The sequence below is a fragment of the Pan paniscus genome, chromosome 11, assembly GCF_029289425.2.
Source record: "Pan paniscus chromosome 11, NHGRI_mPanPan1-v2.0_pri, whole genome shotgun sequence".
Classification (NCBI taxonomy): domain Eukaryota; kingdom Metazoa; phylum Chordata; class Mammalia; order Primates; family Hominidae; genus Pan; species Pan paniscus.
The window spans coordinates 93,265,100-93,337,188 of record NC_073260.2 but is presented as its reverse complement, the minus strand read 5'-3'; positions in this window follow the sequence as shown (position 1 = coordinate 93,337,188).

Here is a 72,089-nt window from a genome sequence, read left to right as displayed (position 1 = left end):
CAGTGTGCTGTATTCAGGAAACCCATCTCACATGCAGAGACACACATAGGCTCAAAATAAAAGGATGAAGGAAGATCTACCAAGCAAACAGAAAACAAAAAAAGGCAGGGGTTGCAATCCTAGTCTCTGATAAAACAGACTTTAAACCAACAAAGATCAAAAGAGACAAAGAAGGCCATTACATAATGGTAAAGGGATCAATTCAACAAGAAGAGCTAACCATCCTAAATATATATGCACCCAATACAGGAGCACCCAGATTCATAAAGCAAGTCCTGAGTCACCTACAAAGAGACTTAGACTCCCACACATTAATAATGGGAGACTTTAACACCCCACTGTCAACATTAGACAGATCAACGAGACAGAAAGTCAACAAGGATACCCAGGAATTGAACTCAGCTCTGCACCAAGCGGACCTAATAGACATCTACAGAACTCTCCACCCCAAATCAACAGAATATACATTTTTTTCACCACCACACCACACCTATTCCAAAATTGACCACATACTTGGAAGTAAAGCTCCCCTCAGCAAATGTAAAAGAACAGAGATTATAACAAACTATCTCTCAGACCACAGTGCAATCAAACTAGAAATCAGGATTAAGAATCTCACTCAAAACTGCTCAACTACATGGAAACTGAACAACCTGCTCCTGAATGACTACTGGGTACATAACGAAATGAAGGGAGAAATAAAAATGTTCTTTGAAACCAACAAGAACAAAGACACAACATACCAGAATCTCTGGGACGCATTCAAAGCAGTGTGTAGAGGGAAATTACAGCACTAAATGCCCACAAGAGAAAGCAGGAAAGATCCAAAATTGACACCCTAACATTACAATTAAAAGAACTAGAAAAGCAAGAGCAAACACATTCAAAAGCTAGCAGAAGGCAAGAAATAACTAAAATCAGAGCAGAACTGAAGGAAATAGAGACACAAAAAACCCTTCAAAAAATTAATGAATCCAGGAGCTGGTTTTTTGAAAGGATCAACAAAATTGATAGACTGCTAGCAAGACTAATAAAGAAAAAAAGAGAGAAGAATCAAATAGACACAATAAAAAATGATAAAGGGGATATCACCACCAATCCCACAGAAATACAAACTACCATCAGAGAATACTACAAACACCTCTACGCAAATAAACTAGAAAATCTAGAAGAAATGGATAAATTCCTCGACACATACACTCTCCCAAGACTAAACCAGGAGGAAGGTGAATCTCTGAATAGACCAATAACAGGAGCTGAAATTGTGGTAATAATCAATAGTTTACCAACCAAAAAGAGTCCAGAACCAGATGGATTCACAGCCGAATTCTACCAGAGGTACAAGGAGGAACTGGTACCATTCCTTCTGAAACTATTCCAATCAATAGAAAAAGAGGGAATCCTCCCTAACTCATTTTATGAGGCCAGCATCATTCTGATACCAAAGCCTGGCAGAGACACAACAAAAAAAGAGAATTTTAGACCAATATCCTTGATGAACATTGATGCAAAAATCCTCAACAAAATACTGGCAAAATGAATCCAGCAGCACATCAAAAAGCTTATCCACCATGATCAAGTGGGCTTCATCCCTGGGATGCAAGGCTGGTTCAATATATGCAAATCAATAAATGTAATCCAGCATATAAACAGAGCCAAAGACAAAAACCACATGGTTATCTCAATAGATGCAGAAAAGGCCTTTGACAAAATTCAACAACCCTTCATGCTAAAAACTCTCAATAAATTAGGTATTGATGGGACATATTTCAAAATAATAAGAGCTATCTATGACAAACCCACAGCCAATATCATACTGAATGGGCAAAAACTGGAAGCATTCCCTTTGAAAACTGGCACAAGACAGGGATGCCCTCTCTCACCACTCCTATTCAACATAGTGTTGGAAGATCTGGCCAGGGCAATTAGGCAGGAGAAGGAAATAAACAGTATTCAATTAGGAAAAGAGGAAGTCAAATTGTCCCTGTTTGCAGATGACATGATTGTAAATCTAGAAAACCCCACTGTCTCGGCCCAAAATCTCCTTAAGCTGATAAGCAACTTCAGCAAAGTCTCAGGATACAAAATCAATGTACAAAAATCAAAGCATTCTTATACACCAACAACAGACAAACAGAGAGCCAAATCATGAGTGAACTCCCATTCACAATTGCTTCAAAGAGAATAAAATACCTAGGAATCCAACTTACAAGGGATGTGAAGGACCTCTTCAAGGAGAACTACAAACCACTGCTCAAGGAAATAAAAGAGGATACAAACAAATGGAAGAACATTCCATGCTCATGGGTACGAAGAATCAATATCGTGAAAATGGCCATACTGCCCAAGGTAATTTACAGATTCAATGCCATCCCCATCAAGCTACCAATGACTTTCTTCACATAATTGGAAACAACTACTTTAAAGTTCATATGTAACCAAAAAAGAGCCTGCATCACCAAGGCAATCCTAAGCCAAAAGAACAAAGCTGGAGGCATCACACTACCTGACTTCAAACTATACTACAAGGCTACAGTAACCAAAACAGCATGGTACTGGTACCAAAACAGAGATATAGATCAATGGAACAGAACAGAGCCCTCAGAAATAACGCCGCATATCTACAACTATCTGATCTTTGACAAACCTGAGAAAAACAAGCAATGGGGAAAGGATTCCCTATTTAATAAATGGTGCTGGGAAAACTGGCTAGCCATATGTAGAAAGCTGAAACTGGATCCCTTCCTTACACCTTATACAAAAATCAATTCAAGATGGATTAAAGACTTAAACGTTAGACCTAAAACCATAAAAACCCTAGAAGAAAACCTAGGCGTTACCATTCAGGACATAGGCATGGGCAAGGACTTCATGTCCAAAACACCAAAAGCAATGGCAACAAAAGACAAAATTGACAAATGGGATCTAATTAAACTAAAGAGCTTCTGCACAGCAAAAGAAACTACCATCAGAGTGAACAGGCAACCTACAAAATGGGAGAAAATTTTCGCAACCTACTCATCTGACAAAGGGCTAATATCCAGAATCTACAATGAACTCAAACAAATTTACAAGAAAAAAACAAACAACCCCATCAAAAAGTGGGCGAAGGACATGAACAGACACTTCTCAAAAGAAGACATTTATGCAGCCAAAAAACACATGAAAAAATCCTCACCATCACTGGCCATCAGAGAAATGCAAATCAAAACCACAATGAGATACCATCTCACACCAGTTAGAATGGCGATCATTAAAAAGTCAGGAAACAACAGGTGCTGGAGAGGATGTGGAGAAATAGGAACACTTTTACACTGTTGGTGGGACTGTAAACTAGTTCAACCATTGTGGAAGTCAGTGTGGTGATTCCTCAGGGATCTAGAACTGGAAATACCATTTGACCCAGCCATCCCATTACTGGGTATATACCCAAAGGACTATAAATCATGCTGCTATAAAGACACATGCACACGTATGTTTATTGCGGCATTATTCACAATAGCAAAGACTTGGAACCAAGCCAAATGTCCAACAATGATAGACTGGATTAAGAAAATGTGGCACATATTCACCATGGAATACTATGCAGCCATAAAAAATGATGAGTTCATGTCCTTTGTAGGGACATGGATGAAATTGGAAATCATCATTCTCAGTAAACTATCGCAAGAACAAAAAACCAAACACCGCATATTCTCACTTATAGGTGGGAATTGAACAATGAGATCACATGGACACAGGAAGGGGAATATCACACTCTGGGGACTGTGGTGGGGTGGGGGGAGGGGGGAGGGATAGCATTGGGAGATATACCTAATGCTAGATGACAAGTTAGTGGGTGCAGCGCACCAGCATGTCACATGTATACATATGTAACTAACCTGCACAATGTGCACATGTACCCTAAAACTTAAAGTATAATTAAAAAAATAAAATAAATAAAATAAAAAAGTAAATAGAGTAGAAAATATTCATTTCAGAAATTAAGTGTAAGTATTGTTTCATAATTTTTAAAATTAGTTATGTACACATATATGAATGTGTGTGCTGGGCCATAATATAAAATGTATGTCTTAATGTAGAATAAAAATGTTTGACAGCTTAAAAAAAAAAAATAAAAGTATGTAAGGTTATTAGAAATATTTTAAACTACCTATAGGTATATATGTATGTAATTGAACTATCAAATGCAAGTAAGATCATTTCCTTAGCGTGTGAAATCCACTCAATTTATTAAAATATTTTCTAATATCTAAAAAAAAAAAAAAAAAAAGTCCTGGACTAGATGGATTCACAGCAGAATTCTACCAGACATACAAGGAAGAACTGGTACTAATTATAGTGACATTTTTCCAAAAAGTAGAGGTAGGGAGGCTACTCTTTAGCAAATTCTATGAGGCCAGCATAAGCCTGATACTACACCTGGTAGAGAAACAACGAGAAAAGAAAACAACAGGGCAATATTGCTTATGAACATCAACTCAAAAATCTTCAGCAAAATACAAGGGAATGGAATCTAGCAAAACCTCAAAAAGTTAATTCACCACAATCGAGTAGAGTTTATTCCTGGGATTTGAGATTGGTTTGATATATGGAAATCAATAAATGTGATTAACCACATAAACAGAATTTAAAACAAAAATCATATGATCATCTCGATAAGCACGAAAAAGCATTTGATAATATCCAACATCCCTTTATGATAAAAAAACCCTCAACAGGCTAGGCATCAGAGGAACATACCTCTAAATAGTAAGATACATCTATGACAATCCCATGGCTAATATCACGTTGAATGTGCAAAAGCTGGAAGCTTTTCAACTGAGAACTAAACAAAACAATGATACCCACTCTTACCACTCCTATTCAACATAGTACTGGAAGTTCTAAGTAGAGCAATGAGGCAATAGAAATAAACAAAAGGCATCCAAATAATAATTTTAAAAATAATTCAAACTATCTCTCTTTTCTGACAATAGAATTCTACACCTAGAAAACCCTAAAGACTCTGTCAAATGGTTCCTAGAACTGATAAATGACTTCTGGAAAGTTTCGGGATACAGAATAAATATGCAAAAATCAGTAGCATTTCTATACATCAATAACATTCTACTTGAGAGCCAAATTGAGAACACAATCCCATTTACAATAGCCACAAAAAAATATGAAATACCTTAGAATATAGCTAACCAAGGAGGTGAAAGATCTCTACAAAGAGAACTACAAAACATGACTTAAAACAATGAGAGAAGACACAAATAAATGGAAAAACATTACATGCTCATGGTTTGGAAGAATCAGTATTTTTAAAATGACCATATTGCCCAAAGCAATCTATAGATTCAACACTATTTCTATAAAATTACCAACATCCTTTTTCAAAAAATTTTTTAAAATGCTAAAATTTATATGGAACCAGAAAAGAGCCTTAATAACCAAAGCAGTTCTAAGCAAAAAGAACAAAACCAGAGGCATTACACTACCTGACTTCAAACTATACTATAAGGCTAGCATAACCAAAACAGCACGGTACTGGAAAAAAAGAAAGAAAGAAAGAAAAAAAAGACACATAGATCAGTAGAACAGGTTAGAGAGCCCAGAAATTAAGCCACACACTTACAGCCATCTGATCTTCAACAAAGCTGACAAAAACAAGCCATAGGGAAAAGACATGTTTAGTCAATAAATGGTGCTTAGATAGCTGGCTAGCCATATGCAGAAGAAAGAAACAGGACCCCTACCTTTCGCTTACAAAAAAATAACTTGAGGTGGATTAAACAATTAAATGTAAGACCTCAAACTATGAAAATATTAGAAGAAAACCTAGGAAATATCCTTCTCAATTTTGACTTAGTAAAGAATTTATGGCAGAGTCCCTAAAAGCAATTCCAGTAAAAACAAAACCTGACAGGTGGGAACTAATTTAAACTAAAGGGCTTCTGCAAAGCAAAATAACAACCAGCAGAGTAAACAGAGAACCTCCAGTATAGGAGGAAATATTCAGAAACTATGCATCCAATGACGGTCTAATATCCAGAAACTATAAGGAACTTAAATCAACAAGAAAAAAAAAACATTAAAAAAAGGGCAAAGGACATGAACAGACACTTTTCAAAAGAAAACATATGAGCATCCAGCAAGCAGATTAAGAAATGGTCAACATCAGTAATCATTAGAGAAATAAAAATTAAAACCACAATGGGTTACCATCTCACACCAGTCAGAATGGCTGTTTTTAAAAAGTTAAAAAATAACAGCACTATTCACAATAGCAAAGACATGGAATCAACTTAGGTTCCCATCAATGGTGGATTAAATAAAGAAAACTTGGTACATATACACCATGGAACACTACAGAGCCATAATAAAGAACAAAAAATGTCCTTGCAGTAACGGGGTTGCAGCTGGAGACCATTATCCTAAGTGAATTATCATGGGGACAGAACACCAAATGCCACATGTTGTCAATTTTAGGTGAGAACTAAACACATGTACATAAAGACAGGAACAATAGAAATCTGGTACTCATAGAAGATGGAGGGAGTCATGGGCTGAAAAACTCTCTACCTGGTACTATGCTCACTAGCTGGATGACAGAATCACGAAATAAATCATATTCCAAACCTCAGCATCTTGAAACATATCCATGTAAAAAATCTTCAATTGTATGCCCTGAATTTAAAATAAAATAATAATTTTTTAAAACTTATGATCTTAACCATTTTAAAGATGCATAATATTATTAACTATATGCACATTTTGTGCAACGGATCTCTAGAACTTTTTTATTTTGCAGAACTAAAACTCTGTGCCCACTTTTTTTTTTTTTTTTTTGGCCTTCTCCTTGTCCATGGTAATAACCATTCTACTTTCAATTTCTCAGAATTCGACTACTTTAGATACTTCGAGAAGGGGAATCCTGTAGTTGTGTTTTTGTGACTAGTTTATTCCTCCTAGCATATTCTACAACACAAAGTTCATGCTGGCTGTAGGACATGATAAGATTTTCTTCATTTTAACCCTGAATAATCATCTATTCTATGTATATACATTTCCTTTTTCCATCCATCTGCCGATGGACATTAAGGTTTCCTTTACATCTTGACTATTGTGAATCATATTATAATAAACATGAGTGAGTAAATATCTCTTCAATATCCTGTTTTCAACACTTTTGAATATATATCCAGAATTGGGATTACTGGATATGGTAACTCTATTTTTTGAGGCATCCCCAAAGTGTTGTTTATAAGTGGCTCCACCAATTTGTATTACCACCCAAAATATACAAGTGTTCCAGTTACTTCACATCCTCTCAACACTTGCTATTTTCTGTTTACCTGATTGTGGCCACTCTAACAGATGTGAGGTGATACTTGTGGTATTGATTTGCATTTTCCTGATGATTAGTGATGTTGAGCATATTTCCATATTCTTGTTTGTGTGTGATTTCTCTGATTTCTTGACTTTCTAATGCATTTATATATTTACACATCCATAAAACGACCTGATATTTGTCCAAATTATTAGCTGCCTCTTCAATTGTGTGTGTGTGTGTGTGTGTGTGTGTGTGTGTGTGTGCGCGCGCGCGCGCGCGCGACTAGACTTTTTTAGATGCTGAATCTTTCTCTTTGGTGCCCTCTGGTGAATTTTTTTTTTTAAGTTAATCTTTAGTTGCCACCACCAAGGCACATGTAGTAACAAATCTACAGAACTAATTGCTTTATTTTCTTAGGCATAACCAAGTATGTAAATTTTTTAGCACTGTCTATGAATCATTTATCTCTCATGTTCAGCTCTGCCATGAGGTGTGAAATTATGTCTATTTCCACTTCTGTAAGGCAATAGATCATGATGGTTCCTGTTTATCAGCTTCCCTGGATTCCTGTGAAAGAGTTATCACAATGATATATTTTTTTTAAAGTTTTGTGTAAACCCTATAGTAATTTACCCATCAAGTAACAGTCTAAGGCAGTAAGTCTTTGCTTCTTTCAAAAACCAGTAATCTCTTGTTGGTCTTTTGAAGACAACTTCACCAGAACAATTTGTTCTAGTAATAACACAATAATTTTCAAATCTGTTTGCCATGTAGTGGCAGTATTAATATACCACACATGTCTTTTTGTGGCCAGGGTTTCTAATTTCTTTCCATTACCTAAAGTTATTTTTTCCCTTTTATTTCCTATTACTTTTTAAAAGTTGTACAGAATAGTTATTAAGACAACTTCTCTTAATTTTCATGGATTATAACCTTGTAACTGCAGTTATCTCAAAGCACTGTGCTTTGAAACGAAAGTGCACATGATATTTACTTGGGACTAAGCTCGTCTTGAAGCTATAGTCTATGTGACTTAATGGGAAAAGAATCTGCAAAATATGAGGCAACCTTGGAATTACACCCAGAAACTGCCATGTGTTAACTGTGTGACTCAGAGAAAATTAATTTCCTCATTTATAAGATGAGGATATTCCTGTCTTAGCAGTTTACTGTAATTGACTAAGATAACACATCAAATTCTGGATATGTACAGTACTTGACAGTAACAATTATTAGGCTGACTCAGGCTGTCTTTCTAGTTCTGTCTCTTATTACTGTATCCTCAGATCCAAGTCAATCTCTGTGAGGCTGTTTCTTAAGTACAGAAAATAAGGGACACTTGGCCATTCAATCCCACTCAGTTGATACATAAATCAAATTACATAAAAATACATGAAATTAGTTTATAAACTTAGATGATCATGATGATAATGATAAAGAAATAATATTTCCAGAATAATTGCCGGTAGGCAATTCTCTGCTGTGTTTATTTGAATGAAGCTGTTATATAGTTATATTATAATTAGCATTAGCAGAATGATTTCAAGTGCAAATTACCACGATTAATATTTATTTTTATATTATTGATAAAGGCCAATATAATAGTAGCTAAGAGTTTATTTAATCAGACAAAGAGAAAAATACTCTGAAGCAAATGTCTCTTTAATCAATTGGTAATTTCGAAGTTAAATTACAGCATAATTAAGAAGCTATATAATGAAAGTGTATAATAAAATTATTGTTAGTAAAGATTAAGTACAAAGTAGATGGAATTTGTAAAATCTCACATTTTTTAGAATAATCTGAATAATGTCATGTACGTAAATGTCTCACTTCACCCTGATAGATCCAGAATAAAATTTATTAATATGACTTTCTCACATGCCTCAAGTTAAATGTTTATAAGAACGTGCTTTAAAATATGTGGAAACATAAAATTATAAGTCCCTTGTTTCATACTTATTTGTTATACATTATAATTAAATAGAGGTACAACTGCCAGTAGTTATCAGTTATAAAACTGAAAAAGAATAGCAAATAAATGATCTAATTTCTTTAGGAGACATATCTTGAGTACAATTTACATCCTCTTAGGCAAAGAACACAAGAAAAACATACATACACATTAGCCAGGATTTATATGCTATTTCTTTATGTCAAAAACTTTAAATTTATTTTTATCTAAAGTATTTTTCTGAGGATTAAGAGGTTTCTTTTAATATTGAAAATTTTGTGTTAGGTTAAAACTTGAGAATACAGTAAATTTATTAGGGGGATGCACATTGCTTAAAATATTAGAAAACTAATTGTCTGATGGTACATGTTAAAATAAGTATTGCCTGAAACTTTTGGCCTGGTAATGCAATCTACACTGTTGATAAATTAGACTAACAGTATGTAACTATATTAGTAAGTTTAAGGGTATTTACCAAAGCCATGTTTTTAACAGTAAACATAAAACAAAAAGAACACTATTTGTATATTGACTGTAGGAAAATTATTCATTAACAGAATAAAACACATTTAGATGATGGCACATATTTAAAGTACAGAAAAAGCAAATATATGCACATGATATAATACAGATGTGGATAGATATACACACATAGTATATAAATATTACATATATACATTTTTGTTTAAAATGTTATGAAAAGGTACACAATAAATCTTTACTAGTCATTATTTTAAGGAAATGATACTGTAGGGACTAAAGAAAATTATTGCTTTTTCTTTAGAAACTCTTAATTAGGCTGTAATAGAAATTTGGAAATCGTGTTTACTTATAAAATTAACCATATCAAATACAATTAAATACCAATAACAACTTGCTAGCACCTATTACATAGAAAGTATTATTCTAATTTCTATATGAGTTAGAGATTTAAAACAAAATGATATAAACCCACACACTTCTATTAAGATTCTGTAAAAAAAAAAAAGACAACATTATTTTTAAAACTTGCACAAATTTTTGAAAAGCCCAGGACATCTCTACATGCTAACAATGAAGACTGAGATTCATTTGAAGTGGTAAGAAATTCAGTGCTACATCTACCATGAAGGATTCCCAAATACAAAGAATTGAATGTCTTCTCATGGATGATCCTAAGGTGTGTGTTGCCTCAGAGGGTATTTTCTATGGTGTGCCTTTGGAATGAGTAATTTGATTAAAGTATATTACAAAATTTAGGTGCTCACGTGAGGCACAGCATTATATCAATGAAGATTTAGAAGAGGGGGTAGAAAGAGATAATTATGAATTTGTTTTATTTTTCGGGCAGTGCATGTGAAGGTTCTTAGTCCTATGTCCACCTAACATTCACATGAATGAAAGTCACCCAAAATTAGCATGACACACCAGTCTAGAGGTCCAGCATAACACAATATTTCACAATCTTACACTAGAAATACAATGCTAGCCAACAGATGCTATCTATTCATTATGCTGCACTCCTGGATCTGGGGCCTGGGCATGGAAATATAAAGAGAGAAGATATATATATATATATGTATATATAAAATCGAGGATTTAAGACACATGGAAAATAAACCATGAAGCGGTACTACACCTGTATTTGGCTTTCTGGATAAAGAAAATAGAGAGGAGAGAGAGGATATTAAAAAGAACATGTCTCCAAATATTATGGAATTGATTGAAAACATGAAACCTCAGATTTTTTTTAAAAACCACAAGTAAAATAAATTAGGGGAAAAAAAACTATCTACAGAGATAGATCACACTGAAATTATGGAAGAACATAAAGAGGGTCTTACATGCAGCCACATAGAAAATAAAGAAAAATAAACCTATTAAAGAAGAAAGTGGAAAACTGGTGATGTAAACTGATGGTTTTAATCTAAAGCAGCAATGATAATAAGTAATTTGGGTGGTAAATATAGAAGGAGAATACTGGGAAAATATAGGATGATGAAAATGCCGACTCAATTTCAAATATTCTAAGTTCTAATATCTTTTATAAGAAATTAGAAATAAGCATACATTTTAATATTTTTAAAACTTGTTAACAATTATGAGAAACTACTAAAAGATTTGAAATAGACTAAGAACCTGTCAAATACCACAGAGGAAGAAAGCAATATAATTTTTTTAAATTCCAAAGAATTGGAAGAGAAAGAGAGAAAAAAAAACCTTTCTAATAGAAATTATGTATTTAAAATGTTTTAAAGTGTTTCTTGTGTATGAAAACTCCTATCATAAGACATTTAACTACTGAAGATGTGGCATCCCTTCTTATGACATCACTGTTTTCTTAATGTTAACAGATCTTAGTAACAGATTGTAAAACAGGCTGCTGTTTGACTCCCTAATATCTCACTGTCTTTACTTACAAACAATGCTAAAAGCCTAAATTTTTCTAGAAATTGATAGAAATGGGTGGCTGAGGAGGTATCAGTAAAAGCCACTGAGTGACGACTCTTCCAGGAAAGCTTTACAAAGCAGGCTTACTGTGTAAGTCTACGCATACATCTGGGCCTTTGGAGGGACTATCTTTCCTTCTTTGGAACCTACAGACTATAGCAGAGCTCCAGCAGCAATGCTATGAAAACAAGTCCATCTTCTGAATGGAATCCATAGGATTAGGATGATAGAACTGACCGCCAGAAGGAATCAGACCAACCAGCCTTGGATTGCTTCCCCCAGATTTTATATTTTGTGAAAAACAAACAAATAAAACTCTACCTTGTTTAAGTCACCTTCATTTTGTGTCCCTGTTAATATTGGTAAATGCAATCTTAATGCATACATATATGTACTAGTTGAGCTTTTTGTGTTTTATCGGTGATTTTTATACTACATTGAATGCTCATATTTATATCTTTAACAATAAGTTTAAAACTTTATACACTTTTCTATTTAAACTTTTATTATTTTAAGTGACATAGTCCTTAATGTACCAGATGAATTTTAACAGTATGCTCCCTAATTATCCAAGCACATTTCAATGTCAACTTTTATTACATCAACCAAATATCAAGTTGATATCAACCAAAATAGGCTAAGTGTTTTTCTGCAAAGAATTTTAACAGCACAAATGTGGACTTATTTCTGATATATAATCTTTCTATGATAATAATATTTAGTAAAACCCATGATCACTGATGTAATGTTTTTTCCTGATTATGCATTTATTTACATTTCACCAGGTGCTATATCTTTCATTTCCCAGAGAAGTTAATATTTGCTTTATTCTTGTGATAAGAGTAATGATTATTATGATCTTAATTAGCGCTATAAACTGATAGCTAACTAACTTGCTCATTTATATATAAATTAACTATCACAAATCTTAGCTATATCAATCATAATTTGAAGTATTTTTTGCTGTTTGCCTGCCTTCCTTCTTTCCTTCTCTTTTAATTATGTAAAATATAATAAATATATTGATATGCATAAGGGATTTCTTATAGTGGCTATTTCTTGTACTGAACCAATAAAACTATTCATATAAATGACTCATTTTATACTAGCATTATGTATAATGTAGCCTTTTGGTGTGTTACAAACAAAAGTTTTTTTAGTGATACACTGAGGCAGAATTCTTTGAAACTTTTAAAATGACACACATTAAAACTAGTATAACAAGCTTAAAAAAAGTCTACCTCCAGCTTCAACTGAGAAAGAGTATCAACCACTCACGAACATTTGACACATCCCAAAAGCGTCCTAAAATAAGTTTCATTAATGGATGGATTAATGAGAAAAAATAATTAACCTATATATGCTGATATGCATAAAACAGCCCAACATTATGAAAAAATAATATCCTCCTGGACTGTGCACATCACCTGAATATGAAACGTGGAAACTGGATAGTCTCTGTAACAAGAATGCCGAGTATTTAAACGTTGCAGTGTATTGTTTGCCTATTATTATTTCTTTTATTATTTGACTAATAGGCATTTTCTAAAAAACAAGAAAGGCCATAGTAGAGCAAAGAAAGGTAGTATCCCTAGAACTAGTAGTGTTCTGTATGTATTTGTGAGAAAGCCTTTAATATTAAGTGAAAAAAAAAAAAAACCTAACATAAGATAGGCTTGTCAAGTATCATTTGTTGGGAGCTATTGCCAAGAGCTAAACCCTACTAGATAAATGTAGTTGAAAAATAGAACTGCAAGGCAGACACTATTCATTCAGGTCCCAAAGACTCTTGAAAGCAGGAATCAAGCCATCAGGAACAACTTTCTCTAACTCTCCCCATTGTTTGTTTAATTTTTATTTATTTTTATTTTTTTAAGACAGTCTCACTCCATTGCCCAGGTTGGAGTGCGGTGGCATGATCTGAGCTCACTGCAGCCTCGACCTCCTGGGCTCAAGCGATCCTCCCACTTCAGCCCTTCAAGATGCTGAGACTACAGGTGCATGCCACCATGCCTGGCTAATTTTTGTATTTTTTGTAGAGATGGGGATCTCACTATGTTGCCCAGGCTGGTCTCGAACTCCTGAGCTCAAGTGATTTCCCCACCTCAGCATCCCAAAGTGTTACAAGCGTGAGCCACCATGCCTGGCCCATCTCCACACTGTCTAACCTAGAATGTGAATATATTTTCTCTCACTGCAGAACAATTTCTATCTTGTAGCTGAAAACATTCCCATCTCAATGAATATTATTTGTGGGCTTACTTTGGACACTGCCATGTTCTGGGCTTTTGAAACTCAATAAATCAACAAAACAGAAAAGTTTAAAGCTCTGATAGTTAACAGAGGAAGACAGAAAATGAACTGATAATATATTATTTAGTATGTCTGGTAATGATAAGGGTTTCTGAGAAAAAGAAAGTAAGGAAAAGGTAATAAGAAAGTGAGACTGGGGGCTGCTATTTCATAAAAGGCAGTATAGAAAAGATTTCTGAAGTGAGATAATACTTAAGCAGATATCTAACGGAATGAAAACAACCCATGTGGATTTTGTGGGAGGAGCCTCTCCCAGGCACAGAGAATGACAAGTGCAAGGACTCTACTGTAAAAGAGGTTTTGGGCAACTGAGTAAGAACTAGAAGTCAGTGTGACCATCCAGAGAGTGAAGGTAAAATTGAATCAGCTGAGGTCAGATATCTAGCGTTAAGTAGAAGACCTTGTAGACCATTTAAGGACCTTGGATTCTATACCAAATCAGATGGACATCCTTTAGATGATGCTAAACATGACCCAACTTTATTTAAACAGGATCATTGTGATTTCCTTACTGGGGAGACTCTGCAGGAGAACAAGACCAGTTTAGAAGTGGTTGCTGCAAAAGCAAATGGCAGCTTGGATCATGGAAATAGCAGTAGATATACAAAAAAAAGTGGACAGATTCTAGATCTACACGTTCTTCTCTCATAATAGTTATTATGCGCTGAAGTTTTTTGCTATAAGGGCTTTCAAATTATATCACTCTTTAGACAACTCTTTGTTTTTCTGGTATAATGGCTTTCTAGCTCACTAGTATATACTACATAAGTACGCCATAAAAAGTGGTATTTCAGCATTATGGCACCAGGCAAAGATGCACTTACTAATTTACATGACACAATATTTCTAATCCAAAAATATATTATGAAGCAAATTAGATTAACCTGAAAATGTTTTGCTTTACATTCATGTGCCTAAAAGAAAAATGTATGAGTAGAATCTTCCACAAGTCTTTAGCCCATCATGTTGAAGGGCTTTTTCTCAAGTGTTTTGTATTGCACTCATATTAGCTTATATTTGGCTCTAAAAGTGTTTCATTTTTGTTTTGTTTTCTGTGTTATAACTTTTTATTTATTTATTTTTTATTTGAGGAGTTTCGCTCTTGCTGCCCAGGCTGCAGTGCAATGGTGCAATCTCGGCTCACTGCAACCTCTGCCTCCCAGGTTCAAGAGATTCTTCTACCTCGGCCTCCCAAGTAGCTGGGATTACAGTGCACACCACCACAGCCAGCTAATTTTGTATTTTTAGTAGAGACGGGGTTTCTCCATGTTGGTCAGTCTGGTCTCAAACTCCTGATCTGAGGTGATCCACCCACCCCCTGCCCACCGGGCCTCCCAAAGTGTTGGGATTACAGACGTGAGCCACTGCACCTGGTCCAACTTTTTATTTATTTTAAATTTATATTTAAATACTGTTCGAGGGAAAGCTGAGCATTACCCCTAAAATATTACCCCCACATCCATTTAAAGAGGTTTCTTCACATCCTACCTACACTACCAACTGTCCGCTATAAACTGGTCACTACTTTTTTGGAAAAAGCAATCAACCATATATAATGCACTTGATTGTATTCAAACACATTGATCTTCAGTCACTGGGATCCGACCTATTGCCTTGACTGAACTTTGTCTCTGTAGCTTTTATTTCTTCCACCTAGACCTAACTCTTTATTATTTATTTTCCTTCATCATTGTGAGGAAAAAATGGTATCTCCTTAAGACTTTTCTTAGCATATTACCTACCAATGGTCATTCTCAGGTCAGGGAATATGCTGTAAATTCATAAACAAAAGTACGCAAAGTTTATTTGGAAATTTAATGAATGTGCACTCAAAAAAAGCTTATAATGTGTTTCCTAGGTGTTCAGTGGTTGAATAGATACAAAATTGGTAGCTAACACAAAATTAAACTAATTTTTTTCATTTTTACAATATGAATAAAATTATTTGAAATGTAAGAAGTGCTTTCTGTCTCACTGTGAGAACACACCATTAGCTCTTCCAAAAACCTGGCAGCGAGAGCCTTCCTAATTCTTGTACCCTAGGTGCCTAGTTTGCCTTACTCTAGCTCAGTCCGGCCTTTTCCATTAATCCTCATCCATTATTATTTATTATGTTTCTTATTGTCTTTGTGTGGACTAAAAATAAAAACTTCTTTAGCTTTTTTTTTTAATCTCATCTACCTAATATAGAAGCATAGATTAGGATTAACATGACTGAATTTGAGAGCCCTGTTATCTGGCTTCAGTATTGACTCCACTACTTACCCAAAGTATTAGGTTGGCCCAAAAGTAATTGTGGTTTTTCCCATTACTTTTAATTGGTTTTTCCAATTACTTTTGTGGAAAAGCTTCAAAAGTAATTACTTTTAATGGAAAAAATGCAATTACTTTTGCACCAACCTAATACTAACATGGACAAACTGTTTAACATAATTAGGCCTTGTTCTACTCATCTGTAAAGTGAGAATAATAATGTTCTTTAATCATAGGTGTGTAGCAAATGTTAAAAGTGTTCATACATATTTTAAAAAGTGGTATGAACCATTGTAAGTGCTCTTCAAAAGTTAACTATTATAAAACTATGATTTTATTTAAAGGACTTTTCTATTGCTCAACACTTCAGTTTCACTAATTATCAAATCTTCACTTAATGACTATGCTTCCGATAACTACCTCGGAGGTGTGGATTTATTTTTTTTTCTTCAACCTGTTTTTAGCTCACATGATTTAATGTATACGAATTCATGGGAAAAAATAAAATTCCCTTTTGGATACAGACAAGTTAAGTATAAATATAAATAAAATAAATGGAGAGAACTTCTGCTTTTATAAAAGTTGACCCCTTCTGTGATTGATGTCTGCATTTTTCCAATTACTATGAAGTACCATTAAACATTTTCCTCGACCCAATCTCAAGGAGTAGGTATATATGTTTTCCTTGAAGTTTAAATATATTTTGAAAAATAAAAATTTTTTGGTTGGTTTCTTTAGCAATCATTCAAACTATAATCTGATGAATGCTTCAATCTGGTACAACTGTTTAATGGAAAAAATAGTGGTGTATTATGTTTTTCCATATAACATATCATTTATGAGAAAATAAAAATAGCTAAATGTTCAATATTATTTTATAATATCTTTGATAAACCTTTGACAAATGAACATAAAATACAATTTTTAGGATAATTTAACCAAGATAGTCATATTCTAGTATTTAAAAAATATTTTATGAATCAGTAATGAAAATTATGAATTCTACATCAAACTCTTCAGGATTTGTTTGTCATGACTAGTCTCGACAAAACAAAATTTACTCTTGTGGAGATGATAATTCCTGTCTATAGTTCTGAAATATTATGATCCAAAGTAGAAATTTGGGGTATAGATGAAAGTTCAGGGAGCCTGTTAGGCTCAGTGTATGTAGTCCAAAATCCATTCTGTATTTCTGCATACATTGTCTCTCTACAATTTCACAATATAAATTTGAAGTTTCTCCATTACAAAGAAGAATTTGTGCATGCAATTGAACCATGCTATAATTTAAAATTATGTAATCTATTATCGAGGCTTATGCAAAGCTGATGTTAAATATTTATTAAATGAAATAAGTAAATAATATGGACAGAATGCCAGTCTGACCAGTAAACATTAGAATCATGGTATCTTCACAAATTCAAGGCTTTTTCAGTTTTACTTAATGTTTATCAATTAAACACAAGATAAACAAACCCACACTTAGTAGCTGTCCAAAAGGTGATACTATAATTCCTAGTAATAATTGAAATGAGAAAAGTTTCAATTTAATGCATCGACTAATCTCAAATAAATTCTTTATTGTATTTTATTGTTTGAAAACAATTTATCTTCTGAAGAAGTTTTAAATACTCTCTTTACAATCCTATTTGCATTATTAATTTCCTTAACTAAATCTATGTAAACATCAGTTTGTCTGTATTCCAATAAAGGGAAGTTTAATTTGCTTTTACTGTTTTCTGTTGTTTTCCTTTTGTCATACTGGGAACATGAGAATATGACTTTGTCACTCATAAAGGGAGCAGGCAATGGTTGTTTTGTGGGTAGTCCATGTGAATGTATTTATTGCTTGAGAAACTACTTATCAAGTACTTGTCTATGTGCTGAAGGCTGCTAACAACAAATCTCTCTTTTCTTTTCACTTTGTTATGTCCTTGGCTCTGTTTTCGTAATGTAAGTTGTAAGAAAGGTTGAGAAAGAATTCTTCCTGATTTGCCATGAGAGTAAAAATTTGTAATATAAATCTCTCTAGCTTTAAGATATTGTGACCTCAACTGAAGAGGCACCGTGGGGAAAAGGCGTTAATGGGCTGAAAAGAAAAATGGAGAGAGATTAACAACATACTCCAGAAACACTCAAAAGACTATAAAGTCAAGACCTCAATCACTATGTTTCTAAAGCAGGAAGCATTTTTTAATAGTACAGGAATAGCAACTTCAAGGCACTCAAACCATTTTCCCCATTAATATAAGTAGGGCAGTCAAGATGATTCATTTACAAATCTAAAGGAAGAACTCATATATTATGTGAAAATGTGGTAGCCAATCCCAGACTCTTAAATGAGAGATGAGGAAAGGTCATACTGGCTGATTAAAACACTGTTCCTGTCAAATCATGTTTCAACATTATTTAAAATGCACCGAAATAAAGAAATAAACTCTCAAATCTAAATTTAAGATTTACATACAGTCAACTAGGCTCTGTGCTTCCTGACTTCCTGCATGTGCTTTCTTTGATCTTTCCACAAACTATACCAAAAGTTAATGGAGCAGTCTGCAAAGTTCTGAGGAAAATAAAATATGACTCAAAAAGAAAATATGCAATTGCATGGTTAAACAATAAAGGCAATATAGACAGATACTCTTAACAGAACTTAAAACCTCTCAGTCCTTCATCGTAAATGAACAAGAAAAAGGAGAACTAAAACCCTTCATATCAAAACCGAATCCAGTGATAAATCTAAATAAATTAGGAAAAGAAGCTATGACAAAGTGATATGGTAAGTCCATACCTGGGATTAATACTAAACACCTCAGAGGAAAAAGGCTTACTTTCTATAACATGGAAAACATAAACCATATTAACGTAAAAGTGTTAGCAACACTCAGGCATGAGGAGAAGAAAAATGAGAGGCAATGTAAAAAGCCTAATTTATCTTTCAGAGCAGTGGATGAAACAGTACTTTCCAAATTTGAAACATGGTGTTTTAAAAATGAGTACCATATCTAAATGTAATCTTTTAAATTTACCCTGGAGTAATATTCAAGTAAGTACAACCCACTAAATATTTATTTGAAATTCAACAGTTAATTTGGTTTGTGTTTTTTTTTCTTATAAAGTACAGCAAAATCAAATTTGATTTTTTGTATAAAAAGACAGTTCTTATAGTAAAAACGGTAAAATATAATTTTCATTTTGGTGTCTGCCTATTAATTTAGCTCTTACTCTATGTTTCCATTTGTATTTATGCAAAGAAATGTCTGAAAGTATATTCAAATGAGTTGTGATGGTTATTTCTCATTGGAGGAATTTCAGGCTTAGTTTTCCTTTGTATTTTGTGCATGGTTTGAATTACTTAACGTAATATTTGCAGAATCATGGATTCATTATTTTTTAGAAACAAAATGTACATTCTAACAGATGGTCTACTTAAGATACAAGAGCCAGGTTCTGTGGCTCACACCTGTAATCTCAGCACTTTGGGAGGCTGAGGCAGGAAGATGGCTTGAGCCAAGAGTTCATAACCAGCCTGGACAACATAGTGAGACCTCATCTCTACAAAACATCAAAATGTGAGGTGAAAGGATCGCTTGAACCAAGGAGGTTAAAGTTGTAATGAACAGTGATTATTACACCACTGCCTTCCCACCACCTTGGTGGCAGAGTGAGAACCTCCGTCAAAATAAAAGATACAAGAAATGTCTGAACATTTTTTGCCGTATCTTTGAAATTATATCTTAGTCTAAATATTTCACTTCTCTGATTTTTTAAATTTGTTCTTGGACAATTTTTTTCAGACCTTCACAAACATGAGCTCTTTCTGTCAGCATGAAATAAATAGCCTATACTCAAAGTTGAATAAATTTGCATAAATTGCTTATCGTCTTTGAGACTGTTTTATTCTCTACACAAAATGGGAATGAAAACACTTTACAGGGTCATTTAAAAAAGTAAATTATTATAATATTTTCCTAGAGTCTGCATTTGAATTTTTTGATACCAGTTTATATGGGATTGCATATGCGTTCTGTTATAAATGCCTTTCTGAAGGAAGAACTGCCCTGAAACAATACTTTTTCTTCAGGATTAAGGAAGAAAAACAAAATCAGAAATGGGTTGGGGGTGCAATTCGGCGTAGCAACTTCATGTATTTGCTGTCTATTTCACTTCAAACATCAACCATAACAAAACAAACTAATGGTAAACATGCAGTGAACAAAGTTAAACTCTGATGGAAATGCTACCCATTTACTCTGAGTGTATGTAATAAATTTATCTTGTTCATAAGGCACAATATGAACTTACATTTTACATGACAGTAAATATAATCTCATTTTTCATTTGTCACCTCATCTCTAAAATAAACATTTGTACATTGTACCGCTCTTTCTTTTTTTCTTTTTCCCAGAAAAAGAGAAAATAATTTAGAAAAGTAAGGGAGGAAAAGAGGGAGGGATGGTAAAAGTAAAGAAAAGAAAAGGAAGGAAAAAACGAAGGAAGGAAGGAAGGAACCATCTATTAGTACTAAAACCAACATGACAGTAATTTTAAGTAGTGAGTACTTCATTTTTTTATATCTCATTTTATATTTTACAAAAGATTTTCCTTTGTCTAAGCCTTTATGCTTTCTTCACACATGCACTGAATCTAGTAAATTAATTCATGTTAAAAATCTTAATTTGATATAACTATTCTATGTAATTTATTATATTTAACTGAAACAGAATTATATGCAATAAATTAAAATAATGTAATACTCCTATATTAACTTTTCATACTTCTAAGGAATTATTGAACACACTTTATCAGGTATGATCCAAGCACATTCTAAAATTTTGTTTCCTTAATTATTGAATTTTTTTGCCATCTTCTATTTTTGAAATAATATTTTACAAATAATCAAGTGAAAATCATCTAAGAAATACAAAAACATTTTATGAGCAGTTATCTTTTCTATATTTCATAGACTCCATTTTTCATATTATAATCTCTGAAATTGAAATGCAATTTATCATCAACGGTTTCATACCATTTTGCCATATGTAGTAAGACTGGCATTTTATTTTCTTTGGTATTCACAACATAGCAGTACATCTCAAAAATAACGTGTCTTTGTTTTGATGAAATATAATATTTGATAGCTCAAAAACACATTACATATTGATTGGCAATTGTTGGTTATTACTGAGGAGGGGTAAGTTTGTAAAATATATTTTGACCTTAGAATTAGTTTTTTTGCTCATTTTCTAAAAATTGGAGTTACCATTTTGTTATTAATTCAGAATATTTGTATAATAAAGATAAAGTCCATTATGTTGCAAGTTTTCTGTTATTTTTTCATGATTTTTGAATGTTTTTTCATATTTTGACAAACAATATGTGTTGTTCAATCATTCTGCCATGCTCCAAATGTGTATTACTGAATGTATGTTTTGTTTGATGTCTTTTTTCTCATATTTCTGTCTCTTTTAAATTTATGTATTTTTATCTTGGTCTGTTTGTTAGTTAAAGCTCAGGTATAGTGTATACTTTTCCCTTGACCCATTGTGGAGGAGGGAGGCATGCTGCTGGTCTCAATCTGAGGTACTAGAGAAATCATTCCTATTCCTTAATGTCTTCAGAGCCTTGGAACCTCAGTGGCAAAATGTTTTAATTTCTTAAATGAATCATTCAGCCATTTCGTTGCTTCTCTAAAAATGAAAGAGCTATTGAGCTGACGTTGACCATCCTTCTTAGAGGTCACAGAGATCTAGGGTCAGGCTTTTCCCTAAACCCAACACTTAATCTTAATTCTAGACATATCAGGGTTGCTCTCTTGATGGCCAGTCCAGATCACAAGGGAAAAATGTCTGTTTCCTTCTGTAGCTTAAGTAGCAAATACAATTTCACTTGCAACCTACTCTTTGCAACTCAGCATCTATTTTACCCTGGAGAAAGATAATCTAGAGTTAGTGGTGCAGGAAATGAGTTGATTTTATGTCCTATTTTTTTCTCCCATAATTCTCTGCATCGGGTGTATTTGCATTTTTTATGATTCATTCTCATGTATACAAACAGAGCCTACTAAACTCAGGGATATAATAAATACTAACCACATATACCCTTATATTTCTAATATTTAAATATTTTCATTTTGTTCATTTGTCTTTCCAGTCCATTGGCTAATTTTTAAAGTGTTGGGTGTAGAAATAACTTTTTCATGTAGGTTTGTTGTTGTTGTTGTTGTTATTGAGTTTTCCCCAAACATAACCATAACCATAAAACCATATTTTAAATGTACTTATAATCCCCATTTATATTTTAAAACCATATTTTAAATGTACTTATAATCCCCATACATTTATATTTCTTTAATGTGCAGAATGATTTGAAGTTTTATATATCTATAATTAATCTACTTTCTTATTTGATTTTTAGTATATGCTTGATTGTCTTTGTTACATTATTTTTGTGATTATATGTGAAATTATTTTAAATCAAAAAAATTCCCCAAATTAACATATGATAGTAATCACATGAGTTATAAATTAATTTGGTAGAAATTTTTGAAATCTTTTCAGTCTAGTGACTGATACTTAGATTATGTTTATATTTAACAAATTTTTATATTTCTCTTTATTAAGCTACTGTTAGGTTAGTTTTTTTTTCATTGTTGAGTTTTTAAGAACTAAGTTGTGAAAATTTACCTATATATTTTCTATGGATAGTATATATATATATATATATATATATATATATATATATACACATACACATAACACTTGGCTTAACTTGGCCAAAAGAATGCCCCCCAACCCACTCCCCCTAAAATTTGTCTTATATATTTAATAAAGGGAATATACTTAAAAACTAATGATAAAATAATTTTAATGTTTAAAATTAGCCAAAATACAGAATAATTTGTTTACTAATTCATCTCATTTATGCATGATTTTCTTGTCTCTCTTAGGTTGAAATTTATTCTTATTGCAAATGAAGTTAGCTTGATTCATCCTTTCTTAAAGTCATATATATTTTTTATAGCTTTATTGCAGTTCAGAAAAATGAAGGCAATGAAGAAAAAGTTAATTCATGGGAGGTGTGATTATTTGTGAATTTTACATATTTAATGTAAATTATATGGTATTCTTAATATGCATATATAGCTTATATTAATAGGTAATCATACATCAAGGGAGAATCATAATATAAGTATTGCATAAGGAAGTAAATATAGCTCTCTAATATTATTTTAATGGTTATGCATTATATAAATACACATTTTCTATAATCAAATTAAGATTAATAAGTTCTAATATACAATCTTATTTTTTCATCTTTGCAACCAGTTCTGGATTTTGCATTCTTGGTCATGTATCTACACAAAATTGTATACTTGCTCATTAGAATACATTTCTAGAATTGTGATGTATGGATCAAATGGTAGATGGATTTTAAATTACTTAAAAGTATATTCTTAGCATATTCTTAGGATTTGGCCACTGCAAACAGCCAGGGATGCCAGCTGTGGAGGTGCAGTCAGCTCCAGGTGCCGGCATGGTTGCCAGCTCCCTGTGAGGCTTTGGCTGGACCGGGCATACCATAAGCAGCTTCCACAGCTTAGTTTTTATCAAGAAAGGTAACAGCAATGAAACTATTTAAGTGATTAATAGCATTAACTAGACAAAGAATTCAAAAGTAGGATAAATTGTATAGGAAGTGAATAAATTGTTAAATGTATCTAGTAGATGCCTGTTGCGTGAAGTTAGTGAAACCACGGAAACATGGATAGGTCACTAAGACTTTTCAAGGAATAAATAAATTACTCTGGAGAAAATTATAGCCTGATTACATTCCATACCCTGTGAAAATTATATAAGTTCTTATGGTCAAGGGATTTTGGGGGCGATGTTTTATCGGCTGGAAACCTCTGTGGCCAGTGGCACCTATGCCTGAGTTATGCTTGGGCCCGCTGGGCTTGTTCCACCCACTTGGCCTGGCAGGCTACGTTTGGCTCACGCTACTGGACTGGATCCCACGCCTGCCAGGCATGGAACGGCCACGGGTGTGTGTGGGAGCATAGGATCTGGCCACTGCGCACAGCCAGGGATGCTAGCTGTGGAAGGGGGGGCAGTTCCAGGTGCCGGCATGGGTGCCAGCTCCCTGCAAGGCTGTGGCCGGACCAGGCATACCATAAGCAGCTTCCATGGCTGGTACCTGGGAATGCAGTGGTGTTTGGAAGCCTGGAGACACCAGGAACTGCAGAGCCCCAAAGAGGGTGTGACAGCCCTGGCTCAGAGAGCTCCCAGGTCTGGGATCCTCAAAGGGCCGCAGCTGCTTCTCTCCTTCTTGTTGCCTGCAATGTGGCGAGCAAGGGGCAGTTTCAGCTTTATTTGTGTTACAGCTCTTTCAGCCCTGCCGTTCGGTGGGTTCCAAGTTCTTGTCCTGCCATTCAGGAAGAATGAGGTACGCGGACAAGTGGTGAGTGAGGAAGGTGAAGAAGAGCTCTGTTGAGGGACAGAACAGCTCAGAGGAGACCCACACTGGGTAGTTTCTCTCCACAGGCGGGGTGTCCTGACAAATGTTTAGCTTTCAGAAGAGAGGAGACCCTAAAATGGGTAGCTCCTCTCTACAACTGGTCATCCTGTAGTCTCAAGTCTGACTGATTCCAGGGCTTTTATGGGCCTTGGAGGGGAAGAAGTGCATGTCGATTGGTTCATGGGTGGCCATGGTGGGCCTGGAAAAAGCATGCCCAAGTTTCAACTCGGGTCTGCAGGACCAGCAGCCCAGCCCCCAGGCTTTAGGCTCTCCCAGGCTTGAAGGTGGGGCTTCAACAGGGACCCACCTCCTTCCGCCCAGAAGCCTGTCTGCCTCCTGCCGCCTGTTTGTGACAAGAGTGTCTGCAAGTCAGCTCCCAGCTGTCCTCAGCCCCCTCTCAGCCTCACTCCCATGCTCATCGGTGCCCAAAGTCCAGAAGAGGCCAAGATGGCAGAAGGCTGGCATGCCAGCACTGCTCTGAGTGTGTGAACACCCGCCCAGGCTGCAACAGCATCCAGGTTTGGCCCCAACCTCACACCAAGAGTGGAGCAGGAGCTGAGAGTGGGGAGAGGCCAGGAAGCAGGAGCAGACACCTCTGAGCCTGTGGGAATGGGGGCGCCTTCTCAGGACTCTGAGAATGCCAAGTTGCTCAGGTCTGCAGTCACAGTTTGGGCAGTTGCAGTTGTGCCTGGGAGGGCAGGGCTCCCACCTGCTCCCAGCCTCCAAGAGCACAGGGAGGCCCAGGTCTGCAGCTGTACCTGGGTGGTTGCAGCTGTGCCTGGGAGGGCAGGGCTCCTGCCTGTTCCCGGCTCCCACTGGCTCCACTGAGCAGGCAGCCCAGCCATGCCTCCCCTGCTGCAGCCACCCTCTTGGCAGTGGCTGCTCCAGATGGGCTGCTGCTGCCATCATTATAGTTGAAATTTGACCAAACAGATATATGGCCCATCTGAAACCAAACCACTTAAGTAGCACAAATCAGGTTATGGGATACCTTCCCTGCGTTAATCAGAGTATAGCAAAAATAAATGTATATATCAAAAGGAAATGTGAGAAAATAGTTAGAGAAATGTGGTTTTATTGGCTAAAATATAGAAGGAATCCTGGCGAAGTTTGAGTGAACACAGTGCAATAGGGAAAGAATGGTGTCATGAAGGAAGGACTGGCAGTCATGCAGAGCAGAATTTCTTTGATCCTCCTGTAAACAACAAAGCTTCTCAGCATTTGCCATTTCTCCCAATGAATTAGGTGAAAGTCCACTTATAATCATGAATCAGAAAGTCTCTCGCCTGCATTGTCCCAGCCACTCTATTTTATAAAATTGTTGCCTGGAAGAAACTCTGGATGGAGAACGAGTGAAATTGATTCCCTCTGGTGTTTCACAGGATAGTTTGGAATTAGTAATATTTTATCAGTTTGAGCACTAGGTTGTTCTCATGACTCATTTCGTGTTACCCAGTAGTGTCAGGTTCCACGAAAGAAGGTAATGGGAGTAAAAGAGTTTGTAACACTTACAGTGTTCTGTGAGAAGTCATCCATAGCTGCGACACAGTGTTGTTGCCATTGGTTTTATCGTTGCCATTGCAAGAACTTAATGTCATTATTAATATTATTTGCTAATTTTTTTAGAGCACGGGCATTCCTTCACTTTCCTCTGCACAATATTCACTGCATCTGTAACTGGCTGATTTCCAGGACATATTTCATCTCTGAAGTCACATACAAAACTTGCATTGCCCAAGTCCCCTGTCTCATTGTCTCACTGTAGTCCTTCTCATCTCTACTCAGTTTCTCACCTTTGGATGATTTGCAATATTCTGCCTCAGATCTTGCCCCATCACTCACATGCTTTTGTCATGTGGAGTGATAACATGTCCTTGATCAAATCTTCCCTCTATCTGATTTCCTCTGCCTTATTAATAGAAATTTTCAAGTTTCAGAACTGTACAAGTCACCCTTCCCAGTTGTCTAAAGATGATAAGTATGTCTATATTTCTTTAGTCATTTTAGAAGAAAGTGAAGAGAAGCACTTGCCTGAAATTATTACCTGGAACTAGAATCTTTGCTACAGTATTTTTGCCCTTCTGCAAGAAAGAAAAATGTTATTTGAGTGAAACAAATTCTTCTATTATGGTATAATTAAAATTGTGTAAATTCTACACAGTGCCTGTAATGAAAAGTATACCAATCTTAATAATATGTGGATAATCACTTCAACTGGACAGAGGAAATTGGCTGGAGGTCATGTAGTGCTGTCTGTCTTCTCTCCCACTTGTCAGACTCTTCTTTTAAACCCAAATTGCTCTTATTTTGCTGTGTGGCATTTTGGGTTATTTTTTGCAGACAAATTTACTTTTTTAAACTGGAAGGGATATGAGTTGCATCTAGGTGTTCATTTATGTGTTTGGAGCATTTATAGAAGAATAAAATTATATGTACAATAAAAGTTACAGAAGAATATGAAGAATCTCTGAAATATTTACCGAAAGAGCAGAGCATCTCTTTCTCGAGCAACTGCTATCATTTCCCTGCCATCTAGAGTGAATCTTTTATTCTCAGATTATTATTCCTCTCCTTACTCTTCCAACTTCCCTTATTATCTATATATCCCTTAAATAACACATTTTAAACTAAATGACAGCAGCTTTTATGTCACTATCACTTCTGCATATTTAGCCTTTTAAGGAGGAATACTTAACTGCTCCGTCTGCTGCGAAGGCAACCATACAAGTTTTATCCTAATCACAAAGGTGTAAAGCCCTTAGGAAACCACAATCTCCTGAAGACACCAGTACAGGAAGTGCTAGAGATCTCTTAGGCCTGTTTAGACTCAGGATTCTTTAACACTTCCTACCCTGTGTTCCTATATTTGTCCACAGCACTTCAAAGGAAAGCCCTAGTACTACTCACCTGGAGGGTTTTTAATTTTTTTTTCACATGTAACAGGGCTTTTATGTTATCTTGATTTGTGCAGGTGTGGCATCTTACTGGTTCTCTGTTTTTCTTCCCCATTGCACTGATCTCTCTTTCCACTGTCTTTTACATACTTATTTTTTCATAACCACACTTTTATTTTGCTGAGAGTGTCACTTTATCTAGAAGAAAGGTTCCTTCTGTCAGTACAGAGGCTCCACTGCAGGGCTTACAGCACTTGGTGTAGCAGAATGGTGAGGAGCTCACAGGGCAGGGAGCTACCTCCTGGGGAGGAAATGAAATCCCAACCTGTTTTGAATGCTGTTGTACAGTCACGTATTGCATAAGAACTTTTCGTTCAACAATGGATCACATATAATACAGTGGTCCCATAATATTATCATTGAGCTGAAAATTCCTATCAGTTAATAACATTGTGGGTTTCTAAATGTCATAATACTTATTTATATAAAGAGTGAAACCTCAAGAAGAGCCTCAGGTAGTCCTTTAGGAGTTACTGCTGGAGAAGGCATTGTTATCACAGGAGATGACAGCTCCATGAATGTTGTTGCCACTGAAGACCTTCCAGTGGGACAAAGTGTAGAGATAGAAGACAGTGATATTGATCCTGACCCTGTGTAGGCCTATGCTAATATGTGTGTTTGAGTCTTAGTTTTTAATGAAATTTTTAAAAAACTAATTAATTAATAACAATTTTTAAGTAGAAAAAATCATAGAATAAAGATATAAAGAAAATATTTTTGTGCAACTGTACAATGTATTGATGTTTTAAAATGAGTGCTACTATAAAAGACTCATAAACTTCTTTAAAAATTAAAAGTTTATAAAGTAGAAATGTTTTAGTAAGCTAAAGTCAATTCATTATTGAAGAAAAAGTATTTACTATAAATTTGGATAGCCTCAGTGTACAGTATTGTAAAGCCTCCAGAACTGTAGACTAATGTTTTAGACCCTCACATTCACTCACCACTCACTAACTGACTCACCCAGAATAACTTTTAGTCCTGCAAGCTTTCTCCATGGTAAGTGTCCTGTACAAATGTACAATTTTAAAATATTTAGTACAATATATTTTACTGTATCTTTATAAACATATCTATATTTAGATATGTTTAGATACACAAATACCATTGTGTTACAACTGCTTACAGTATTTAGTACAGTAACATGCTATACATGTTTGTAGTCTAGGACAGCAGTCCCCAACCTTTTTGGCACCAGGGACAGGTTTTGTGGAAGATAATTTTTCCATGCATGGGGTGTTGTGGAATGGGTTGGGGAATGGTTTTGAAATGAAACTGTTCCACTTCAGATCATCAGGTATTAGTTAGATCCCCATAAGGAGCATGAAACCTAGCTCCCTTGCTTGTGAACTTTGCAATAGGATTCACGCTCCTAGGAGAATCTAATGCCACTGCTGATCGAGCAGGAGGTAGAGCTCAGGCAGTAATGCTTTCTCACCGGCCACTCACCTCCTGCTGTGTGGCCTGGTTCCTAACAGGCCACAAATCTGCACTGGTCCATGGCCCGGGGGTTGGGGACCCCTGGCCTAGGAGCAATAGGGTGTATCATATAGCCTCGGTTTGCAGTAGGCTATATCATCTAGGTACGTGTAAGTACATGTGAAGATGTTCACACAATGACAAAATTGCCTAATAACACATTTCTCAGAGCATACCCCAGTTAAATTCTTACAGGATCTTTGGGATGTCACTTTTCTGGCCTGAAACCTACTGCTAGTGGTGCATTTTCCTGAGTTTTGCTTGGATCCACTGGGATCATTCTGCCCACTCAGCCTGGCAGGCTGCACTTGGCTTATGCTACTGGCCTGAATCCCATGCCTACCAAGGGAGACTGCATGGAGCAGCGAGAAGTGTGTGAGTGAGTGTGGGATCTGGCCACTGCACAGTCAGAGACAGTGGCTGCTGCAGTAGGGTGGGCAGCTCCAGGTGCTAGCATGGGCACTGGCTCTCTGCCAGGCTATGGCTGGACCAAGCACACTGCAAGAAGCTTCCATGGCTGGCACCAGGGGACACGGTAGCACCCAGAAGCTTGGAGGCAGGAGGAAACCTAGGGCCCCAAAGAGGGAGTCACAGTTCTTTGGCTTGGGGACCTCCTAGGTCTGGGCTCCCCAGAGAATCACAGCTCTTCTTTTTTTAATCTTTGCCCACTTTGTGGTGAGCAAGGGGCATGTCTCAGCCCTGTTTAGATTACAGCTCTTTTAGCCTCACTCAGCGGGTCCTGAGTGTCAGGCCTCTGAGCCCAAGCCAAGCCATCACATCCCCTGTGACTTGCACATATACACCCAGATGGCCTGAAGTAACTGAAGAATCACAAAAGAAGTGAAAATGCCCTGCCCTGCCTTAACTGATGACATTACACCACAAAAGAAGTGAAAATGGCCGGTCCTTGCCTTAAGTGATGACATTACCTTGTGAAAGTCCTTTTCCTGGCTCATCCTGGCACAAAAACTCCCCCACTGAGCACCTTGCGATCCCCACTCCTGCCCGCCAGAGAACAAATCCCCTTTGACTGTAATTTTCCTTTATCTACCCAAATCCTATAAAACGACTCCACCCTTATCTCCCTTCCCTGACTCTCTTTTCAGACTCAGCCCGCCTGCACCCAGGTGATTAAAACTTTATTGCTCACACAAAGCCTGTTTGGTGGTCTCTTCACAGGAACGCGCATGAAATTTGGTGCCGTGACTTGGATCAGGGGACGTCCCTTGCGAGATCAATCCCCTGTCCTCCTGCTCTTTGCTCTGTGAAAAAGATCCACCTACGACCTTGGGTCCTCAGACCCACCAGCCCAAGGAACATCTCACCAATTTTAAATCAGATAAGTGGCCTCTTCTTACTCTCTTCTCCAACCTCTCTCACTATCCCTCAACCACTTTCTCCTTTCAATCTTGGTGCCACCCTTCAATCTCTCCCTCTCTTAATTTCAGTTCCTTTCCTTTTCTGGTAGAGACAGGAGATGCGTTTTATCCGCAGACCCAAAACTCCGGTGCCAGTCACGGACTTGGGAAGACAGTCTTCCCTTGGTGTTTAATCACACGGGGATGCTTGCCTGATTATTCACCCACGTTTCAGAGGTGTCTGACCACACGGGGACGCTTGCCTTGGTCCTTCACCCTTAGCAGCAAGTACCGCTTTTCTGGGGGGCAAGAAACCCCTCAACCCCTTCTCTCCATGTCTCTACCCTTTCTCCGCTTTTCCGGGAGGCAAGAGCCCCCCAACCCCTTCTCCTTCACCCTTAGAGCAAGTACCACTTTTCCAGGGGGCAAGAACCCCCCAACCCCTTCTCTCTGTATCTCTACCCCTTCTCTGCTTTTCTGGGGGCAAGAACCCCCCTGATCCCTTATTTCCGTGCCCTGACCTCTTATCTCTACACCCCAACCTTTTATCTCTGTGCCCCAACCCCTTATTTCCATGCCCCGACCTCTTATCTCTGTGCCCTAACCCCTTATTTCTGTGCCCCGACCCCTTTCCTGCTTTTCTGGAAGGTAAGAACCCCCAAACCACTTCCCTCCGTGTCTCTATCTTTTCTCTGGGCTTGCCTCCTTCACTATGGGCAATCTTCCACCCTCCATTCCTCCTTCTCCCTTAGCCTGTATTCTCAAGAACTTAAAACCTCTTCAACTCACACCTGACCTAAAACCTAAATGCCTTATCTTCTTCTGCAACACCGCTTGGCCCCAATACAAACTTGACAATGGCTCTAAATGGCCAGAAAACAGCACTTTTGATTTTTCCATCCTTCAAGATCTAGATGATTCTTGTCGTAAAATGGGCAAACGGTCTGAGGTGCCTGACATCCAGGCTTTCTTTCACACATTGTTCCCTCCCTACTCTCTGTTCCCAATGTGACTCGTCCCAAATCCTCCTTCTTTCCCTCCCACCTGTTCTCTCAGTCCCAACCCAAGCATCACTGAGTCTTTCTAATCTTCCTTTTCTACAGACCCATCTGACCTCTCCCCTCCTCCCCAGGCTACCCCTTGCCAGGCTGAGCCAGATCCCTATTCTTCCTCAGCCTCTACTCCCCAACCCTATAATCCTTTTACTACCTCCCCTCCTCACACCCGGTCCAGCTCACAGTTTCTCTCTGTGACTAGCCCTCCACCTGCCCAGCAATTTCCTCTTAAAAAGGTGGCTGAAGCTAAAGGCATAGTCAAGGTTAATGCTCCTTTTTCTTTATCCGACCTCTCCCAAATCAGTTAGTGTTTAGGCTCTTTCATCAAATATGAAAAACCCAGCCCAGTTCATGGCTCATTCGGCAGCAACCCTGAGATGCTTTACAGCCCTAGACCCTAAAAGGTCAAACGGCCATCTTATTCTCAATATACATTTTATTACCCAATCCGCTCCTGACATTAAATAAAAACTCCAAAAATTAAATTCTGGCCCTCAAACCCCACAACAGGACTTAATTAACCTCACCTTCAAGGTGTACAATAATAGAGTAGAGGCAGCCAAGTAGCAATGTATTTCTGAGTTGCAATTCGTTGCCTCCACTGTGAGACAAACCCCAGCCACATCTCCAGCACACAAGAACTCCAAATGCCTGAACTGCAGCTGCCAGGGGTTCCTCCAGAACCTCCTCCCCCAGGAGCTTGCTACAAGTGCCAGAAATCTGGCCACTGGGCCAAGGAATGCCCACAGCCCGGGATTCCTCCTAAGCCGCATCCCATCTGTGCAGGACCCCAGTGAAAATCAGACTGTTCAACTTACCTGGCAGCTACTCCCAGAGTCCCTGGAACTCTGGCCCAAGGCTCTCTGACTCCTTCCCAGATCTTCTCGGCTTAGCAGCTGAAGACTGACACTGCCCAATTGCCTCGGAAGCCTACAGGACCATCACAGATGCTCTGGGTAACTCTCACAGTGGAGAGTAAGTCCGTCCCCTTCTTTGTGAATACGGAGTCTACCCACTCCACATTACCTTCTTTTCAAGGGCCTGTTTCCCTTGCCTCCATAACTGTTGTAGGTATTGACAGCCAGGCTTCTAAACCTCTTAAAACTCCCCAACTCTGGTGCCAACTTAGAAAACATTCTTTTATACACTCTTTTTAAATTATCCCCACCTGCCCAGTTCCCTTATTAGGCTGAGACATTTTAACTAAATTATCTGCTTCCCTGACTGTTCCTAGGCTACAGCTGCATCTCATTGCCGCCCTTCTCCCCAACTCAAAGCCTCCTTTGCATCTTCCTCTTGTATCCCCCCACTTTAACCCACAAGTATGGGACATCTCTACTCCTTCCCTGGCAACCGATCACATGCCCATTACCATCCCATTAAAACCTAATCACCCTTACCCCGCTCAATGCCAATATCCCATCCCACAGCACACTTTAAAAGGATTAAAGCCTGTTATCACTCACCTGCTACAGCATGGGCTTCTAAAACCTATAAACTCCCCTTACAATTCCCCCATTTCACCTGTTCTAAAACCAGACAAGGCTTACAGGTTAGTTCAAGATCTGCGCCTTATCAACCAAATTGTTTTGCCTACCCACCCCGTGGTGCCAAACCCATATACTCTCCTATCCTCAATACCTCCCTCCACAAACCATTATTCTGTTCTAGATCTCAAACATGCTTTCTTTACTATTCCTTTGCACCCTTCATCCCAGCCTCTCTTCGCTTTCACTTGGACTGACCCTGACACCCATCAGGCTCAGCAAATTACCTGGGCTGTACTGCCGTAAGTCTTCGCAGATGGCCCCCATTACTTCAGTCAAGCCCAGATTTCTTCCTCATCTGTTACCTATCTCGACATAATTCTCATAAAAACACATGTGCTCTCCCTGCTGATTGTGTCTGGATAATCTCCCAAACCCCAATCCCTTCTACAAAACAACAACTCCTTTCCTTCCTAGGCATGGTTAGTGCAGTCAGAATTCTTACACAAGAGGCGGGGCCACACCCTGTAGCCTTTCTGCCCAAACAACTTGACCTTACTGTTTTAGCCTAGCCCTCATGTCTGCGTGCAGTGGCTGCCACTGCTTTAATAGTTTTAGAGGCCCTAAAAATCACAAACTATGCTCAACTCACTCTCTACAGTTCTCATAACTTCCAAAATCTATTTTCTTCCTCCCACCTGATGCATATACTTTCTGCTCTCCGGCTCTTTCAGCTATACTCACTCTTTGTTGAGTCTCCCACAATTACCATTGTTCCTGGCCTGGACTTCAATCCAGCCTCCCACATTATTCCGGATACCACATCTGACCCTCATGGCTGCATCTCTCTGATCCACCTGACGTTCACCCCATTTCCCCACATTTCCTCCTTCCCTGTTTCTCACCCTGATCACACTTGGTTTATTGATGGCAGTTCCACCAGGCCTAATCGCCACTCACCAGCAAAGGCAGGCTATGCAATAGTATCTTCCACATCTGTTATTGAGGATACCACTCTGCGCCCCTCCACTACCTCTCAGCAAGCTGAACTAGTTGCCTTAACTCAGGCCCTCACTCTTGCAAAAGGTACTACACATCAATATTTATACAGACTCTAAATATGCCTTCCATATCCTCACCACCATGCAAGAGGTTTCCTCACTACACATGGCTCCTCTATCATTAATCCCTCTTTACTAAAAAAACGCTTCTCAAAGCCGCTTTACTTCCAAAGGAAGCTGGAGTCATTCTCTGCAAGGGGCATCAAAAGGCATCAGATCCCATTGCTCTAGCAATGCTTATGCTGATAAGGTGGCTAGACAAGCAGCTAGCATTCCAACTTCTGTCCCTCATGGCCAGTTTTTCTCCTTCACATCGGTCACTCCCACCTACTCCCCCGCTGAAACTTCCACCTATCAATCTCTTCCCACACAAGGCAAATGGTTCTTAGACCAAGGAAAATATCTCCTTCCAGCCTCACAGGCCCCTTCTATTCTGTTGTCATTTCATAACCTCTTCCATGTAGGTTATAAGCTGCTAGCCCGTCTCTTAGAACCTCTCATTTCCTTTCCATCATGGAAATCTATCCTCAAGGAGATCACTTCTCAGTGTTCCATCTGCTATTCTACTCCTCCTCAGGGATTGTTCAGGCCCCATCCCTTTCCTACACATCAAGCTCGGGGATTTGTCCCTGCCCAGGACTGGCAAATTGACTTTACTCACATGCCCCAAGTCAGAAAACTAAAATACCTCTTAGTCTGGGTAGACACTTTCACTGGATGGGTAGAGGCCTTTCCCACAGGGTCTGAGAAGGCCACCGCGGTCATTTCTTCCTTTCTGTCAGACATAATTCCTCAGTTTGGCCTTCCCACCTCTATACAGTCTGATAACGGACCAGCCTTTACTAGTCAAATCACTCAAGCAGTTTCTCAGGCTCTCGTTATTCAGTGAAACCTTCATATCCCTTACCATCCTCAATCTTCAGGAAAGGTAGAACGGACTAATGGTCTTTTAAAGACACACCTCGCCAAGCTCAGCCTCCAACTTAAAAAGGATTGGACAGTACTTTTACCTCTTGCCCTTCTCAGAATTAGAACCTGTCCTTGAGATGCTAAGGGTACAGTCCATTTGAACTTTTATATGGACGTACTTTCTTGCTTGGCCCCAACCTCATCCCAGATGCCAGCCCTCTAGGTGACTATCTTCCAGTCCTCCAACAGGCTAGACAGGAAATTCGCCAGGCTGCTAATCTTCTCTTGCCTACTCCAGATCCCCAGCCATATGAAGACACCCTAGCTGGATGATCAGTTCTTGTTAAGAATCTGACCCCTCAAACTCTACAACCTCGATGGACCAGACCCTACTTAGTCATCTATAGTACCCTGACTGCCGTCCACCTGCAGGATCCTCCACGCTGGGTTTACCGTTCCAGAATAAAGCTGCATCCATCAGACAGCTAGCCTAATCCCTCCTCTTCCCCCTGGAAGTCGTAAGTACTCTCCCCTACTTCCCTTAAACTTACTCATATTTCTGAAGAACAGTAATATCCCTTATGAGCCTAATACATCCCTTCATTCTATTAGGTCTGTTCGTCCTTACCCTACTTTTTGCAACAGGGCTTTACGAAGTCACCCCCACTACTTAGGCCAAGCCCCAAAAAACTAGTCATCCCTACTATTTTCTGTCTAGTCATACTCCTATTCTCCGTTCTCAACTACTTATAAATGTCCTACTCTTGTTTACACTGCCAGTTTACACTGTTTCTTCAAGCCATCACAGCTGATATCTCTTGGTGCTATCCCCAAACCACCACTCTTAACTCCCTCTTAGAGTGAATAGATGATCTTTGCTGGCAGGGCACCCTCCAATACTTCCACGCTGATGAAGTTCTATTCTTTACTTCTATACTCACTCTTATTCTCATTCCCATTCTTATGCCATCCTTTACCTCTCCCCAGCTATCTCCACCACACTATCAACCTTACCCATTCTCTCCTAGCCACTTCTAATCCCTCCTTAGTGAACAACTGCTGGCTTTGCATTTCCCTTTCTTCCAGTGCCTACACAGCTGTCCCTGCCTTACAGACAGACAGACTGGGCAACATCTCCTGTCTCCTTACACCTCCGAACTTCCTTTAAGAGCCCTCACCTTTACCCTCCTGAAGAACTCATTGACTTTCCAGACAGGTCCAGCAAGACTTCCTCAGACATTTCACATCAGCAAGCTGCCACCCTCCTCCGCACTTATTTAAAAAACCTTTCTCCTTATATTAACTCTACTCCCCCCATATTTGGACCTCTCACAACACAGACTACTATTCCTGTGGCAGCTCCTTTGTGTATCTCTCAGCAAAAACCCACTGGAATTCCCCTAGGTAATCTTTCACCTTCTCGATATTCCTTTACTCTTCATCTCTAAAGCCCAACTACACACATCACTGAAACAATTGGAGCCTTCCAGCTCCATATTACAGACAAGCCCTCTATCAATACTGACAAACTTAAAAACATTAGCAGTAATTATTGCTTAGGAAGACACTTGCCCTGTATTTCACTCCATCCTTGGCTACCTTCCCCTTGCTCCTCAGACTCTCCTCCCAGGCCCTCTTCTTGTTTACTTATACCCAGCCCCGAAAGTAACAGTGAGAGGTTGCTCGTAGATACTCAATGTTTTCTCATACACCATGAAAATTGAACCTCCCCCTCTACACAGTTACCCCATCAGTCCCCATTACAACCTCTGACGGCTGCCGCCCTAGCTGGATCCCTAGGAGTCTGGGTACAAGACACCCCTTTCAGCACTCCTTCTCAGCTTTTTACTTTGCATCTCCAGTTTTGCCTCGCACAAGGTCTCTTCTTCCTCTGTGGATCCTCTACCTACATGTGTCTACCTGCTAATTGGACAGGCACATGCACACTAGTTTTCCTTACCCCCAAAATTCAATTTGCAAATGGGACAAAAGAGCTCCCTGTTCCCCTCATGACAGGACCAAAGAGCTCCCTGTTCCCCTCATGACACTGACACGACAAAAAAGAGTTATTCCACTAATTCCCTTGATGGTCGGTTTAGGACTTTCTGCTTCCACTATTGCTCTCGGTACTGGAATAGCAGGCATTTCAACCTCTGTCACGACCTTCTGTAGCCTGTCTAATGACTTCTCTGCTAGCATCACAGACATATCACAAACTTTATCAGTCCTCCAGGCCCAAGTTGACTCTTTAGCTACAGTTGTCCTCCAAAACCGCCAAGGCCTTGACTTAGTAACTGCTGAAAAAGGCAGACTCTGTATATTCTTAAATGAAGAGTGTTGTTTTTACCTAAATCTATCTGGCCTGGTGTATGACAACATAAAAAAACTCCAGGATAGAGCCCAAAAACTTGCCAACCAAGCAAGTAATTATGCTGAACCTCCTTGGGCACTCTCTAATTGGATGTCCTGGGTCCTCCCAATTCTTAGTCCTTTAATACCCATTTTTCTCCTTCTTTTATTCGGACCTTGTATCTTCCGTTTAGTTTCTCAATTCATCCAAAATCATATCCAGGCCATCATCAATCATTGTATACGACAAATGTTTCTTCTAACATCCCCACAATATCACCCCTTACCACAAGATCTCCCTTCAGCTTAATCTCTCCCACTCTAGGTTCCCACGCTGCCCCAATCCTGCTTGAAGCAGCCCTGAGAAACATCGCCCATTCTCTCTCCATACCACCCCCCAAAAATTTTTGCTGCCCCAACACTTCAACATTATTTTGTTTTATTTTTCTTATTAATATAAGAAGGCAGGAATGTCAGGCCTCTGAGCCCAATCCAAGCCATCGCATCCCCTGTGACTTGCACATATATGCCCAGATGACCTTAAGTAACTGAAGAATCACAAAAGAAGTGAAAATGCCCTGCCCCGCCTTAACTGATGACATTACACCACAAGAGAAGTGAAAATGGCCAGTCCTTGCTTTAAGTGATGACATTACCTTCTGAAAGTCCTTTTCCTGGCTCATCCTGGCTCAAAAAGCTCCCCCACTGAGCACCTTGAGACCCCCACTCCTGCCCACCAGAGAACAAATCCCCTTTGACTGTAATTTTCCTTTACCTACCCAAATCTATAAAATGGCCCCAACCTTATCTCCCTTCACTGACTCTCTTTTCGGTCTCAGCCCACCTGCACCCAGGTGATTAAAAGCTTTATTGCTCACACAAAGCCTGTTTGGTGGTCTCTTCACATGGACACGCATGAATCCAAGTTCTTCTCCTGTGTCCAGGAAGACTGAGGTATGCAGACAAGTCAAGGGTGAGCAAAATGCAGAGGAGGTTTATTGAGTGACAATAGCTCAGAGGAGGCCCTGGGGTGGGTAGCTTCTCTCTGCAGCAGGTTGTCCTGTTGTCTCTGCTGCTCTCAGCAGAGAGAAGGCCCTGGAATTGGTATTTCCTTTCTGCAGCCAGTCATCCTGACATCTGCCACTGTTAGCAGAGAGGAGGTCCTGGAGTGCGTAGCTCCTCTCTACAGCCAGTAGTCCTGATGTCTGCTCAGCTCTGGCTGAGCCCAGGGCTCTTATGGGCCTCAGAAAGGAGGAAGTGTGCACCAATTGATCCATAGGTAGCCTCAGGAGGGCCCAGAAAAGGCACCACAAGTATTCACTCTGGTCTGTGAGACTGGCAGCCTGAGCCCCAGCCTTCAGGCTCTCCCTGGCCTGAAGGTGGGGCCTCACTGGGGACCCACACCCTTCCACTCAGGAAGCTATTTGCCTCCCGCTGCCATTCATGGAACCCAGGCTGTAGTTGCCAAGGGGCAAACTGCAGGCCAGCAATGAGCTGTCCTCAGCCCTTCCTCAGCTTCCCTTCTCATAGATACCCAAAATCGGGAGGGGGCTGAGGCAGCAGGGAGCTGGTATGTCAGCACTGCTCTTGAGTGTGTGCACACTTGACTGGGCTGTGACAGCACCTGGCCTTGGCCCTGACTTTGCTCCAAAATTGGAGTGGTTGCCAAGAGCAGGGAGAAGCCAGGCATTGGGAGCAGGTATTTCTGAGCCTGTAAGGGCAAGGGGGCTTTCCTGGGTCCCCAAGAATGCAGATACCCAGATCTTCAGCTTCAGTTGCGCCTGGGAGGGAGAGGTTCCTGTCTGCTCCAGGGAGCAGGAGGCCCAGGTCTGCAGCCATGATTTAGGCAGCTGTTGCAGCACACGGGGAGCTCCTGCCCCAGCTCAGACGGGGCAGGGCTCTTGCTTGTCCCCAGCTCCTACTAGCTCCATGGAGAATGCAGCCCCAGCCACACCTCCCTGCTGTGGCAGGCATGACGGCAACAGTCACTCCGGATGGCTGCCACTGCCATCAAAGTAATATGTGACTGTTTTTGACAATTGTCTGTGCCTCAACTTCCTCATATTTAAAGGAGAGGTAGTGATAATTGTATCTATAGTGTTGTGAGCATTAAATTAATTGTACATGTAAGTGTTTGGGATAATCCTTGGCATGTGCCAGTGTCAGCTGTTATCATTACCACTGAGAAGAAATGGCTATCTAGAAACACACCATCCTGTTCTCGGACATCCTGTGCCTGTGAAAACAAAAACAAAAAGTAAAATCAGGAAATTATCAGATTCACAAGACCCCTGAACATAGCCCCATGCCTGAAATCAAACAGGAAAACAGCAAAGTGACCACAATTTGCAACAACATTACAGGGTTGCTTCAATAACGAAGTAAAAAGTAAATATTCCAAGATATTCAACTCATTACAAATGAGTAACTGTATTTAAACACCAGTTTTGTGGCTCAAGGACTGCTTTTCCTAAATATCCAGATAGTTGATCAGTACTTTCTGGATTATGATATAAGTTTTACCATGCCCAAACCATTTGTGCAAATATTATTGTCTGTTTCCTTAGAGAAAGACAAGGCTTGAAAACTATTTGCTTCATGCGTGCTATAATAATAGCTCTGACATATGTGAACAAGTTACTTTTATTTTCTTATTTTGTTAGTAGTTATGTTTTATTCTCACAAGTTTAAATTCTAACTTGGTAATGTGTTATAGGCAAATAAAAAATGAATGCTTCTTGCAATGTGAAACTGGAAAATAACAACACATTTTTTTTTTTTTCCTGAATCTGGCTGGGTTTATTGGCAAAGGAGAGTTAAAACAAAATGCTTTGGCAAGATTTCATCAGTCCATGCTGCTAGAATATGCCACACTGGAGAACGAATACAGCATGCAGGAAAGAAATCATGAATTAAATACTTATTTTTTCCCAAATAGGTTTGAGTCTAAGATATTTTGCCAAATATTTTAATTGTGCCCTGAAATTAAAACACAAATTCAAATTTCAATTTCTATATACACTTTTCCACATTGGTATGAACTGTGCTGCATTGTTATGAAGTTTCTTATCATTTGGGATATTTAACCTCATGCTCTTTGCCATGACTACACATCTGGGCCTGAAGCAGAGCAGCATCAAATTGATGACATTTTGAAATGGAGTAAATTCTTTTAATTAATGAGAATTACAGTGCATGGGACAGATGCTAAGACCCTTTTGCTCTGCAGATATATTTCTATAGTTGTGCATGACTAGTCAAGCATGCATGTTTGGATACTCATCTGTGATACATGAGAACAATTTGTGCACCTGCATCTTGCAATCCATCCAGCATGTGCTAATCCACTGTTTTAATGAAAAAAAATTCCCACATTTGAGGTTCTAGAAGAAAACATAAGAATTGACATTAATTAAGGACAAAATTCCAATGATACAAACATGGTTTATAGTATATGAATATATTTATAGATTTCATACATAATAATATTATGTAAGAAAAGTTTTATGGATCTTCTTGATCAAGTTATATTGGAATAGATAGATGATAGATAATCTGACAGGATAACTTTAATGAAATATTTAATGAAAAGCAGAGTATTGTTAGATACACTCATTAGTACATGTTTTTCAGCAGGTGTACTACATTTTCTTTTTGGTACTTTGTAAATGAAGAATGATTTTAGAAATCAAAGATGATGTAAGGACTAGCTAATACCACATAACTATGTTTACCAAACTAATGAATTACATTTGGAAAATGTTTGCATAAAAACAATCTATAAATTTCCTTTAAGTCAGTGGAAATTGAGATTGAATGGGAGTCATTTCAATAAACTTTTCTTTTGAATACAATACTTTTGCTAGCTCATGGCTCTTAAATTGTAATAATTAAAACATATTTCTGACTAGAAATAATAATTAGGTTTTGTCTAGTAAAGTTATACAGAAAATAATTGTAGTTAATAACTTCCATTTATTTGGACCGCTGGATGGCTTCTGCACAACAGAAAATTAATTCTCACAGTTCTGGAGGCTGAGAAGCCCAAGACCAGGGCTGATTCGGTGTCTAGTGAGGGCTAACTTTCTGGTTTATAAATGACAACTTCTTGCTGTATCCTCACACTATGGAAGGGACTAGCTAGCTCTCGGCAGTCTCTTTTTTTAAATAAGTGCACTAATCCCAATCATGAGAGCACCATCCTCATGATGTAATCACCTCCAAAAAGTCTTACCTCTTAATGCCATCATTTTATGGGTTAGGATTCCAACATATAAATTTGGGAACAACACAAGGATTCAGACCATAGCAATAACAATAATGATAAAAATGATGATGATGATGATGATGATAGAATTTAATGCTTAATAATTGCTAATATTGTATTATGTACTGGTAATTTGCCAAGAGAGTTGTTTTTAGGTACTTTTACCACAGACACACTCACATACACACACACACACACAGAGCAATTAAATTTTATTAAATGTATTAACATTTATAATTTTCCCAACCTTGCAAAATAGATATAATTATATCTCTTATTTGACAGTTGAAGAAACTGAGTAACAGAGAGTTATTAAGTAACTTGGATAAAGCTCAAATGCTACTAATTAGTAGAATATAGACTTGGATGCAATCAGTTTGGCTATCAGCTCTTAATAACTTTGCCATGCTGCCCTTTTATTGTAGAGCAATAATGAAAGGATTCATATACAATGTCCATTTATTGTCAACAGTTTAGAAATACTTTTTCTATCTAAAGTTTATTATCCATAAGTTGTAAAAGGGGTACAATGTTTTTAATATCAGCAAGAGAGTGAGACAGAGTATGCAATGAAGCAATATATATGAAAAGCAAAATATTACTGATCTTATTATAACTATTTTAATAGAAAAAGGGGTACCTCAAACCCATTCAAATATAAAGCACACACACCTACACACACACACACAATATCTCTATAAGAATCTTGTTATTTAAACAATTAGCCCTATTCTATTATTTGAATTTTCCTTGAGCCTTTCCTCATGCTATTCAATGTTATTTAAAAACATCACTTGAATACATAATCTCTTTGTATAACTATTATTTATTTAACCACCTTTTTTATAAAGTAATGTTTTTTAATGCAATTAACAAAATTTTAACTAAATTTTAGTCCATATTCATTAAGGAGTCCTTCACATACATTTCTAAATAGAAATTACTACACAAAAGACATACAAATCTTCATGACTCTTGATATATATCACAAAATTGCCTTCACAAAGAATGCTTGGATTTATAACATAGGAGATGGGTGTGGAAACACTTATCAGTATTATTTCCTTTTTTTTTTTGCTAATTTAGAAAAAATCTAATTAGTGTTTTTATTCACCTTTCTTTGAGTCCTACTGAGGTTGGACATATTCTTCCTTGCTTTTAGCTACTTGTATTTTTTATTTTCTGTGAGGGTGTATTTGTGCCCTTTTATTTGTAGTGTCAAATTGATTTCAAATCTTTTTTGTTAAAGCTAGCAATTTTTAGTTACACGTATTATATGTTTTCTCTGTGGATTGCCTTTTACATTTTCTTTGTGATTACACATGCTTTATCTTTTATCATAATAGCAATGCATTTACTTACCTTATATACTAGATATTAAACAATTGAAAGTTAAAAATGAAAGTATCTCATTTTCAAATCTACTAATTACATTTTTTAAAATCCATGTATAGGCTCTTTTTTTCTATACTTCTTTCACCTTTCTTCCGCCCTATTTTGCTCAACTCTTCCTCTTTCTCCTTCACATGTATCTCTTCATCTTTTCCCTTTAAAACGTATGTCTTTCCAACTTTTCCCTCTCTCTCCGTCTTCCTGAAAACATCTATATGCTTACAAGCATATTTTTATAACATGGGATCATAGGTGATTATATTAGTTAACTTTTCAGCAATTCATTTTTTTCTACTTAATCTTAATTATGGACATTGTTTTGTATCAATATATATGGCATCCCCTCATTAATTTTAGAAGCGTCATAGTATCTCATGGAATAGATGTATCATACATTTTTAATATATTCTTATAATTATAAAAAGCTAGATTATTTCTAGTATTTAAGTTTTTATAATCAATGCTACTTTTGAAAATTAATCATACATCTTTATGTGTTTCAGTTAACATTTTGTGGTTCTTACTCATATACAGAGAAACTTAAAGCTTTATATAGCAAATTTGATTTTACAAATTTTTCTCTTACAAACAATGTTTCATGGAAATCCTTACAGATAAACTGCTACATATTTGCTGAAGGATTTTCTAAATTTTGAGGTGAAAAAGTCTCAACAATTATAGTCAAATTTATTATTTGCTTGTATTTTTTTGTTAAACACTTTATAGCTTGATTTTTTAGAACATTTATATTAATTGAACTACAAAACTTAGATGAAAATAAGCCTTGAAAAAGAGGAAAAACTCAATGCCACTTTTTCTCAATGATATTTTGGAGAAATATAAAATTGACTCAAAATCACAATTTAAATCCAGTATCTAAAATGTGAAAAGTTTCCTAAATGTTTTTATTCTTTTATTTTTTAAAAGCAGGCTATTATTAAGTTTATTTTTATTATCAAAGTAATACATATTCAAGAACATAAATTTAGAAAAATAAAAGAACACACAGAAGAAAATAAATTTTAACCATAACCATGACACCTAAATGTAATCCTGCTTGTATCCGGATATCTCTTCCCAGATGTCTTCTTTATACATACACTCATATACAGCCATGTGCCAAGTAATATTTCAATCAATAATGAACTGTATATATGTGTCACCCCATAAGAGTATAATACCATATTTTATTGTATCTTTTTAATTTTTATATTTAGATATGTGTAGATACACAAATACTAATGTGTTCCAATTGCTTGCAACATTTAGTACAATAACATCGTGTACAGGTTTGTAGACTAGGAGCAATAGGCTACACCATACAGCCTAGGTGAGTAGTAGGATATGCCATCTAAGTTTATGTAAGCACATTCTATGATGTTCATACAATGACAAAATTGCCTAATAATGCATTTCGCAGAACACATCCTCATTGTTAAGGGATGCATGACTTTATATGCAAACAACCTACTCACACACTATATATGCACATATACACCAAATTATACTGTGCTGTACTTATATTACATCTTGAGAGTCTTATTTTATTAAAGTCCAGTTTTGTTCTTTAAAAATATTTTTACATTATTAAAATAGTTAGGAGAAAAGTTAAGATTGTATTTGGCTCACCAATTAAAACTGTTTAGGTATGTTTTCAAATATAGCATTTTTGAGACATCCCTGCTGCTATGTATATGTGTCAACTAACTGCATTCAATTCCCTGAAAATGATGCTCATTTCAATCCTCAAACCTAAATATGGGACTATAGTTGTGAAATGACCTATGTTAATTGGAGCCTTCAGCATACTGATAATGGAGCTATGTTCTATCAGAAAACTAGTACCATTATATTTTCAAATAATATTAAATCAAAAGTTATATTTAAAATTAAATGAGAATATACTGCACAGGCGCGAAAAGATATGTTAAGACAAACAAAAATAACCGAGAGAACTAATCATCAAGTTGTGATGATACATTTTATTTATATGAGCAAAAAAGCACTTGTGAATTTATATGTATAACAATTTTGTCTGTTTCTTCAAAGACTAAAGCTAGCAAAAATATAGGCAATATTAATATAATATCTTTTTCCAAACTTTAAAAATTCAAAATAATTTTGGAAAATAGTAAACTTCAAAGCCTCATTATAAAATAAATTATAAACAAAATGGTGATTGTAGTTAGGGTCAGTGTGATAAGACTGCAGGTAAAACTAGAAAAGTTGAAGGAGCAAGAACTTCAGTGTCAGTAAAGGAAGAGTGAGCTTGAACATAGCTACAAAGATCACAGTGCAGTTATAAAGTATTGTAAGATACAAAACATCAGACTAAATTCATTAACTCTCCAGTTCCTAGAAAAACAACATTTGAAGCATTCAAACAAAGGAATTGATGGTCAAATATTTGTTTGAATATTCAAACAAAGGGATTAATGGTGAAATATTCAGGAAGATAACCATATAATTTTTTATAAATTTTTTAATTTATAAAATTATAATTTTTTATAATAGTCGAGATGCACATCTGTCAATCCTGAGTGACATACTGTGATATTTTGTGATAGGTTGAAAGTAATCATATGCAAAATATTTATCTTTTATAATCTGAGAGGCAGAATCCAAATAATCTAGACACATTTGAGGCTACCAATTAATGGGAAAGATAAAATGCATGTAGAGACTATGGAAGTAAACATTAGGGAATCAGGAGGTACTGACATTAATAAAACTAATTCAATTTTGTCTCATGATTACCAGAGAAATTCAAGTACAAAACTATAGTATGAAGCCAATGGTGAAGATAAAAACAGCAACCAGGAGGGTAACAGGAAAACAATTCTGATAATTTGAACTCAAGGTGATATTAAAATCTGGGGTAACTATCTTTCAGGTATGCTTACTTATCTACACAACTTTTAAGCAAAAAGAAAGACAAGGACATAGTGATTCTACACAGGTAGCTCCACAAATCAGACAGAAGTAAAACTTCTCTTTAGTTGAAAATATTCTAAACCATTAGAACAATATGTAATATGAGACTACGGTATCACTCAAGAAAGACATTTATATCAAGCACTTACAAATTAACTGAAGCTAAAATAAGTTGTCACAATATGAGGGCACTTGAAAATGTTTGTGGAAAAATAAAATTCAAAGATTAAAATAAAAATATAAACTTTATTTCTCAACATAAGCTCCACAAAATTCAAAACACTTTTGTAAGCTATGATATAAGCCATTTAGTTTGTCTCTAAAGAACTGAGATTCCTGGAAATTCGACCATGTCGATGCAATCTTTTTTACATTATTAACTGAAGAGAATAAGTGCCCTTTAACGATATTTTAAGATTAGGAAACAAAAAGAGGTCAGAAAGAGTCAAATCAGGACTGTAAAGTACCAATGTTTTCCCACTGAAACTGTTGCAAAATCGCCCTGTGTGATGAGAGGAATGAACAGAAACACTGTGGTAGTGAAGGACTCTCTGATGACATTTTTCTGCATATTTTGCTTCTTAAGCTTTGGCTACTTTCTCAAAACACATTAATGATAAGCAGATGTAATCATTCTTTGGCCTTCTGGATGATTTGAGGGGATGTGTTGAGCATCCCCCAAAAAACTGTTGCACGACCTTTGCTTTTGTCTGGTCCACTTTTGTTTTGACTGGACCTCTTGCTACCCCTTGCTTGACTGTACTTTGTCTTCAGGATCCTACTGGTAAAGCCATGTTTCACCTCCTGTTACAATTCTTTCAACAAATGCTTCAGAATCGTTATCTCACTTGTTTCAGACTACCACTGAAAGCTCTGCTTTTGTCTGAAGCTGATCTGGGTGCAACAGTTTTGGCACCCATGGAGTGGAAAGTGCTCAACTTGAACTTTTCAGTCAGAATTGTGTAAGCTGAACCAGTGAAGATGTCTATGGTGCTGGCTATTGTTTCTGCTGAGAGTCAGAACTCTTCATTTAGGGCATAAAGAAGATGAATTTTTTTTTCCTCACAAATTGATGTGGATAGTTACCACTGCATGCTTTCTCTTCAACCTCATCTCCTGTCTTCTTAAAATGAGTTATCCATTTGTGAACTGCTATTTCTTTGGCGAACTGTCTACACAAACTTTTTGTAAAGCATCAGTGATTTCACCATTCATCTACCCAAGCTTCACAATAAATTTGATGTTTTTTCTTGCTTCAATTTTAGCAGGATTCATGTTGCTCTGATAAAAGGCTCTTTTCAAATTCATGTCTTATCCTTCTTAGTGTCTCAATGTAGATCCTGTCCGGGCATACTATAACAAGTTGTTTTGAGTTGATTTTGGTGCAAAATATTTGAAATCCATGCAAGTTTTAAAAATAATACTGATTTTCAATGAACATTTAATAGAACACCCTCATAGAAGTAATAACAATTTAAAAATTGAGAAACAAATTTTCTAGGAAGATGAAAGGCTATTTTAAACTGGTACATAGGTGAATTATAATATGGAGATACACCTGGAATAAAAGGTAATTTAAAGGAACATGAGAAAATTATTAAGAGAATGCTAGTAAAGTTGACAACAGAGAAGGATAGAGGTAATATGCTGGGCTCATATGTTTATGAAAACGTGATAAATGACAAATTAGGGTATAGAATTTTTTATAAATGTTATAAAAAGAATGCTAGAATTTTTATTAGGATTACATTAAATCTGGAGATTAATTTGAGAATAATTCACATTTTAACAATATTGATGCTTCTAATTAACTAGTTAGAAATCTCTAGTATTTAGATTCTGTTTAATATCTCACTGATATTTTGAAATTTTCAATGTAAAGGTTTACATAAACTAATAACTAAGCAATTATGTTTTAATGCTATTGTAAATAGTGTTGCTATATTTTTATTTTAATTTTCTAATTTTTTCCCACTATATGGAAACAGAATTCATCTTTGTATATTGACCTTTTATCTGGAGACTTTGCCCAATTCACTTATTTTGTATAATAACTTATAGATTCCTTTGTGTCTTCTGTTTACATCAGCATCTCATCTCAAATAAAGCCAGATTTCAATATTGATTTTAAATGTTCATGCATTTTATGTGTTCACTCATTGACCTGAATAAAACCTGCAGTTAAAGTTGAAAAGGAGTTGGGAGTATTATTCTTCAGTTAGAATAAAAATATTTCTCCTATTATGTTAAAAATTTAATATACATTATTTACTTTATATTGATTTACTGATTTTTTTTTTTTTTTTTTTGAGATGGAGTTTTGCTCTTGTCACCCAGGCTGGAGTGCAATGGCATGATCAGCCTCCCAAGTAGCTGGGATTACAGGAGTGCGCCACCATGCCTGACTAATTTTTGTATTATTGGTAGAGATGGGGTTTCACCATGTTGACCAGGCTGGTCTCAAACTCCCGACCTCAGGTGATCCACCTGCCTCAGCCTCCCAAAATGCTGGGATTACAGGCAGGAGCCACTACACCTGGGCTGATTTACTGATTTTTAAAGTCTAAAACAACCATTCATTCACAGAGAGTAAAACACTTAGTTATTATATATCAGCATTTTCATACATTACTACATGAAAACAGGCAATTCTTTAAATTTATTTCTTTTTAAGTTCATGAGAGATATTGATTAGGGAGTTTATTCTCAAGTAATATTTTCCAGGTTTTATTATCAGGGTTCTATCTTGGATAGCAAATAGAGAAACATTATCTATACCTCGAATATCTGAAAAATTTTTTCATAGATTCGCTATTATATATTTTATAAATATTTAATAGAATTTAACAGAAAAGTTGTCTATGTCTAAAGATTTTTTTTAATGAGAAAGTTTGAAATGACAGATCCAATTTCTTTAACTGATATAGAATTGTGCAGGTTTTCCATTTCTTCCTGTGTCAGTTTTTTAAAGTTATTTTTCTCAAAGAATTTGCCTATTTTATTTAAGTTATATTATAGACATAAAGTTTCTCATAATATTCTCTTCTTGTTTAAAATATTTTATAATTCATAATAATCCCCTGTTCTCAATCATCTTGTTAGAAATTTTTTTCTCTCTTTTTTTGATCCTTCTTGCTTTAATCTATTTAGTGAAACAAAATTTGGCTTCTTTCAATGTCCTTTGTGTTAATCCATTTTCTATTTTACTGATTACTGTTACTTTAGTTATTATATTCATCTTTCTACTTTATTTGCATGTAGTTTGCTCAACTTTTTCTGGAAATCTATGCTTATACTTAAGTGGTTCACTTGTAAACTGCCTATATTTAAGCCTCTTTTTATAAAATCTGACAGTTTTTCTAATGTAATTGGAGTGGTTAGACCATTTATATTTAATATAGTTACCGATGAGGTTGTTTTAAAATATACAAGCTATTGCTATTTCCTTCTGTTTTTTCTTTTTACATTTTTGTCTCTTTTGAGGAACTCAAGTAATTTTTAATTTTGTCAGCACTATTGCATTTCACTTTTCCTATTTTAATGTTTACTTAGCACTTTAAAATACATATGGCTAACTTGAGCTCAGTTTGAATTAATATTTTAATAATCTGTTAACAAGAATAACAATCTTTTGTTATTATTGATATATAGATAAATACCATATTTTATTCTACTTAAGCCATACATCCAAAATTACACAGATCTTTTAATGTTTTATTATAGACTTTTATCTTTATCTATATTAATCTATCATTCTCATACTTTCCTGCAGATTTGTGCTTCTTCCTGAAAACATTTTTCCTACCTGAAGAGTAAATTTTGTTTTTTCTATTGTGGGTATGCTGGAGACAAATTTTTTTCAGCTTTCATTTTTCCAGTTATCCATTTATTTTACTTTCATTTATGAAGGATATTTCACTAGGTTAAAAACTATTGATTAGATTTTCTTTTCCTTTTTGCTCTTTAAAAATGACATTTTATTGCCTTCTGGTCATCTGGGTTTCATTATCTGTGATGACAATATTTAAGTTTTTAAAAGCATTTTTATGAAGCCTTTATGATATGCTTTGGGTTGGTACATATGTGTATTTGTGTTGTATTAATCCTGTTTGGGGTTTAATGAGCTTACTGAAATTCATATTAAAGGTTTTACAAATTTAGGAGATTCTTTCATATTGTATCTTCAAATTTTTCTGTGTCTTAATTATCTTTCTGTGTTAGTCTCCTAACATGGAAAAATATTTGACATTACCTCAGAAGACTGATACTCTGTTTTAATTTTTTCTTTTATTTATAAATTAATCTATGCTCACTCTATACTTTGTATAGTTTTATTAATGTATCTTAAATTCTCTAAGCCATTTTTTCTTCTGTGACAAGTCTGCTGTTACCCTATCCAAGCAACACTATTTAAGATTTTAAAAAATTCTTAGTTGAAGAAAATATATTTGGTTCTTTTATACAATTTTAAAATTTCTGTGAAAATAATAATCTCCTATTCTCAGCCATCTGTTAAAATGACCAATACTTTCATTGATTTTGTCCACTTTTCTCTCTGATTTTTCTATCTTATTTGTAATCATTTTTATAAAGCGTTTTTTCTAACACTTAGGTCGTTTGCTCTTCTGTTCCCATTTTCTTATTTAACTGTTGAATATGAATATTAATTTTATGGTTTTCTGCCCCTTATGTAAATGTTTTTTGTATACCAAATATTGTGTTCAAAAAACATTGTAATTTGACCAAATACTATTATATTTTTCTCTTTTGATATACATTTACACGCAGGGGACAATACTTTAATCCTTTCAGGGCTGAGCTGAGTTGTTTGGCCTGTTTGTTTTTGCTGCTGAGTTAGTTTCAGTTTCCTTTTAGCTTCGTGTTTTTAAGAATAACATGTGGTTCCGTACATCTAGCAGGATGTTGTGATATAAGTACAGCAGGACTTCAAAGACTTATTTCTGTTTTTCAATCCATCCTCCAGCCTTCAATTCTATTATGCTTTCAGAAAATGTCCTGTAAAAAAGAACTGGCAGGCAGGAAAAACTTAGCTATATATTTGGGATCCCATATACTCGAATCTATCACATCAGCTCAAATGGTTGCTATCCATTCCGCTGGTTTCTCCTTATCCCATAACAGTCCCTTTAAGTTTGGCAGGCTTGATCCTCTACCCACCCGTGGCCGAGGTTTAACATATGCCTGAGAGAAGGAAGAGGTCACTGGTTTCTGTTTTTCTAGAAACTTCTGGTATTTCTCTGGAACATAATCATTAAGAGTCTTTTGAATCACCAGCACTTTTTGCCTTTAAAAACATAGGACTTTTAATTTATCTAGGAAACAATTTCCAAAAAATGGAAACAACAATTTTTTCTTACGAATTCTACATTGTAGCTAGAGCAGAATATCTGGAGACAAAGAGCTTTAGTTCAGTACAATAGTGATGACTGGTAAATGTTTATTGAATACTGCTGGATGTAAAGTTCGACACTAATCACTTTAAATACGGTATCTCACTTAATACTAGAATGTATTTAGTTATCTCATTTTAAATCAAGGAAAAAAGAATCATAGATGTTAATATTTTTCTAAATATCAAATGTTGAAAAAGGTGTGCCACAATGAGCTTTGAATTCGGATGTAATTTCCTCGAGAGATGACATATTATGTTGGCTTTGCTTGATGTAGACAACATATAGCATAGTGACTTCAACTTGGAACCTATTAAAAAAAACTTATGGGGAGAAGATAGTACTACAAAGGCTTGGAGAGGGACAGCTGTTGGTTAGTATTCATGTAAACACACATACACTGCCTCCTGGCACACCTGAGATGGGAGAGCCAACTGTCTTAAAGTTTCAGTGATGCTGAAAGCATTCTCAATATTCTGATGAGAATAATATTCACTGAATCAGAAATCAAAGAAATCAACCTCACACGCTATAAGCTTTTATCCCCTACAGCTAGACAGGTCAGAGACAGACCAGTGATGATCAAAAGATGCTGAAAATTAACAATTGATTCTAAGCATTCTACAGATGACTACTAATTTGTGAGTGTTAAAGAAGTATACTGATTTACCTTTTAGAGGTCAGTATTGAAAGTGTGGAAAAAACCTTCCACAGGATCTAAAGATTACAGCAACAACTGAGAGGCACTTTGAAATTTGTCAAAATGGGAGAGAATATAAGCATTTAGTTTGGTAAAATAGATTCAATCCAAACAACTGTGCTATCAATATAAGCATGAAACAATGTAATAATCTGAATAAGAAGGCTCTGTTTTAAAAAACAGTTGCTAAAGTGTTATGATAACCTCAGAAATATCCCAAGAGGAATGAAACTCTAAAAAGAAAACAGGAATTCAAATATTTTTCTCTGAATCGATATTTTATAGTGGGAGAATGATACTTCTCCAAATTGACATTCAGATTTTCAAACTAAAATGTTAATCTTTATCTTTCTGTCATTCATTATCTCTTCTCTGAGCCAAACTCATAAAGACAAAGGTAACATATGTTAGAAATGGAAATGATCATTTGGGCAATGCGTACAATATCCTGCAGCTCAAGTAAAATTATTTCAGTTTTAGTTTTTTTTCTCACATTGGTGTAAATCCTCCCAGGGTGGGGAGAGTGGAAAGCATATTACTTCAAATCTTCAAGAAGATCTTCTTTAAACTAAGACAATTTGCACACACATTGTTTCATAAGTGGGAGCTGAACATTTTTACACGTGGACATGAACATGGGAACAATAAACACTGGGGGCTACTGGGGTTGGGGGAAGAAAGGGGAGGGTTGAGGGTTGAAAAACTACCTATTGCATATATACTCACTACCTGAGTGATGGAAACATTCATATCCCAAGTCTCAGTGTCACACAACATACTCATGTAACAAACCTGCACACGCAACCCCTGAACCTAAAATAAAAGTTGAAATAAATTGGACTACAAACTTCTCATTTTAATTATAAACCAATTCCAATTTATTTATTTCTCAATTTGCTGTTAGTATTTAATTAGTAACTGTGATGAACCAAAATATAAACATTTTACACTAAAAATTATACAGCAAATATTAGTTGACTTAACCACTATGTCCTTAAGTTCCCCTTTATCCAGTCTTCTATTCCACTATCTCTGTTTTAATAATGTCAAGATCCTCCAGCTGTGTTTCTTCATTCCTGCCAATATGAGATGTGTAACTTATGTTTAAGTAACAATTTCAATGAATGAACTATTTCTTACAATAGCAAGGAATGTACTACTCCTGGCTTTCAAATTATGATGTAAAGCAATTCTAGTCAATGATCCGCAGGGACAAGGATAGAGATGGTGCCTTATCTTATGAACTCTGTTTGTGAGCTCCCTAACTTAGGGGAGGTTCTTACAGACTCTCTGGGCTAGGGGAGGCTGATTTCACCCTGACAAAAAGGAGGAAACTGCACTTTCTATCCTGTAAACTCAGAGAGAATCCAGTGTTTAGAGATTTTTCAGGTTTTTCTGCCAAAATGGCTATACTCGAGGTCATAAAATCCCATTCTTTCTCTACCAGCGTGCTGAAATTGGCCAAGAACACCTGTGGAGACCATGCCTTCAGTCTCCTCTGAAGCTGTGCCCTGCAGTTACAGGAGAAAAGGTGCTCTTTGTACACTGCCATGGAGCGCCTTGAGTTAATAGTTGATTAACGTAAACTTATTTTTTCTTTTTCAAGGCTTCAAAGACTGCTAACCAAATCCAGCTAACTCCACAGTCCTTAAAAATACCATTGCCTGCTTTAAAATATATTAGGAGAATAGGCTGGGCACAGTGGCTCACGCCTGTAATCCCAGCATTTTAGGAGGCAGAGGTGAGCGGGTCACTGGAGGTCAGAAATTCAAGACCAGCCTGGCCAACATGGTGAAACCCCGTCTCTACTAAAAATACAAAAATTAGCTGGGTGTTGTGGTGGGTGCCTATAATCCTGGCCACTCAGGAGACTGAGGCAGGAGAATTGCTTGAACCCAGGAGGGTTGCAGTGAGTGGAGATCATGCCACTGCACTCCAGCCTAGGCAACAGAGCAAGATTGCATCTCAAAAAAATAAAATAGATAAAATATATTAGGAGGATAGATTGAATGAAAAGTGATCTTACCTGAGGAATAGGAGGCATAAAAGAGGAAAGGATAGTTTTAGTGATGATAGATATGTTTAGTATATTGATTGTGGTGGTTGTATAATGAGTGTATACATAAATCCATATTCATTAAATGTAGACATTAAATATGCACAGTTTTGTATATAAACTATGCCTCAATAAAGCTACAAAAATACCATTGCTCAATATTTCAGTGCCACCACTATTACAGAAGCCAGAGTTTCAGATTTCATCTATGCAGGATTCCAATCTACCACAAATGATTATTAATAATATTACAACTTTATAGAGACTTTTTATGCTGCCTTAGGTCAGGGGTTGTCACCTTCCCACTTTCCAGATACAGAGTTGTTATCAATGTGACCAGTGAAAGGTTCAGATCCTGAATCCCATCCTGATGATTTGCTTTCTATGGACTTTACCCACATTCTCTTAACCTGGACTTGCCTAAAAAGGTGAGATTTAGACAAGTACTTGCAGGCAGATTGTTTATCTTTGGAACTGAACCCTAAGAATAAAAATCAATGGACACTAAAAGAGTGAGTTAAAGGGAGGAAAGCAAAATCAATCTGTGTTATTGAATGTATTGTGATTGCAGGAAATTCGGGCATGATTCCACTCAAGACACTGTTAAGGGCACTGGAAAATTAACCTGAAGTCTTAATCTGAGACAAAAAGAGGAGAATATTGTACCCACCAACATTCATATACCACTAATTAAGTCTTACCTTAAAAAATATCAGGTTTGTGCATGTATCAAAATCACTTGGTAGATTCCCACAATTATTACAAAAGCAGAAACAGAATATTTCCAGTGCAAAGAGAGATGAAAGTCCCACTGGAATGAGATGCTGTCGGGTTACACCTGCATATGGCTGATTCCTGCATCAATGGCTGGAGCTTAAAAATAATGGGAAGGTGACTCGAGTCTTGAGGCAGTTTACTGAAGGTATATATTTTATACTCCATAAATCCAATATGAGAGTCAGGGGCTGAATTAAGTGGTTTAAACCACACTAACTATCCATCTTCATTTTTGGATTAATAATAGTTAGCTTGTTATTTCTGCTTCTTAAGCTCAATTAAAACAAACAAACAAAAACAAAAAATATTTTCTATTCAATTACTTCTTGCCAGTTACTTCTTTTTCCAGGTACTATGTCAGGTGCCAGAAGTCTGAGATATATTACTGCAAGCCTCTTCTATGGAGGATATTACAACTGAACTAGAAGAAAGGCATGTACTCAAATTGAAATCATAATGCAGAAAGAGTACAGAGTTTGACACCATTTAAGCTTAAAGAGAGTCAAAATCTATATTTAGATTGTTTCATAGTGATTAAAAATTATATGAGCATTTTTAAAATGAAAAATACTATTTTATAATGAACAAAATTAGTTGTAAAATATTTTAACAGAGCAGAAGAAAGAAAACCTGTTTTCTTATACCAAGTGTCAAGTATTGCTCTGGATGGTTGTCATACATTATAATATTTCATTCTTACATGAGAATATCAAAATATCAAAATAAGTATAATAGTATGCACGCTGTCTTCTAAGTGAGGAAACAGATCAATATCATTTGGTCAGGTTGTTAGAAGCCACACAATTATTATGTGGTACCTTATTATTTTTTTTTACAGTGTATCATGTTTCCAACATACTAAACAATCTACTACTTTTCTATTTTTTGACTTTCTACTGTCAACTACTGGAAAGTACATTTATATACTATTATGGCTATTACTTTTCTACTCCTACTATTACTATTTGCTTCTATTGCTCTCCTACCACTTCCATTTATCTTGTTATTGCTACCACTACTACCACTATGAAAACTAGCACCATCACAAAACAAGCAACTGCAGTTTTTCACTGAGCACTTAATGCATTTGTCATATCTAAATGTTTACATCTACCTCCTGTAATCCATATGACACTGTTGTTCAAAATATATATTAATAAACATAAGTGAGACAGGTCAGGCTTAAATCCTGGTTGTGTTGCATATTTATTTATTTTTGCCTTTGTAAGCTATTACCTTATAATAATCCACAAAATTATGTAAAGAAAATCTGCTCATAAACACATACAATTTCATCATTTAGAGATATATGTGTTAATATCCTTATGTATCTATTCATTTTTTCGTGGTATGTGTGTTAAGAAAATTGTATCTTGCTGTAAATATGTAAAGGTAATTCTTGTATTTGTGCCCCTTCCTTCCTTCCTTCCTTTCTTCCTTCCTTCCTTCCTTCCCTCCTTCTTTCCTTCTTTCTTCTTGACAGAGTTTCACGCTTATCACCCAGGCTGGAATGCAGTGGTGCGATCTCGGCTCACTGCAACCTCCCTCTCCTGAGTCCAGGCGATTCTCCTGCCTCAGCCTCCTGAGTAGCTGGGACTACAGATGTGTGCCACCACACCCGGCTAATTTTTTGTATTTTTAGTGGAGACAGGTTTTCATCATGTTGGCCAGAGTGGTCTTAAACTCCTGACTTCAGGTAATCCGCCTACCTCAACTTCCCAAAGTGTTGGAATTACAGGCGTGACCACGGTGCCTGGTCAGCATATTTATTTATATATTTGCCTACAGTATCATAGTTTCCTACATTGTAAAATTGATTAAAAATAACATACCTTATATTTAATTAATATGTCTTCAAATATTACAAAGTTCAAATATGTTTCAGTTAGTTTAAATTTCTTTGACAATTTGTTTATATTTTTGTTTGTTATTAATGTAATATTATTTTCTGATTTTCACATTTTATTCTTGATATTGTAAAAATGCTTTCATTGTTATGATATTGACCCTTATTTTTCTAATACCCTGGAGACGTTTATTTTCATTTGTCTTCTTTTTCATTTTATTTGGATGTTTGCTGTTTTCTTTGTTCATGTCAGTTTTATTGTTTTTATGATTTCTTACATAACTTTTATGGTTATAAATGCCTTGCCTTTTTATTTTTAATTAATATTTATTTATATGTTGCTCTAGTTGTTAGAAGATTTTATTAGTAAAACATAATATTTGGAATCCTTGAGTTTATTAGTTTATTATTTGGTGCATATTGTGAGAACAGAAAATAATATTTTATTATTGTTTTTCTAAATCACCACTTGGCCTAAAAATATTCTTCTTTTTCAGATGAGTTCATGTTCTTTGCAGGGACATGGATGGAGCTGGAAACCATCATTCTCAGCAAACTATCACAAGGTCAGAAAACCAAACACCGCATGTTGTCACTCATAAGTGGGAGCTGAATAATGAGAACACATGGACACAGGGAGGGGAACATCACATGCTGGGGCCTGTCAGGGGATGTGGGGGTAGTGGAAGGATAACATTAGGAGAAATACCTAATGTAGGTGACTGGTTGATTGGTGCAGCAAACCACCATGGCACGTGTATACTTATGTAACAAAGCTACACGTTCTGCACATGTAACCCAGAACTTAAAGTATAATAAAACAAAAGAAAACAGAACAAAACAAAAAAAGCTAAAAACAGAAAAAAAAAAGAATATTCTTCCTTTTCTACATGAAAAATCCCAACTTAATTATATGGTGATTATTCTTACATTAGTATATTCAGATTTACTTCCAAGATTTCAATTAGCCTGTCTATACAGGATAACAGATATTGAAATAATTATTTAATGTATTTTATTTAGTTTTAATATAATTATGTTATTCTCACTCACTCCTCTTTTTCTCCCAAAATGTTCATAGATATCCATATTTTAAATTATTTGAAAAGTACTACTAATGGATGGAGTCATCATCAATTTACTAGACTTCCTCTTCCAATTCATTGAGAATAGGGTTCTTATGAGGACAGACCATTAACTTTGTGACCCTAGGCAATTGATACAGCTTTCTAATTCTTTATTCATCTGCAAAAATAGGTAATACTTACTTAGTATTTCTTTAATGGTGTTGATGTCAATAATTCATTGGATAAAACATGGAGGTACTTTAAATAGTGCTTGAGATGACCTTGGAGCCAACTATTACATTTTCTATGATTATCATAATGATGATGAATATCCAGCTTTCACATGCTAGCAAAGCCCATTACCTTTAAAACAACTTTCATTTCTGTCTCTTTTGCCAGCAAACATGCAATGACCAATTAAAGTGCTCTTGAATTCTATACTCTTTTCTCTGAGTCTCAAAACTGGCACTTCCCAACAAATTAAATGCAAACTTATGATTTTTTCCTACTAATCAGACATTCATTCTGCTCTTTATGATTACTTCCACTTATTTCCTTTTCTATGGGGAAAGGCTGGAGCCTTTTTAAAGCATTCATCAAATCCTATCCAGGTTTAATGGATTCCCACAACCAGACTTCCATTTTTACATTAGCCTTTTGTTCAGATTTACTACATTCTTAGGATCATTGCAGACAACATAGTGATTCCATACATATTGTTTACAATTAGTCACTGAAGTATGTCCATTCTTCCTGTAAACTCATTACCTATTTGAGAGGAAGTAAAACAATGTTCATCTTTTCTCAGTATTGCTTATCATGGTAGATAGAAACAAATTCCTATCTATGAAAGACAGAGAAATTTCTCCAGCTCTGACAGATGAGTTGCACAACTTCTAAGATGAGATAACTATTCTTGATATGCTCCCTTGCTATCTCATAATTTCTAGTGACTGCTATAGGAAAGTAAATATTTTAATTGAAAAAAAACAATTTCTTCAAAGATTGTCATTTCCATTGGAAAGCAAAGATACAGAGAGCAAATAGTAAAATTAAAGGATTTCATAATAGCTGGTGTTCTTTAATTTAAATGAGAATTCTCGAAATTGGTTCGTGTTGGGTAGACTACATTCTACGCAATGTACCTAAACATTATCTGTAGTTTTAAAAAGGTTTCTGGCACATAAAAGCATTCCACCGAGGCAGTGAAGCAATTAAAGGAATAATTCAAAGGCAGATCCAGGAGAATACGGAGAATAAGAGCACCACGTTAAATATCTTTTTTTACATTAATGGTTTGATACTAGTATTTTAAGTAAAAGATAAGTAGCTATTCAATCAACAGAAACAACATCTACATTCCTTTTTTTATGCTCTCCATTACTAATGTCATGTTTCATCATTACTTTCCTTGACCACAGGTGTGAAATTAGTGGAATGTTATTGTGTTTACAAATTATAAAGAGAGTTATATCTGCAAATACTATTTTATTAGACAAAGAATTTTAAAAAAGTATCCAGTGAAGGTCACTATTTACACAGATGTATTCATTTGCAAGAACACACATAACCAATCTGTTCCATTGTGTATTAACAAAGTAATTTCATGGTTGAATGAATTTATGTAATTAGGTATCATGTTTTAGCATAATAGTGCCATTATACTTAGTGGTGAGTCATATTTAAATGGAGAATTCTGATATGCAGCCTACAAATAACACAGTAGCAAGTGTTTCTTAATAATAGTAAGATGTGTGTATACCACATTGTGGTTTACAAGGCACTTTCACACGTATTATCTAACTTCAAAATGTTCAGAAAATCATGTATTTAGGGTGGGAGTTCTATTGCTAATAAACAGATGAAGAAAATGCATGGGAATATGAAAGACATATTTCCTCAAAGTCACTATTTGCAGGATTAGAACTAGAACACACTTATCCTGATTCCTAATTCCTAAAAGTATGGTACTTTTCTTACCAAATATTTTTTTTCTTTTTTATGCCCTAGATTTTATTAACTACAATACATAATAAATCCAATAGCACTCTGACTTATTTTCTGTCTTGTGAATAAAGTGAAACCCCCTCCTCACCATTGTACATCCTTATTTAGAATTCTAAACTGTCCCCTGTTTTAAATCCTATCCAAAAGTTTTGGATTACATTGACTCCATTCAACAACAGTGTCTAGTTTCAATAAATATTATTGATATTGTTGGTTGTTTAAATTATGTTGGGATTTAATTCTTACATATCCAAATGTGGCTCCCTGCTTTGCCTCTAAAAATCTAGTAAATATGACAAGAGTGAGCAATACCTCTTGCCATATTTGCTGTTGTAGTGTTAATTTGTCTGCTGTGTTTATAAAAGCTCTTCTTTCTGCAGTGATAATGATATATTATACAATAAGAATTTTTCTACTTGTCACGTAAACCTGAAATAAGTTGTTAAAATTCAGTCTCAAATTGAAAGTATTAACTCATTTAGAAGATTTTATTGTAAAAATGGCAACATCATTGCCATTTTAGGCATTATCTCATCTCCTGTCAATAAAAATAATGTTTAGGTATAAAAGTTAAATTACATTCATTACTATCATAATAATGTTACAACTTTGTACTAAAAACTTCAGCAGGTTTATGTTTGTTACTAAGCAACAAGAAGTAGGTAAGACTAATACTTTTCAATGAATATGTGGTCAAATACAAGGCATAAGGCATGTTAAGGGACAGATTACTTGTCCAAAAGAGGGTTGTGTTCAGAGGGCCAGGTGATTTTTGTTGCTTTGATTTATTTGGTTATTGATGTTATGCCTATTAATCTGTTTGATTAATTTAATTTTAAGCAATGTATCTTTGAAGTTACATATGGTAAATGTAATGACTATGAAAAGTCTGATAATTTTTAATATTTAAGAATTATTTACTTATGTATGCTTACACAGAGAACATACTATATATACGGTAAATATACTGACCATGAAAAGTCTAATAATTTTTAATATTTAAGAGTTATTTACTTATGTATGCTTACATAGAGAACATGCTAACCAATTTTTAAATATTATGTGAAATTGCATTATACCCATCATTTAAATTATCTCTAAAAACAAGTTAGAATCCATCTTGAAAGACATTAGACTAGGCATGATCATATGATCATTATATGGTGGGCTTGAACAACATGAAGCATTAACTCTTTCTACTAAATAGAGTAGATTCATAAAAAAATTGATGTTTTAATATATTACCTTTGAAAATGTTTCAGATAAACAAAAATTGGCTTTATTTATTTTATGTTCATATATTGCCTGCTATAATCATCACTAATGTGTAAAAGAGAATCGATCCATATATGTGAAAACATCTACACATAATGCAAGGAGTAATTCCAGTATGAATAATGATAAAAATAATGGTAATCAAGATTCAAATTCAACTATCCTGATGTGTTTTACACTAATTAGCCTTTCCCTCTTATAAATCTTCCTTATTAAAATATCTTAAAACACACAATATTAATTGCTTTTTGAAATGGGCTTTTGATGTATAGAGAGAAACAATATGGAAGAAATATATAATTTTATAGTGTCTCACCCGAAAAATGTATATCTTTTATACTACCACCCCTGTATTAGTCTGTTTTCATGCTGCTGATGAAGATATACCCGAGACTGGGCAGTTTAAAAAAGAAAGAGGTTTAACTGGACTTACAGTTCCAAGTGGCTGGGGAAGCCTCACAATCATGGTGGAAGGCAAGGAGGAGCAAATCACATATTACATGAATGGCAGCAGGCAAAGAGAGCTTGTGCAGGAAAACCCCCCTTATAATAACCATCAGATATCGTGAGACTTACTCACTATCACGAGAACAGCACAGAAACGATCTTCCCCCGTGATTCAATTATGTCCCACCACGTCCCTCCCACAACACGTGGGAATTCAAGATGAGATTTGGGTGGGGATACAGCCAAACCATATCAACCCCTTTCAATCCTTTATTCTTCAACTCTCCTTGGAGAAGTTTGGCATTTTGTTTTCTATTTCAAAGCAAATGCTAAAGCAGCCTCCCTCTCCTAGCCTTCTTCCTTTGAACTTGTTAAAAATCCAGGATTATGATCTCTTTCTTTACACATATCACTTTTCACACTATCCAGCAATCTCCAAGCCACTCTAACATTGACCCACAAAGATTTTAGTATATGACTCAAAGTTCTTTTTTCTCTGGACAATACACTTGTATCTTCTGAGTAGATTTTCTCATTCACATAACCTCTGTTTTAGTGACCTATTCCACTTTTAATGCGTTTGTGACCTTTATGTCCTCAGAAGATCAGCAAATAACTCCCATAGTACCCTCTTTAAAGTTCCCAGTTTCAAGAGGCAACGTGATTTTTGGAAGATGGATTTTGAAGGTACAAGGTCTCATTTTGATCACTAGTCTTACATTAGTTAGTTTACATGAATTGGTTATTGACAATGTATGTAAGGATAAATAGGGCTTTCACATTTTCCTATAAAATGGAAATACAGCTAACATCCAGAGATGATGGAAGAAGTGAGTCAATGCACACACAAAGTATCAGATGAAATAGATCATGATCAATCCTTGACTCAAAAAAGGTTTGCAAAATATGGAGTCAAAATTCAATAATATTTTTTTCTTATGCTATTTTCTAATTCTGGGAAGTAATTCTTCCTATTGTCTTTCTCTTGGAACTGAAATCCTACTCATGGATATCTTTCCTATGAGAATTATTTCCTGTTCCTCTGAGCCATAAACAATGGTTTCTACTTCAGTACTTTAGGTCTGTTTCATTACTTAACACTGCATTACATTTACTTTCCTTTATGCTACTGTATTAAGAATCTTAAAATCAGTGGTTATGTCTCATTTACTTATAAATCTCCCATACAGATTTTTCATTTCTCACTTAAATGATAGGTGCCCAAAGAGTGAGCCTTTCTTAAATAAATACATGAATGATGGATTTAGCAAAGCTTTCCTAGTTGTTTGGAAAGAGGAGGGTGGGAAAATAGCATCAGTTAAAAAATATATACCTAATTGAAAATATACTTAGTGTCCCTGGTGAGACAAAATGGCATGAATGCTATTTTTATTATCTTGCCTGCCTACTGTTTACCCAGATTATATTTAGAGTTCAATGCTCCCTGAATCACAGAATTTGGAGAACCAGCTCGTGTAGGAAAACAAAACAATACACAAGGAAAGAACTTCTTCTTCCTTATGTCTAGATAGACACATAATCTAGTTTCTCCAAAGGCAAGAAAGAATTATTTTATTTACTGAACCCAAAGTGCATAGTTGGGAATGTAAAATTCACACCTTTGAAGTTAGATTTCCTTTCTTTCATTTTCATGTTAAAAGTTGGAGTATGAGAGGGGATTTTCATCAACCTTCAAGCCAGTAACACTTGTTAAATGAGTCTTGGATGCAGATGTTAAGGATAGGCTTTGACATATAAATAGAGAAAAAAAAATCAGAAGTAATTCCATTCAGTTATACAGTCACTAGGTACATCTCTTTTCCTATTATACAGAGATATTTAAGTTTATTTTTTCTCTCATATAGTGCTGGATCTCTTCCACATCAAGTTATTATAAGAAATAAATAACTACAATTTGTATAAATTTATTGCTTTGTACATCAAATGTGAATGTGCAATTTAATGAAGCTTTCAGATTGTCTGGATCTTGTCTTATGTTTTAATTTTATTTAACAACAGTAATTTGTCAGACAACTAGGCTGAACAAGGACAATGGAGAGCTGTTGTACTAAGAGTATGGCTTTGAATTAAACTACAATAAATAGGTAGATAAATAAATAAATAAGTAAAAAGTTTTACCATGTTAATGGATGTTTTCCTTGGTACAAATTGATATATTATTTAAAGAAAATTTATTTTCACAGTTGTTATCTGTCTTCTAAAAGCCTCACAAAATATTTTACCAGTATAATTTCTCTCTTAGGGTATTGGTAACTCTAATTATTGTCCATTTTACATTCAAAATTTTGAAATGGTGAAAAACATGATACATGATGAGAAGCATTTCTGACAAGAGAAGGTGTGCTGGCTGGCTTCAAAGACACTTCATCTTAGTGAGTATGATTATCTTGATTTTCTAAAAGCTGTATCGTGTCACAACACCAAAGGACAATGAGAATTTGGGGATAAATTTATTACAATTAAATTAACTGATTGCAATTAATTGTTTGTCATTCATAAAAAAAGAACCCTGAATCTTTTCAGTTATAGGGATGCTTACATTCCCATGAAGTGAGTTCCTTTCTTGGTGTGAATGAATTTGGAAAAACAATTAATGATGATGACATTGCATGGTATATTGTAATAAGAGAATAATAGGTAGACAGATATCAAGTGACAATTCAGAACATGAGGAAGTTGACATGATATCTGGATTCATTATAAAGGATTTGTGGAGATCTTTGTCTTTTTTTCCACCCAACACAATTTCTGTGCTCATTAATTATGCATTCTTTTTCAGTTAATAACTACCTATTATAAAAGCAAGGTTTTTCTACACAATAATTCCTGATATGTCTATAATTGATCAAATTCACTTATAAAGGATAGGCTTTAGTTACATATTTTCAAGTTATTACAGAATATTTCACATTCTTTCTAACTTGTGCATATCCACATAACTGGTTTTGAATGTTGGTCTAACACTTACTAAATACATAATCATAAATATTTATTTTTACATCACTATAATAGCTTTGATATTGTCATCATTGTGTTGAAATGACATGAAATAAAGCAGTATTTAAAGTAACTAAACTCAACACATTTCAGGGTTTTTTTTTCTAATTTAGGATATATATTATATATATATATATATCCTAAATTACATATATATATTCTACACAGGATAAATAATGACTCATTGTTAATATTCATTAGAACAAAGACTGGATCTGAAATTAGAACCCATGATATTAACTATTTTATTTACAACAAAACTTTATTTTCCATACCAGGAAATTTTCCTTACACTAGATTTTTTACTTGCTATGTCTGTCTCCCATCTCTTACTGTTTTTTTAAGAATAACAGTTTGCTTTTTCAGAAAAGGAATAGATTATGTCTTTCCATAATTCAGGATTGCAGTAGATTTTCCTTTGTAGATGTCTGATCAAAAGTCATGTTTATGTTAATAGTTAATTTATTCTCTGCATAAATCTTAAATGTGAGAACTTAGTAACTGGTCGAAATTGAGTTATATAATTTAATTACCATGATCTTAGGCAAGTTATTACTATGTTTCACCATTTCTGCATTTGTATAATGATTCAGGAAGTTAAGCTGTGATGACGATCATTGCATAAAAACAGATTCTCCACACCCACATTTATAAACATATGCATACATAACAGTCACGAATACCTTATCAAGTATTGCTCATTGAGACGTAGAAATAGTATGTCTTCTTTAAAGGTATAAAAAATATTTTTTCTTTTGAGAGAGTCTTGCTCTGTCGCCCAGGCTGGGGTGCAGAGGCAGGATCTCTGCTCGCCGCGAGCTCCACCTCCCAGGTTCAAGCGGTTCTCCTGCCTCAGCCTCCCAAGCAGCTGGGATTACAGGTGCGTGCCACCGTGCCCTGCTAATTTTGTTATTTTTAGTAGAGACCGAGTTTTGCCGTGTTGACCAGGCTGGTCTCTAACTCTTGAGATCCGCCCACGTCGGCCTTCCAAAGTGCTGGGGTTACAGGCTTGCCCGGACACATCTTTAAATTATTAAGAACTCTCCATAAAGAAAGACAGCAGAAGAACAAAATGCCATTATGTCACTAGGCAAAATAAGAGAGTCCTAATCAGCTAGTTTTATTTTAATTGAGAATTTCCTTGGCCCATTAATTGACTTCGAGTACTTTAAGAAGGCAAAAATTAAAGGTACAGAAAGATATGTGCATATAATTATTCATTGCATCCTTGTTTATAACATTAAAAATCTAGAAACCGCCACTATTTTCCACAGGAGCTTGTTAAATAAGTTATGGTATAATCATCATTTAATGTTGTAGTTATTAAAAATGCTTGAGAAAAAAATGACATGTTCGTGAATAAAAATATCTGGATACACACAACCGCGTATTTACATATGATATGTTGGCCTACATAGTTACTAAGAGGATCAGAAATGACATATAACCATAATTCCTTTTAGTAATTAATTGATATTATATAATCTAATGTTTAAGAGTTTCTTAATAACTAAAGATATTTTGAGCTAAATGATTTAAATGCAGATCTTTCACTTGGTTATAATGTTTTCATTTTACCTTCATTGCATTTAGTTCTTTCTATTAACTACTTGCCAGCATTTTATTATCAGAACACACATGAAATATGAAGTAAATATCTAAACACTGGATTGAATTCCCTTGCTTTTCTCCTTGATCAAAACGAGGTCCAAAGATTTTTTTTCTAAACTGAAACAAAACAAAATAAAACAACAACAACATAAAACTACTTTCTTAATGGAATGGTGTATAATAATGTTTTTAAGATATCCGTGTACAAGATAATAGAATGACAAAGTCACAAGTCACAACAATTAAGTGAGGGGACAGAATAGGGCGGGCTAAGTGCTTGGTATCTAGTCTTATTTGATATTTCGAATATATAATGTCAAATATAAAATAACCACTTCAGAAAACATCTCCACTGTGCTTCTACAGTTATCAGCAATAACATTATGTCCATATCTTAGTTATAACCTTGTTAATCTTACATTTAAGCAAGGAAGACAGATAACTAAACCAGTAATAAAAGCAGAGTGATGGGTGTGCAGTGTGCCACGGGAGAATACACAGGAATACAGTCTAATCCTTAATAAAACATTAGCGAAACAAAATAGGCCAGGCACGGTGGCTCATGCCTGTAATCCCAGCACTTTGGGAGGCCGAGGCGGGCGGATCACGAGGTCAGGAGATCGAGACCATCCTGGCTAACATGGTGAAACCCCGTGTCTACTAAACATACAAAAAATTAGCCAGGCGTGGTGGTGGGTGACTGTAGTCCCAGCTACTCGGGAGGCTGAGGCAGGAGAATGGCGTGAACCTGGGAGGCGGAGCTTGCAGTGAGCCAAGATCGCGCCACTGCACTCCAGCCTGGGCGACAGAGCAAGATTCCCTCTCAAAAAATAAATAAATAAATAAATAAATAAATATAAATAAATTGCTGACTAATGGGAGCAATTTTTAACTACAAGGAAGATAGATCCAAGAATATTAAAATGATACAATAAAACATTTTAATGCAAACCAACAATAAAACCAGTAAAAAGTAAAACTTAACAGATGCATTAAAAGCTTCCAATGTCATTTTACATGCATATTTTGTAAAAGCATTAGAAAGCCAGAAACATAGACATATTTTCTCAACACATGAGGAAGAGAAGATGTCAGGGCAAGTACCATTTCAGTTGACAAAGAAACTAAGGGAAAAACATACCATATATATGTAATTTCTAATATATATAATTTAGCTCAGATTCCCTAAAAAAGGTAAGATATAGAAGTGGGGATGAAAAGGAGGGAATGTTCATTGAGAGAAAATGATGTATATTCAATTACTTCATTAATTGATATTGTAATAATATAAAATAGAAAATAATACTTTAAAGGTGGAAAACACCTAATTAAGTAATATTTTGCTAATAGACGACAGTGCAGATTCATTTCTGGACTTCGATGGAGAGTAAGATTTGGAGATGAGATGGAAACATTCTGTCAGAGGTCATAACTGTCAAAGTCAAATCGGATAGATACACATAGGGTTTGGTTAGAGAAGAAGATTAATTTACCTATGTCAGCGAATATATGTTAGGCTGCAGTAAAAATGGGACTGGAAATATAAGGTGTGTGAATTTTAGTAGAAATTTGAAAGTCAGAGTTTAAGCTTAATTGTGTAGACAATAATATCATAGCACCACAGTATGTAATGCTGAATGGGATTTCAGATATTCACTCCAGTTTTGGTAATTTTTTAAAAATTATGCTTTAAGTTCTGGGGTACATGTGCAGAATGTGCAGGTTTATTACATAGGTATAAGTGTGGCATGGTGGTTTGCTGCACCCATCAACCCGTCATCTACATTAAGTATTTCTCCTAATGCTATTGAGAAAACTGATGCTCTTAAAACTTTAAATGACTTGATTGTAATGACAGTATCAAGACCTGAATTCAAATCATATTCTCCTTAGCAAAGAAACAGTGTTGAGGAGTGTGAGTCAAACAGTGGGTTCTTGCAATAATAATTCATTTTAGAAACAGTAATCTCTGAATTATATTGAGAAAATATTTGCATAATTGATGGAAGTAAGAATATTAAATAAAAACATCAAAGAGCACTTCTGAAGAAATGTGTAAACATAGAAAATTAAAATATAATTTGGAAATGAGAGTGAGGTGTGAGTACTAAGGAATTTTCAAAGGAAGATGTGACAGAATTTAGTGAACATAAAATTGAAAAGTGAAGAATAAGCCATCAATTCTAGATTTCTGAACTAGAAGACTTTGGGGCAATTAGGCATTATTCAAAGCTAAACTGTTGAGAAAATATGCCATATTTAGTGAAAACAAACCTACAGACTAGTTATTATGATGGAATAATACCGTAAATTTAAGTTAACCCTCCAGAGATGTACATGGAATCAAAATAATTTTATTTTGCACTATTTCTGTAAACATTAATTTTTTTGTCTAAATAGGAGTTTATTTTCCCCAAAATTTTGAATCATGCACATATAAGAAAGAGAATCCTGAGCTTCTAGGGATACATTTTGGAGCATTCAGTTTGTTTATTTGTTCCCTGGAATTAGAAACCTTCCAAGGAAAAAAGATGAAATGGCAATTACTATTAATACCTTTGGGTCTTCACTCCAAAATCCGGACCAAATACCAAACAAATTATTAATTTTTTTCAGAAGATATAAAATTCTCTCTCTCTCATCTTGCTTCCTCCCCCACCTCTCTCCTCTCTCCTTTCCCTCCTTCATTTTATCCTCTCTCGTACATACACACTGGTAGCAGGAGTTTGGTACACAAAGTAAATATATTAGCCTGGAAGTAAATATTTGGTTGACATGCTGTGGTTAAGTAATTTACAAAATATAACTTACTAAATTCAAATTTGCAATGTACTCAGGTTTTTCACCTTTATTTTCCTCTTCATCAACTCGTAATTAATTCTTGTTCTTTTAAGTGCCCAAGATGCAAAATTATCTATTTTCTTTCATCTACCTCGATCTCTGTGGAAATCTAGTGCTCTTATTCTGGTTTCTAGAGGTCTTGCCTTTATGTTCAGGATGAACTTCATGCAAAATAGCCTGTGACATTGCATGATGTCACTCTCATTTCTCTTTTGTCATGGGTTTCTCCTTTTTCTAGCTATGTTATATGCGTTACCATTTCCCCTACAACTTTTCTAACTGATTTTTTTTCTATTTCTTCTTTCTCAGGTAAAGACTGATTTAATTAAGAGTAACTGTGGTACCTTCTTTGATAGCAGAGCAATGTTGTATGTATGTGTGCATCTGCAGAAAGTACAGGCACTCAAATCATGATGTATAATTTAAAAGTTATACAATAAAAATCAGATGGAGAAAGGAAGCAAAAACCACAATGAATAATCTACCTATTATTTCACCAATCTTTAAGTAAAATACCTCAAAGAAATTTTCAAGTCATTTAAAAATGTGTGGAATATGTGAATATATTCTGCAAAATGACCAAAGCCTATCCATATTTGTTTAAATTTGCATTTACTTCTCTATTTTACTTACTTTGAAATCCGGTATTATTTATTTTCACTCTGAAAAATGGTTAATCATATAAAGTTATCATTCAAAAAATACAGTGCAAAATAGAATCTATATTAACTTTTATGGGAACAATAAAGATGTCCATAAATGAATTATAAATTGCATCACAAAAAGCATCAGAATAATTTTTAAGGTAAGTGGAATGAGACAATTCTCTATCAGAAAACTAGAGCAAAGCAATATTTTGACATATAAAATAATTACTTTCTGTTTGGGAGGCAAAATATACTTGTTATCAAGTATAAATTGATCCATAAAACACTAATATTTCTTCTAGAATAGCCATAAATTTTCAATTTTTATTATTTTATTTGAGGGAATAAGTGTTTTTAATAAGTAATGTTCAAAATAAACATTAATGCTTACTGAAAATCATATGCAAAAATTACCTCAAAATGGATCATAGACCCAGATTTAAAACCCAAAATTATAACATGTGTAGAAGAAAATATAGGAGAAAAGCTTTGTTACCTTTGAGTAGGCAAGGATTTCTTAGAACACCAAAAGCATAAACTGTATTTTAAAAAACTAATAAACTGAACTTCAATTTTTAAACAGATACTTTTTTATCAGTATATGGCAGTGTATATCGTATCTAAATTTTTAGTAAACTTGAATAACATGAGCCAAAGGGGAAAAAAAAACCTCCTCTTTTATTTGATAATATTGCTCATTTATCCAATTGTTTTTGGATTATAGAGTTCAAGTAATACTTTTAAAAGATGCATACATCTATATTATCTACAACATTGTTTTTAGCCTCCCACCCAAAGATAAAATAAGATATTGATGGAGGGACTTTGCTAAAAATAGAAGTGTTAACTTTTTGTGTATTAATCATACTAGAAATAATATAATCTTATATGTTATGGCAAAGATTGTGGAGGCACACTAAGGTTTTTATTATGGCTCCTTCTGATTCCAAGATATGGCTGATGACCCATGCTGTCTAATAGGCTAAGAATAGGGATGTCGTATGTCTATTGTGTATCAAAACATTGAAGAGTTAGCATGATCCCTTCAGAGTGTCTTCCCTTGATATAGCAACTAGGAGGCTGAATGATCCAGCTGGTGCAGTTATTAGACACTGGAGTTTCCATCAGGCTGGATCCCTGAGTGACAGTGTGGACAAAGAACACTGAGAAAATGTAGCATGAATGAGAGATAAACTTTTGTTTTGTTAAGCCACTCATATTTGGGAATGTTTGTTATCACTGCATATCCTAACCTAACAAATATGTACTTTTTTATTAACACTTTCAATATACCAATGTCAAGAACTCTTATTTATCAATTCATGTTAAAATTTGTCTAATATGTCAATTTTACTCACTCATAATCTAATTATTTGCCTTTATTATATTCAGTCATTTAAATTTGTAACATCAACATATTTCTACTTTTATTTTCTGTCTTGCCATAGCTTAAAAAATGCATTTTAGTTATAAGAATATGTGCACCCAAAGAGCTTTTGAACCCAGAACAGGCATAAACTTATATGAGCCAGAGCTGTCATTTTACTGAAACCCTTGGGGTTACGCTGGGCCAACTTCTATGTAAGAATTGTGGGAGAGCAAATGAGTGACTTGCAGTGGTAAAGAGTAAGAAAGATATTAATTGTTACATGTGTATCATGCAAAGTTTTCTAATATATAATGGTATAAACATCATTTACATTTAGTACAATTGAATTTTTGTAATATGGATGTTTCATTTTCATAATTATTAATTTCCAGTATTTTAAATAAAATGGTGAACAAAATTTCTAGAAAAATGATCAGAGAGACAAGCAGCATTTGACAGATGAAGATATGTGAATAGCCTCAAACCTGTGGACAAATGTTCAACTTATCAGAAACAAAATACGTATGTTAATAAAATAGAATAGTAATAAAACACAGATTGGCCTATCTTATTGGTAAACACTGAAAAGAAATACAGAAAATAAAGTTGACATGATATGAGAAAATTCACTAAAAACGGTGTTTTGGAACGAAGAGTGCTGCAAATATTGTAGGGAAATATTGATAATTTATACTAAGATAAAGCAAATATTTTCAAGAAAATTCTAATTATGATGGAAATAAAGCAGCTACAAAGTTCAAAATGGAAGATCAACAGAATTTGATATACAATATAAATAAGTCAACTAATTGAACTTAAATGCATTTACAAGGAAATGTGTTGATTTTTAAGGGGGAGGGATAGCATTTGGAGATATACCTAATGTTAAATGACCAGTTACTGGGTGCAGCACACCAACTTGGCACATGTATACATATGTAACTAACCTGCACGTTGTGCACATGTACCCTAAAACTTAAAGTATAA